The 66,911-nt window shown below is 44.1% G+C and overlaps 1 protein-coding gene across 2 annotated transcripts; it reads left to right on the top strand.

Moving 5' to 3' along the window:
- The first annotated feature begins 33,006 nt into the window (after positions 1 to 33,006).
- On the top strand, positions 33,007 to 59,598 carry SLC7A3 (solute carrier family 7 member 3). Of its 2 annotated transcripts, none has more exons than XM_083159169.1 (12): positions 33,007 to 33,266; positions 44,457 to 44,858; positions 46,047 to 46,205; positions 48,464 to 48,635; positions 49,605 to 49,717; positions 49,956 to 50,178; positions 51,490 to 51,629; positions 52,910 to 53,012; positions 53,112 to 53,323; positions 53,421 to 53,587; positions 53,935 to 54,043; positions 55,717 to 59,598. In XM_083159169.1, exons 2-12 carry the CDS (start codon positions 44,489 to 44,491, stop codon positions 55,842 to 55,844), a joined length of 1,896 nt encoding a protein of 631 aa, XP_083015295.1. In that variant the 5' UTR covers positions 33,007 to 33,266; positions 44,457 to 44,488; the 3' UTR covers positions 55,845 to 59,598. The 2 variants fall into 2 exon arrangements, with proteins under 2 accessions (XP_083015295.1, XP_083015296.1); XM_083159170.1 differs by lacking the exon at positions 33,007 to 33,266 and adding an exon at positions 35,859 to 35,898.
- The last annotated feature ends 7,313 nt before the right edge of the window (positions 59,599 to 66,911 follow it).

Genomic DNA, 66,911 nt, shown 5'->3' with positions numbered 1-66,911 from the left:
GCTTTAGTATAAATATGGATAAATCGTCTGCCCTACCCCTTTATGGACCCAAAACCCCTCCTTCATGGGCACCACAATACAAACTGAAATGGCAGACTACACAGATCCCCTACTTAGGTATCCAACTCCCACGAAACCCAACCACTTTATACGCCCTAAACGTAACTAAAGCCATCACCACCCTTGCAAATGATACAACCAAATGGGAACGTCTCCCATTATCCTATTTAGGTCGAGCCAACCTGCTAAAAATGGTAGCAATCCCAAAACTACTTTATCCACTACAAATGCTCCCAATTTTGTTAACCCAAAAAGATGCACAACAGATCACCTGTATCACCCGTAAATTCATATGGGCAGGAGGCCGTCCACGTATAGCCATGAAGAAACTGACACAACCGGTATTTAATGGAGGCATCAACTTCCCAGACATAGTAACCTATAACCATGCAGCCATATTCAGACACTTAAGAGATTGGCTACACTCGAGCTCAATATACACCAACACCCCCCTGGAACAGGGTTTCCTAAATAATATGAGTCTTATTAGTCTTCTGCACCTACATGACCAGGAACTACCTGACCAAGTCAAAACCAATTCTTTGCTATGGTCAACTAAAAAGATCTGGCATATTTTGAGACATAAGGCAGGACTAAACCAACACCATTCCCTGTTCCTACCCCTTCTTAAAAACCCAGCATTCCTGGACGGCATGGCTGCTCACCCCTACACCGCATGGGCAACAATGGGGATAAATTCGATTGACTCTTTAGTGGTAAAAGACGAGAAGCGAGTTATACGTTTCTCAGAACTATCTGATAAATATCCTATGGTCAGCCCATACCCTTTGGCCTTTCTGCAAACCAATTTTTATGTACTACATGTGATAGGGCATTTCTCCAATAAAGACTGGAATAACACCTTAGACACAATGCTTACCCATACGGTTCCGACTTCAAGAGCAATATCCATTCATTACACCTTTTTAAGACAGATTTTAGACTATACCAAGGTCAAAGGTGGTATGATTACTTGGCTAGACCACTTTCCTGCACTCTCAATACCACAATTGCAGAAAGGCCTTCTATATTCCAGACAAACACTCAAAGCCAATATGTACACCGAGTTATTCCTAAACATCTACCACAACTCATACTTATCTCCCGTCAGACGTTTCCACATGGGAACCTCGGACACTCACACTTGCCCAAAGTGCCACTCGGACAATGCAGATACTTACCATTGTCTGTGGGCATGCCCTATCATCCGTCACTTCTGGCTTATGGTGAAACGATATGCAGAGGCAAATCTAGTTAACTTTGTCCCCTTTACTCCGGAATGGGCAATCCTGGGAATATTTGAATCAAATGCCCGCATGACAAAAGAATGCAAGAAATTACTATTGGCTCTGAGTGCAGCTGGCAGAAAAACTATCCTCCAAGGCTGGATTGACCCCACACCCCCACAATTCACCTTATTTCGATCCAAACTACACTTTTTGTTTAGGATGGACTGGGTGGAGGCCATAGTAGATCGAGGTAAAAAAGTTGGGAAATTTTTTATGTTATGGGAATCATATATGCCGACCCTTCCGCTAAATACAAGGAAGATGATACATGACAGTCTACAGTCTACCACATGGTATATAGGACGACTAGCCGCACAAGATCCCCCGGTACCTATTGAGTAACCACCATTTCTCAACCTAATAATACTGTACTTAAAATTTTTGAAAGATAGCAAAATGAAATAGACGGTACACGATTGTATAATAATGTGAATGGAGAAGTTTATTTGAATTTTTGAATACCCAAAATGTAAGAAATGTTATAACAACAGATATACTCTGTACTATGCACGCAATGTCTCAATAAAAAAGTTTTGAAAAAAAATAAATAAAACATACCAGATGATAATAACTGAATAAATCTGATTGATTGCTATGGGTAAAATCTCCAATTCTATAAACATACACCTTCTTGTAAGTAGAAGTCTTCAGTGCGTGAATGCAGTTTATGCCAACCATGTTGCATATATTGTCAGGATTTTCTGCCGTACAGTATGTGTAAAGTGCTTCCATTGGTGGCTGACTGGAAACCGCAGCTGGTGTCTTCCACATGCACACTCCACGCCGATACAGCAAGTACACATGCCAATGTGGCTGGCCAGGACCAATAATTAGCAAGAACTAGCGGTGTGCAATGTGTGGTCACACAGTGGACAAGGACTCTGTGGGCTGCATGCACTGTTGCCATCCAGAGGAACTCACTTCTGGTTAGCAGAATGCCTGGAACAGCACCCTGCAGCAAGTATTACTGCTGTATTGCCATCAGAGGAACAGCCTGTCTACAAACAAGAACCCTACAGGAAGCTTCCTCAGGGTGCCTCATTCAGCGTTGCACCATTTCATAAAATCACGGTGCAACATGATGACTCACTCAATGGATGGCGCTGTGCTGGGTGCATTGGCCAAGAGTCATAGGCGAATCTAGAAATATGGTAATGGGTGGACCTAGATCCAAATACTGAAGCAATTCGGACCTTTGTGCGGTGAAGCATAGTTACATAGGGCCTTATTCTGGTTGGAGCGGCCGGGCCGTACGCGGACGTCCCGGTGTTTTTTATGATCTGCGCATGCGTACATTCGCTAATGCGCAGGCGGGACCACTCCACAACGCTTACGGACGGGTCTCTACGTGCGAAAAAACCTATACGCGAGTGTACGGGCATTGGGGGCGGCATAGGGGCGTGATGAGGGGAGCGGCCGAAATAATGAGGGAAAATGGGCGTAAATATGGGCGTACACGGGGGTGTGCACCAAAAATGAGCGGTGCTACTACCGCACGATCGCCTACAGCACCGTTCATTTCGGACACAAAACAGGCGGCCGCCAACCGCCATCTCAAACCACCCCTACAGATACCGCATGCCAGCGTGGGCCTGGGTTTGCTAATTTACGCTGCTTACTACCAAACACATACACCTGAATGTAATAACCAATGCTGCAGTCTATTAAGTCCAAACCATGATTTCACTACCTGCAAGCCACACACAGCACTCAAACACATTGGAAGCTTATCTTTCCATACTTCTCTACATTTAAAGGTTTGTTTAATTTAAGGTAAGAATCTTTTTAAGACCTGCTTATATATGCTAAGGTAGGTATTTGTTAAACAGTTATACACATTCACTACGTGCTTTCATAGACTTTACACAGTAGCACACTCAATCGACACAAGTCGACATGTGTCAACGTGTTCACTCTAATACAAACATAGGTTTTGTATTTATGATACAATAACATAAACCACATCTAACACCTACAAAGGATGTTTCAGCAATGTTTTAAGCCCATGCCCACTATTTTGCACATTAATTAATTCAATCAATTAATTAATTTTCATAATTATAGTTGAAAGGCAAGATTTGCAGGTCCATATATGTGAAGGGTATGTCAGCGTACACGGACGTACGCTCACTCTCACGAGCGGTGACATAAGCTGACTTTTCTATTGAAAACTATAGGGACCCGTCCGTGCAAGCTGGCGTACGCTCAGATAGCCGCAAGAAGTCGGTGGGAAGACGGACGAGAGACGTCCGTAAACGGTGGTGTACGCTCAATTGTACGCCAGCTGTCGGAGTGTAAGGGCTGGCCCGTCCGTGTACGTTGGCGTACGCACATTTGTACGCCACTCCCCTTCGGCGTTGTTTCTGCCCGTACGTATGCGGCTGAGTTGTGGGTGGACTTAACCCCAACGGCCGCGTGCGGATAGCGTACGTTATTAGCGAACGTACGCACGTTTGGCCGCTCCGATCAGAATAAGGCCCATAGTTACATAGTAGGTGAGGCTGAAAAAAGACTTGCGTCCATCTAGTTCAACCTGGTATAGATATCCATTGCTGATTTGGTAGGTTCTGGTATTTTACAGACAGATTATATTTCTTATTTGTACCCATGGATGTTTTTCTCCAGTAAATGTTTGTCCAACTTTGCCTTGAACGCATTTAATGAGCCAGCCGTTACCACCTCTCTGGGAAGAGAGTTCCAGAGTTTGACTGTTCTGACCGTAAAGAAATTCTTTCTACTAGCTGAATGAAATCTTTTTTCTTCTAATCTATACTCATGCCCTCATGTCCTAGATTCCTTTCTAGTAGAAAAGAGGGTGCGTGACAGTTCCTTATATTGGCCCTTAATATACTTGTACATGTTGAGCATGTCCCCCCTTAAACGTCTCTTTTCTAATGTAAATAGTCCCAAATTGCTTAATCTCTCCCCGTAGCTTAAATTCTCCATTCCCCTAATAAGCTTTGTTGCTCGCCTTTTGGACTTTTTCTAATTCTATGATGTCCTTTTTATAGTGTGGGGCCCAGAACTGCACTCCGTACTCGAGGTGAGGTCTCACCAATGCTTTATACAGTGGCATAATTACCCTTGAGTTCCTAGTTTCTATTCCCCTCTTAATACATGCCAGAATTTTGTTGGCCTTTTGTGTAGCTACATTACAATGGGCACTACATCCCAGTTTGCTGTCTATTTGGACTCCTAGATCCTTTTCAAGTATGGAATTACCCAGTTCCTCTCCGCTAAGGTTGTAACTTGCACACTGGTTGTGTCTCCCAAGGTGCATAACCTTACATTTATCTACATTGAACCTCATCTTCCATTTTTTTGCCCACTCATCTAGAATTGCAAGATCATTTTGAAGCATGGTGACATCTTCTGATGATTTGATGACTTTGCTAAGTTTTGTATCGTCCGCAAAGATGGATACATTGCTGAGTAACCCTATCCCAATATCGTTAATAAAAATGTTAAACAAAATGGGCCCCAAAACTGAACCCTGGGGCACTCCACTTAGTACCGGTATCATATCTGATACGGCACCATTCACAACCACTCTTTGTTACATAGCCAATTCCCTACCCATCTGCAGATATTTTCACCCAAGCCTAGGTTCTCCATTTTATTAATCAATCTCTTGTGTGGGACAGTATCAAATGCTTTAGCGAAATCTAGGAAAATCACATCTACAGCATTTCCATTATCAAGGTTTTTGCTAACCTCTTCATAGAACCCTAGTAGATTAGTTTGGCATGAACGATTTTTCACAAACCCATGTTGGTTAATACTGAGTAGACGTTGATGATCTAAATATTCCTGGATACCATCCCTTAAAAATCCTTCAAATAGTTTACCCACAATTGATGTTAAACTAACGGGTCTGTAATTAGCGGGATCTTCCTTTTTTGAATATTGGCACTACCTCTGCTATTCTCCAATCTTTTGGTACTATACCTGACGATAGTGACTTGCTAAAGATATAATGTAGGGGGGTAGCTAGTTCATCCCTTAATTCCATTAATACCCTCGGATGAATCCCATCTGGCCCTGGTGATTTATTTGTTTTGAGTTTGCTTAGCCTCAGTATTATTTCCTTCGGCGTGAAATCCACAATGAGATCGGGCTTATTTGTCCTGTTTGTGGTAAATGTTCGTTCCACAGTCTGCTCTCCCTTAGTAAATACTGATGAGAAGAACTCATTTAACAGTTTTGCTTTTTCTTGTCCTCAGTAACACTTTTTCCACTAGTATCAGTTAGTGGGCCTATGTTTTCCTTAATTAAACGTTTACTATTTATGTATTTAAAAAACTTCTTTGGGTTGGTTTTGCTTTCAGTGGCTATGCACTCTTCATATAATATTTTAGCTGCTTTGATTACCCCTTTACAAGTTTTGTTATATTTTTTGTATTTTGCGAACGCCTTCTCATTCAAGTTATTTTGGTACTTATGTAGTATCTGGGCTGCCGATTTCTAAATCGGGTACATCGCATCGCATCGCATGCGACCATCGGAGCGTGGCGAGCGTAGCGAGCCCCGCGAGGGGACACAGAATACCGTCCCCTCGCCACGCTTCGGGCTCGGTGGCTCGCTACGCTCGCCACAGGTTTATATCCAACTCCATGCCCACTTGGATAGTAGGGGTATGAAAAGGACCCCTTTTTCCCATTGAATTCCATGTTAAAATGGACTCAGTCCATTTTAACATTGATTCCTATGGAAAAATCGGGTCATCGCATCCGATGGTCGCATGCGATGCGATGCGATATCGCATCGCATCTGATTGTATGCCTTAACTTAAGGCATACAATCAAAAAATCGGCAGCCCAGATACTACATAAGTACCGTTATTTTTATAGAATTTAAAGGCTCTGGTTTTATTGTTGATAGCTGACCTTACTTCTTTGTCCAACCATGGTGGCTTTTTTTTGTTGAATTTACCTTTAGTTACTTTAGGAATGTATTCAATATAGTTAGTGAATCAAGCACCTTTTTTAGAGTATCCCACATATTCTCTGCATTTTTTCCCTCCATAACCGTTTCCCACCCAATTCTTGTTAGGGCTTCCCTGAATAATTCAAAGTTCGCTTTTCTGAAGTTTAGTATTTTTGCAGATCCTTTTTGATGTAATTTACTGAAGTTGATTTCCAGTGAAACCATATTGTGATCACTGTTCCCTAATTGTTCAATTACTTTTGTGTTTGAAACTAAGTCTGTGTTATTTGAGTGCCTCATCACGAGTTGGAGTTTCTACCGTTTGTGTAATATACTGGTCTTTAAGTAAGCTTAAGAACCCATTGCTTCTTGCTGATTTACCTGTTTCGTTTTCCCAATCAATGTCAGGTAAATTAAAATCCCCCATAATTAATACCTGACCCTGATTTGAGGCTTGTTTGATTTGGTTTAAAAGAAGAGACTCTTCCCTTTCGTTTATATTTGGTGGTCTATAGCATACCCCTATTATAAATTAGTTTTTTGTTTTTTTATTATTGTCGGTTATCTCTGCCCACACTGTCTCCGAGTTGTCTTCTTCCAGGTCTGTGCTCATATTTTTTTTCACATGATGTTAAGTTGTTGTTTACATAAAGGCACACACCCCCGCCCCTTCTATTTTCCCTGTCTTTCCTGTAGAGTGTATATCCCTCCATGTTTAATGCCCAGTCATGCGACTCATTACACCATGTTTCTGTAATACCAATGATGTCGTAGTCGTCCCTACTGATCACCGTTTCTAGCTCCCAGATTTTACTCACTAAGCTTCTTGCATTAGCCAGTAAGCATTTTAAATTATGTTTATTTTTAGATATGGCTCTAATATTGTGATTAGTTTCACCCCAGGACCCATATGAATTCTTTACTAGCTTCCTCTTTCCCCTCTCCCCTTCAATAGACTCTCTACAGGCCTCCCCACCATGCACACTGCCTGCCCTCTTTATAGTTCTGGGAATTCTTCCTCTGTCCTTCCCTCCTTCCCGTATACTAAGATCATCTGTACCTAAGAACTGTAATGGGGTAACGTGACTGTTACAACATAACATTTTATTACATGACATTCCTGATGCACCCTGAGAGTTACCCCCGAATATACCCTTGTTATGTCCCAGGACTTTGTCTATGTCTCCGTCCCCCCCCCTCCCATCTCCTTCCCCCATATGGTTCCTGATCCCAGTCCGGATTCTCTCCCTGATGGTCCCATAATGTCTTGCTGCCCCCACCCCCCCGTCGCCTAGTTTAAAATCTCCTCCAACCCTCTAACCATCCTTCCCCCCCCCAGCACCGCAGCCCCCTCCTCGTTCAGGTGCAATCCATCACGGCAAAAAAGATAGCCCCTGACGAGAAGTCCACCCAGTGTTCCATGAACACGAATCCCTCTTTCCTACACCAATCCTTAAGCAACACATTTACCTCCCTGATCTCCCTCTGCCTCCCTGAGCTAGCGCGTGGTACTGGTAATATTTCAGAGAAAATAACCCTAGATGTCCTCGCCTTTAATTTCTTACCTAATTCCCTATACTCTTTCTTGAGGACATCCCACCTACCATTGACTTTGTCGTTGGTGCCGATGTGCACCAAGACCGCCGGGTTGCTCCCAGCCCCTCCCAACAATCTGTCGACTCGGTCCGCGATGTGCCGTACCCGAGCACCCGGGAGGCAACAGACCGTGCGGCGATCGCGGTCCCGATAGCAGATTGCCCTGTCTGTTCTCCTAATGATGGAATCCCCTACCACCACTATCTGCCTTGGTACCTCACTAACTGTCATCCCGTTTGAGCTAGAGGGACCGCTCCTCTGGTTGCTAGAGGGAGCAGTCTCCTCCAGCTTTTCTTTAAATTGTGTGCTCGGCGGCGGTCAGTGGTCTAATGCCAAGAGTGTTAATTTTTATAGAAAGTTTCATGCAACCTCACAGAATAATCACACATGTCTCTAAAATCTAACTCTTTCTGCACGTTACATCTGCCCTACCTGCAGTGCAAATGTGCTTTGCAACCCCTAAGTCTTATCTACACTTCAAAAGCTGCCATACCAGAAAAGGGAAATCTCCCAATTTTATCATATCAAATAGAAACGCAGTCCCAACAGGACTGTGAAAAACAACTAAACATCTATACAATCTGCTTCAAAGATTAAATGTATACAGTACAGATGTAGCGCCCCTCATTCAGCCGGGGGCTGGTGGTCGGATCGCCAACTGCCAGCCCCTGCTAGGGGATGCACATGCAAGAGATGCTCGCGCATCCCCTTCCAACGGAGCCCACCGCCACCCCCACACAGCTCCCCCGTTGGTGCCCACAGCCCCCCATATCCCCTCCCACCCTCTAACCCTACTTGTCTCCCTGAAGTGGAGACGAGCAGCGATTTCATCCCCCGCCGCCGGAAAACTGACTCGTGTGCGTATGAGACGCTCGCCTGTCCCAGTCAGATGGAGCGCCTCTTCACCTGTGATCGCCAATGGGGACATTCTGCCATTTCCCGGCACTGAATGAGAGGCGCTCCATCTGTACATAAACAATTCCACAGAAGGCACTAGACAAGACAAAAACACAAAGAATGGATTCTCTAAAGAAGAAACCCCAGAAGGCAGACTATTTCACACCTTTTATCACTACTTTATGTTTATACACAATGGCCCGTACTCTGGTTCACTCGCAAAGGCAAATTCCTTCTCAAATGGACAAAACCATGCGCACTGCAGGGGAGGGGGAGGGGAGATGTAACTTGTGCAGAGAGAATTAGATTTTGGAGACATTTTATTTCTGTGCAGGTAATATACTGACTGATTTATTTTTACACTGCAATATAGATCTCACTTTTAAAGTAAATCCCCACCCAAATCTAATTCTCTCTTCACATGTTACATATGCCCCCCCCCCCCCTGCAGTGCACATGGTTTTGTCCATTTGAGAAGGAATTCGCCTTTGTGAGTGAACCAGAATAAGGGCCAATGTGCGATTCAGGCTAATATCAATTTTGACTGAATCGATTAGTACTGCATTTTGACAAAGCAGCTTTGCAAAGCCATCCTCTCCTCGCTGATGGCGCCGGGCAGGGAGAAAGCGGCTCAGTGTATATGCACGGAGCGGCTTTCCCCCAGCGATGACTGCTGTCCATACACACTGGGCATAGTTGCTTAGCGTGTATGGACCTTGAATCAACAATCATGGTTTATTGACTTGAGTGCACATGTGATATAAAATGTGCATGCAAAACAGAGTCTTGAAACTGCGTATACAGGAGCACGTCCATAATATTAGGAATAACATTGGATATCATGCCTTATACCAGTGGTTCCCAAACTGTGCGCCTAGGCTCCCTGGGGTGCCTCGGGACACTTGCAGGGGTGCTTCGGGTTGGTCGTCCAGGACCAATTCAAATTATTTATGATCAATTATTTCTGGACAAAACCAGTGCTGGTGGCTGCTAATCATAAAATGTGTACAATCAGAACCAAATCCTGCCCTTTACCACATAACTGAACCTAAGAAGCACATATAAACACCATCTACTTAATTTGATATATACATTTTGGGGCCTAGGGGTGCCTTGGAAAAATTCTGATTCTCTAGGGGGCCGTGATTAGAAAAAGATTGGGAACCCCTGCCTTATACAAACATTTCCATGAAAAGCACAACACAAATCCAGAAGATCTTTCATGTAACGGGATTTTGCTAGTAAAACCCAATGAAAGAGGGCGTGACTTTCTTTAATAAACTTTCCAAACATGAGATGTTTTGGATCTATAAACTTCAAAAGATGTTAACCCAATTTTACAAATGTTTTTGTTTTTATTTCAATTTTTGTATGATCCTTTTTTAGTATTTCAATTTTATTTATTCATTTAGTAAGTGCTAAAAGATCACGGGTCACTTCTGTTACTACACCTACCACTCAGTCACTTCATTCATATTCTGTAAGAACTACAGTATGTCTAATACATATATATTATTTCTAGTCCCTTTACATTATGCACAAAGCCTCCTAATCCTTCTCTCCCCTCTAATTGGAGTTATGGACCATACCCCTTGCTAATTGGCCACCAACACTGATCCACACTATTGCCTCAGGAAAATGGCCGGCGCATGGAGGACTGTAAAGATCATATAAAACTCATGAACTTTACATGATTTTACCTTATTGGTGTTTATTCCCTTTTAGCTATTTGTTTGCCTCTTTGTAGTATGGATCCACAATTAACGGCTTTTCAGAATAATTATAACCAAGATTGCAGTGTGTTTCATTACAGCTATATTGTAACCTGTTACTTACAAAAGCGGTGCATTTCAATTCTAAAGCTGCATGTCTTCTACCAGACTACTACTGCCTTTGTGATCTATATATTGTTAGGACAATCTTAACTCAACAGGAAGTAATGTCACCGATTTGAAGCTGTGTGCGTGTGTATATTAATTAGTTAATTACTTTACTTAATTTTTATTTACCGAGCCCGAAGCGTGGCGAGCGCAGCGCATTACTTCAGACGTATTACGCGTCCCCACGCGGGGCTCGCTGCGCTCGCCACGCTTCGGGCTCGGTGGCTCGCTGCGCTCGCCACACTATATAAAATCAACTCCACGCCGACGTGGATAGTGGGGGTATGAAAAGGTTGCAGGATGCGTACCGCTGCCCCTCGCGGGCTCGCTGCGCTCGACATGCTTCGGGTTGGCATTCATCGTGGGGTGGCGTTAACAATGGGGGGGCATTTGACATAGAAAGTACCCATCAGGGTGGGTATACAATCAAAAATTGGGTATGGGGTCATTTAACATTGCTTCCTATGTAAAATCGGGTCCATCGCATTAGTCGCATTGTATGCCATTATAATGGCATGCGATGGACCCGATTTTACATTTGTCGGGAAACCTCAAAAAAAGCCCGAAGTCGGGTCACATCGCATACCTTAAGTTAAGGTATGCGATGGGACCCGATGGGCGCCGTGCTAGGAAACAAGTACCTTTTTTTTGTATTTCTTCTGTGATTGTATGGACTTTCTCATATTACTGTAGCTTCCAAATATAATACACCTTCATCATCATACTCTCATTGTGTTGCCCCTGGTAATGACGTTCAAAGTACATTACAACTTATGAAAATGTTCAAACTGCTTTCCTCCTCTGTATATGGTCATTCGCACTGTGAGGAGAACGAAGGAGGCTGAAGATGGGAACACCCAGTGTTTTATGGGTGACCCATGAGAACGCAGGCGTGGCGATGCCTACTCAGGACAGGCGGCTGATATCACATGACATAGGCAATCAGTGGGCATCTGAAAAGTACTTATGTATTTAGCTTTTCAGAGTGAAGGCTGAAGAAATCATTGGATGGTCAGTGACCATCAAACCCTGCCAATGCCAAAGAACAGGAGCTCAAATGCACAATGGCTGGGTCCCAGTGTATACCCCCACTGTAATTAGTCAATTATGCACTCAAACCATGCATTCCGACTTCCGGTTCCGGAGCTGGAGGAGCAAGCTGCTTTAGCTTAGAGCTCCGTGCCTCCCAGCCTTACCATCGCCGGACCGGACCCGCAGACATCCCAGCAGACCTGCCTAACGCACCGCTAAATACCCCAAGACGACCCCCGCTGCCTACCCGATCCGCCTGAGACGCGTCCGCCCGCCCTGACGCCGCGATCCCGGCTCCCTCCCGCAAGCCGCCATTGATCCCAGCCGGCCGCGTCCACGTGACCTGTGGCGCGGCGGCTGCCCCGCTGCTGAGAGTGACGGGGGGAACGGACTTTACCGGCGGGGCGCACCGGACGACCGCCCTGCCTGAATCTACCAGCACAGCGGCCTTGAAGGGGACAGACGCCAGAGACCAGCACCCTGTGATCGCCCGCCATTACGCCTGACTGCCAACACCCATGAGACCGGTGACACGGAGGCGCACGCACACAGCACTGCTGGGGCTCCTGGAAAGGAACTCACCTGTGGTACCTACCTGCCCACCCTCAGCCCATCTCACTGTGAGTAACCCATAAGTGGAGGACACGCCATTACTACTCCCTCCTGACTCCCTCCCCACCCCCCCCCCACCGCCAAGCCATTGGGAGAGACAGAGCTCTATATACCTAGCCATTTCACTACCCTCACCCCCTGGCTGAATATTACAACAGCCCAGCTACAATGGCTACTATCAAGCCTGATAAGACACAGGGGACCCCAACTCCTGAGGATACCCCCAGGCACCGCTCATCTAGTCGCAGCACTAGAGACAAGATGGCGCCCGCCCCAGCCACTCAACCCCAGAACAGGCAGCCACAGCCCACTGGCAGAGGGAGAAAGGGGACAGACACACTGGAGACTCTGGTGCCTCCACCACTACCCCAGAGCGAGGACTCATCCTCGATACCAGACCCTGGATCACCTGCCCTTGCTAGTGCTGCAGATAACCCCCCCCGACCCACAGATGCATCCCTGTTACCACCTCCCCATCAACAACAGGAGCCTCCTATAACATACTCCGCTATGGTGAAAGCCATCCAGGACACAATCACTCCTATAATGGAGGCCCATGCAAATAAGGTAACACAGGCAGTGCAAGACTTAAAGTCACAATACAAGCAGATGTCTAAGAGGCTCACCACCACCGAACAAGTGGTGGGAGGAGTATTCCAGGACGTCGCAGAGCTAAAAGATAAGACGACGCTTATGCAGAAAACACAATATCAGATCCAGGCCAAACTAGATGACCTTGAAAACCGATCCCGTAGGAATAATTTGCGAGTGGTGGGACTCCCTGAGTCTCTGAAGGGACAGGCCCTCTTTATCTTTATCCAGACCACACTTCCTGAGCTCCTAGGAATCTCCGAGGAATGTGAGGGAATAATTGTGGAAAGAGCTCACAGAATAGGCCCGCAGAGACCCTCAACTGACTCCCGCCCCCGCCCCGTAATATTCCGATGTTTGAACTTTGTTCATAAGGAGGCGATGTGGACCGCGTCCCGACGCAAAAGAGATCTTACTTGGAACGATACAAAACTATACATCTTCCAGGACTACTCGGCTGAGGTAGCCAGGGCGAGGAAGGAGTTTGCCCCCTTATGTTCACGCCTAGCAAGGAGCAACCGAAAATTTGCTCTGATGTACCCGGCCCGGCTCCGTCTGTTCTCTGGTTCAACGTTTAAAGACTTCTCCACAGTAAAGGACGCGGAGTCCTTCCTACAAGAAGAGAACACCGGGCCGGCCTCCCCATCTTTGTTTTCCCAGGACCAGCCTGCTGATGAAAATAATGATGCCTAAGACGTTTTAGGGTTCATATATCATCTAATGCTAAGTGTTGTTGAGAACTAGAAGTTAATTGAATTGTTGAAAACTTATATAATGCTGTTCTGATACTGAAGTGTCGGGGTGGGAAGAGGGGGTAGGGGGCATTTTTCCTCCCCCCCCCCCCTTCCCGACTGAACATTGTTTAGATATTTAGATAATTGTTTTCCTTCCATGTTTAATTGGAAACAGGTTTGCTAGGAGTATAGATTAAGCAAATTAATACATTGATATTTGATTGGGTCTGGAATGGCGGGCGAAAGCCCTAATCGACACCTGATGGGTGCCATATAGTACCACCCCAATGAGGCAGAAGAGGCCCATGGTCTGCAGGCTCAGATCTTGGGGCGCCTGCCTGATCTTGCCACACCTGCCACTACCCGGAGGTTATTTAACCGTAGATTGCTATATTTGTATTTGTGTTTATATGTTTGTTTGTCTGTCTGTTTATTGATTTATTTTGAACAGGCGAGGATGGTGAGAGACCCTCTCGTGGGCCATCTTTCTGCCACGATAACTTTGTTAATTTCCCTTTCTACCCTCATGTTGTTCCCCCTTTTGTGTCAGATTGTGTCTAATGTCATAATTTTTATCCGTAGAATGTTCTTGCTCACAACTAAGCCCATAATGATAAGATCAGAAGACGTGGTGGACTCCAGGACCTGTAAGTTGCCTCCCCCTCCCGACTGACAAATGACATTCATTAAGGTTGGTACGATCAATGTGGGGGGCTTCCACTCCCCTGCCAAGCGTAAAAAAATATTACTATACCTATCCAAACTGGCCCTAGACATAGTATTTATCCAGGAAGCCCATCTGATCCCTGCGGAGATCCTAAAACTAAATACCTTGGGATGGGCTGTATTATCTTCAGCCCCATACAATTCGAAAGCTAGAGGGGTGGTCACGTTGATTAGAAGAAACATTCCAACAACAACTCATTCAGCTCAGGCAGACCCTGAGGGGCGTTATACTATACTAGACGTAACTATAAACAACTCCAGATACATTCTGGCTAATATTTATGCACCTAATACAAACCAAAGCCAATTCTTCATCACCCTAACGGCCAAACTGCTCCCTTACGCCCACCAAAATATAATTCTAGCAGGCGACTTTAACTCAGTGGCATCAGCTGCCTTAGACAGAAATACCACGTCCTCTACCAGGCGCACTAACCCTAAGTATGGGATCCAATACCTCCTAACGCAGCTGCAACTAATAGATGTGTGGAGGGCATGCCACCCTATTGAAAGGGAATACACTTGCCTTTCGGCAGCACATGGCACTCTCTCGAGAATCGACTATGTGCTGATTTCCTCTTCCCTTTTCCCTAGGGTGGAGGGATCAGAACTTGAACCCATAACAATCTCGGACCATGGTGTCTGCTGGATGGCGGTGGCAACGTCTGTAGATAGGGGACCAGTTAAACAGTGGAGATTCCCATCCCAGTTGACAGATACCCCATCTTTCCGTAGCATGTTAGAAGCGTCCTGGATGGACTACACAAACAATAATCCCCAATCAGAAGAAGATTCCCCTTCCCTATTTTGGCAGGCCTCCAAGCCTGTCATCAGAGGAAATATCATGTCTTACCAGGCTAAGCATAGAAAAGACTCCCAGAAACTATATATTGAAGCCCAGTCACGCCTCACTGAGGCTTACCATAATTTCCAGACTTCTCCTACACTAGCAAATAAAACCAAACACACCGACCAGAAAGCACTCTTTGATGCCCTACTGGTTCAACTAGAGACCAAACTCACCTTCCTGTCCCGGGCAAGATTCCATAGATACGGTAATAGGTCTAACCGACTGATGTCTAACCTGCTTAGAGGCCAACATCCCCCCCTGATCATACAAGCCCTACGTAGAAAAGATGGTACAGTGATCCATTCCGGCCAACAAATAACTGAAACACTACATGAGTTTTACGAGACACTCTACGCCCCCCCACACACAGATAAACAACGAAGGGCAACGTTTTGGGAACCACTCTCACACCCAACACTAGATACTGACTCATCCAATACCCTGATAACCCCTATCACAGAGGAAGAGGTACTGGCCACGATTCAGGCACTCAAAACAGGAAAGTCCCCAGGCCCGGACGGCCTGTCCAATGAATACTACAAACTACTTGCTCCCAAGATTGTCAAACCACTTGTGGCCCTATTTAATTTAATACTACAAGGCTCCCCCCCCCCCCTATACTTCAATTCGGCCATCCTTAAAATTATTCATAAACCCGGCAGAGACCCACTACTCCCAAGCTCTTATCGCCCTATTTCACTCCTTAATACGGACTATAAAATTTTTACGAAAATACTAGCGGACAGGCTCAAGTTCAAACTTCCCTCCCTGGTTCACCCCGACCAAACGGGATTTGTATGGGGCAGGCATTCTGCACTTAATGTGCGTAAAGCATTAACAGTCATGCAGTGGGTGGAATCCACAGACAACTCTGAGCATTGCGCTCTACTATCCGAAGGCTTTTGACCTCGTTACGTGGGACCACTTATTCTTTACAATGGAAAAGTTTGGGCTACCGGGGGAGTTCACCCGCACAGTTAAGCTACTATACTCGGGATCATCCTCCCAAATATTATCAAATAACTATATGTCTAGACCCATACCACTATTTAGGGGGACCAGGCAGGGCTGTCCCCTGTCTCCCCTACTATTTGCCCTGGCAGTAGAACCGCTAGCTATAGCATTGAGAACCTCTGAAGACTTTACAGGTGTGCGGGTGGGCTCCTCCGAGGTCAGGCTCAGTCTCTTCGCGGACGATATATTATTATTTATATCTAAACCCAATACCTCCATCCCAGCGATCCAGCGTATTATATCACATTTTTCCCATTTCTCTGGCTTTCGAGTGAATTATGACAAATCCAGACTGCTACCACTCTCAACCCTTGACACAACACCAGACACACCTCAGCACACCTCGCAATTCACTGTATGCACACATACACTCAAATACCTAGGAGTCCTGCTCCCAAGAAAATTGAAAGATCTCTATAACGCTAATATTCCCCCCTCCCTTATATCGGTCGACAAATTGCTATCCGGCTGGATGGACTTACCCTTATCATTGGCAGGCAGAATCACAGTAATTAAGACGATAGCCTTCCCTAAGCTGTCCTATCTTCTGCAGATGTTGCCACTTCAAATCCACAGCACCGACCTACAGAAACTCAAAACCCTATACCTCAAATTTACATGGGCAGGGAAGAAGGCCCGCATACCATTTAGTAGACTTAAACTAAGTAAATCAGATGGCGGATTTGGCATGCCTGATATACAAGCCTTTTCACAAGCAGCCCATTTTAGATATATCACTGACTGGTTCACCTCTAGATCGGAGTATACCATCCCCACATTAGAAAAGCAGATATTCAACCAGTATTCCCCGGCAGCCCTGTTACATGCCCCGATAAGACTTATCCCCAAGACAATTAGAGATTCCATCCTGTTCAAGGCGACTTACAGGTCCTGGAGGCAAATCAACAGAGCCGTACATAGACGGTTCACCTCCTCACCATTTACTACCCTTTGGGGTAACCCCTTATTCCCCCCTGGTCTGGAGGGTGCGGAGTTTCTCGGCTGGAGGGACAAGGGCATCACATGCATACGCAAAATATTTGACCCAGGAGGCGGAGTACTCCCATTCTCAGCGTTGCAGGAGAGATTTGAGCTGCCGCACAGACAGTTCTACATGTACCTCCAGTCGAGACATTTTGCGCAAACACACCTAAAATCAATGGACAGGGAAGCAGATGTGGACCCAATTTCAGATTTATTGAGACCAGACTGTATACTGGGATATAGAATCAAATATTTATATTCTGTGCTAATAGCGACAGATAAGGAGACACACTACCAGCAACTCCAAACTAAATGGACCAAAGATATCCCAGACCTGTCCCCTGTAGCAACTATACTTAAAAAACTCCCAGTCACCATGAAGCACTTGCAGTCGGTTGCTTTACAAGAGACCCACACAAAATTTTTAAATAGGGCATACATAGCCCCGGTACAGAGGGCACATTTCGTCCCCAGCGACACGGGAAGATGTTATAAATGTCAAAAAACAGACGCCTCGTATTTCCACAATTTCTGGGAATGCAGGAAAATCAGAACCTTTTGGGACAAAGTAATAAATTTTGTCAACTCTACATACGCTCTGAGGCTCCGGAAGCAGCCGACTGCATGCTTATTCTTATATTTTAGAGATTGGGACCTTGGTCCAAACAAGGCCCGGATCATCCCGACTCTCACTATTATATTAACGATTGCAAAAAAATTGATTTTAACACATTGGATACATAGGACTTCCCCATCCATCATGGAGTTAAAGCGAAATATCTTAAACACATTGTTCTATGAGAGACAGGCGCTGAGAGCCGATCTTGAGAAAGGAGCAGGACGCTTCTATAAAAAATGGGGGCTCTATATCAGCAGCTTAGATCAGCTAACACAAAATAGGATCCAAAAAATGTTTGAGTCTACGACCTGGTACCTGCTCAGGCAACTATCTACTTAAATGAAACTAGCTTGGTGATACCACCCGCGTCTTCATTGGCAACAAGAGGGAAAAAAAAAAAAGAGTCACGTCATTAGGACCTTCCAAACGGACAACTTAAATAAGGACTTTTTGCTTAATTAGACTGCTGTCTGACGTCTCCCCCCCCCCCTCCCCTACCCTCCTAATACTTTCCTTCCCCATCTGCCCTGTTAGATTTATAGATAGGATTGAAAGATTCATTGATTTGTGAGACAGACAGTGTTAATTATAAGGATTATTACACCTAAGAATCCATGTGGACCCCATGGGACTTGCTCCCATGATTGCTCGTAGACATTTTGACTATAATACAATTAAGTTTATAAGTAAGACAACTTTATGGAAATGTTGTGTATATTAGTGAATTTGTGTATGTATGCCATAACACCTGATGCTCTGAACAAAGAGATACATGGTTATACCTAAATATTGCCACATGGCGACTATGTCTCACAATGTATGTATCTGTATATTTTATTCTTTCCTTATGTACTAAATACTTGAAAAAGACAATAAAAATGTTTTTCAAAAAAAAAAAACCATGCATTCCACCACCTGACTGACATCAGTCTGCATCTGATGGACACATCATAGATGATTCAGGCTGAGATGCTCCATGGTATCAGTGCGTATGCATCTGATTGTCTGATATTGCGAAATGTGAGAAGGACAACACTTCAAGCGCACATCGCGGGCCCACTGTTAAGACAACGATTTATAGAAGCACTGACTAAAGCTTCCGGGAACATACTCTAAAGGCAGTATTTGTATTTAATGACCTGATGGTGAGTTAGGACGAGCAGTGCTGATAATTTGCCGTCAGAGTATTCAACGCCCCCCTGCAGCAAGATTTACAAGCCATCATCCACCCTCGCCTGCTCCCTGAGGCGAGGTGGAAATGGCGAGGCTTGACACTAAGGGGGTTATTCTAGTTCACTCTTTCTGACAAAATCCTTCTTAGATGGACAAAACTATGTGCACTGCAGGTGGGGCAGATGTTACTTGTGCAGAGAGAATTAGATTTGGGTGGGGTTTTACTTCAAAGTAAAATCTATATTGCAGGGTAAAAATAAAGCAGCCAGTATTTACCCTGCACAGAAACAAAATAACTCACCCAAATCGAATTCTGCCCCCCTGCAGTGCACATGGTTTTGTCTATCTAAGAAGGATTTTGTCAGAAAGAGTGAACTAGAATAAGGCCCACAGATAGGGACCAGAAAAATTTTGGATAATTCTGTATTTCTGAATATTTTTATATTTCAATGATGTGTCTTGAGATATCTTGCAATTTATATTGTACAAACACATGAAATACACACAAATATATTGTATCTGTGCATGAAACAAGGTTTGAAACCCTGAAACAAAATTTGTGTAGTATCTGAGGTACTGAACTTGAACGCTAAGCAATTATTTTCGTGCATGTACTTAGTGTCCGTTACATATCAAGTCCCCAGTAGTGCTTTTAGCAAGAAGGAAAAAAATCACATTCTGGAAACTATAGTTTTCAGAATAATTTGGATAACCAATATCTGAATAAGGGATACTAACTCAACATTTTATTTATTTATCTATACACATAGCAAAGATACCTGCAATGATAAAAAAGTTTCTAATTTTGTTTACTTTTCTTTTTTTTTTTCATTTTATTTCTTTTTTATGCTTTTTACAAAGCATGCAAAGCTCTTTATGTAGATAATGGCCAGTATTCAATGGCCGGGGGTCGTGGGTGGCAGCGAATCCTGTGTAGGATTCGCTGCCCTTTCGCCTTGGAATCTCCCTGCTGGGAGATTCGCCGGCAGCCGCCCGTCCCCTGTATTCAACGCGTCAGGGGCTCTCAGCCCCTGACGGCGATAATTACCCCCTGCTGCGAATGCCAGTCGGCTCTCTCCCTGGCTTTCTCCCCTGCTGCTGCGGCCAGGGGATTGAGCGGGGGAGCGCGCTGATGCTGCCAGGAGCCCCGCACAGCCTGAGGACAGGGACGGGTCCAGCAGCAGCAGACCTCCGGCTCCAGCAGTCCCAGCACTGACATCTGCTGTCACCGCGCTGTGGCTGTCGGAGCCAAAGGTCTGCTGCCAGTGGCGTAACTATCGAGGGTGCAGCTGCTATGGGACCCGGCGGCATTGGGGGCCCCAAAAGCAATCCCCTGCACCCTATTGTGTTTTTTTCCATGTCTTTATTTAAAATACTAGTGCTACCGCATGTGTTTGGGGCACGCATGGGGAGGGATTGAAGAAGCCGGAGGCAGTCAGTGTCACTGCCGGATGTCTGGGTGGGAGAGAAGCGGAGCAGCTGTCCGGAAGCCGCCCGCTGCTGGAAAAGGAGCCTCTGCTGCCAGCGGAGATGGAGAGCGCTGCAAATAATGCCCGGAGCCGCACTATTAGGGGAGGAGAAGATGACGAGGGCCAGCTGCTGCCGCTGACAGGAGCCGCCACTGACAGGAGCCGCCACTGACAGGAGCCACACCATAAGGAGCCTGGAGGGGAGGGAAGAGAACCCACTGCTGCTGCTGCCGCTGCCCAGAGCTGCTCCACAGACACTGGAAGAGCCGCTGCTGCTGACAGGAGCCACACACCACGGGGGAAGGTGTAGCCGGCTGTAGCAGTCTAAAGATCCGGTGATGGTGAGCATTCTTTAGTCGTTTGTCTGTTTATCTTTGCACCCCACCCTGCCCTCTATGCTGCCCCACGTCCATTCGTCTGTTAGGCTGTCCCCCAGTATGGTGTCCTGCTATCCATGTATATCTATGCCCCCCGTCTTTCTATATGTGCCCAGCAACCATCTGTCTTTTTAACTATGGTTCTCTGCCCCCTTCTGCCTATTCTCCTCACCCATCTATCTTTGCCCCTCTGTCTATGCCTACTGCCCCTCCATCTATGACCACCACCCATAAATTTCTGTCTATGGAGGTCTGCCCCATCTGTCTATGCCTCTTATCCATCCGTCTATGCCCGCCACCCGTCCATCTTTATTCTATAGTGCGCTGTCCCATCTGTATATGCCCCTTGTTTGTCCATCTATGCCAGCCACCTGTTCATCTTTCTATCTATGGTGCTCTGCCTCATCTGGCTATGCCCCCTACCCATCCCTCTATGTCCTCCACACATCTGTCTTTCTGTCTATGATGACCTGCCCCTGTCTATGCCCCCCATCTGTCTATGCCCCCTTATGCCCATATATTCCCTCCGTCTATTTATTCCCGCCCCCATCCATATGGTGTTCTTTCCCCATACAGTATGTCTGTCTTTGACCCCGCCCTATCCATCTGTCAGGCCATATGGTGGTGCCTGCCAGCCTTCTGTCTGTCTCTCCCCCTGTCTCTCTATCGCCCGCTCCCCCTTCATTGCCCCAGCAGCCGTCACCTTCACATATGAGCATGAGGGAGTTTATGAAAAGAAGGATGACACGGCCACAGCACGGGGTGCGCCCAGGCAGCAGCAGCGGCAGCAGCACTCCTACCACCTGAGCACTGCCCTGTCCCTGCCCGGAGGAGGAGGAGGGGGGGGGGACAGCTCTCTAACTACCCTAGTGTGTGTGCCAGCGGGACGGGGCACACTAGCACCAGCTCTGGGTGCAGGGTCGTGGAGGAGGAGGAGGGGGTATGTGCGACGTCTAACTGCCTGGCATTCCTACAGGGGAGATGGCGGAGGAACGCCCCAGGTCACACACGGTCACCACCGCCAGCTCCTACCACAGTCACCCTATTCTAGAATGTAATAATCATTGTTGGATGAATGAACATAGTAACATATGAATTGGGGTCTCCACGCAGTGTGTCTGAGGAATTGCAGCCTCTCTGACGCAGCCCCCCACCCCCCCGCCGTATGGTACGTTAAAAAAAAAAAAAAAAAAATTAAAAATATATTTATGTGATACTTGTCCAGTAAAATAAATAGCAAGACTCTTCAAATAATTAAATGACTGATTTTTTTACACCAAAAAAAAATTAATAAAGCCTTTATTTTAAAAGATCACATTACAGTTCACCTAAAAAAGATGACGAATGCTAAACGGAGAATCATGGCGAAAATCAATGGAGAAAGCAGTTCTCCATTTGAGCATTGAATACACTGTCGGCGAATTCCACTAAAAAACCCATTGAAAATCACAGGCGAATTGTGGAGAATCATTTACGGCGAATCGGCAGACATTCGCTGTTCATTTGTGGCGAATTGCCTCCATTGAATATGGCGAATTGTTTTTTCTAACAGAAAATTCGCCGTTAACCCAGCGAATTGCCAGATTCACTGAAAAAAAACGGCGAATCTGAGGCATTGAATACTGGCCAATGTGTCAGGGACAGCATACTTCCACAAGAAAGAAGTATGTGGAAGATCCAGTCTTGGATTTAGAACAGCAACATTAGCAGGGCTAGGGAGATCCAACCCGGGTCCCCCCAGGATGTATTGGGAATCACTGTCTGATTAGCCGCATCACCGTCTACTCCGTACTAATCAGCATGGGTTTGTGAAAAATCGTTCATGCCAAACTAATATACTGTACTAGGGTTCTATGAGGAGGTTAGCAAAACCCTTGATGGAAACGCTGTAGATGTGATTTTCCTAGATTTTGCTAAGGCCTTTGATACTGTCCCACACAAGAGGTTGATAAATAAAATGGAGGACCTGGGATTGGGTGAAAATATCTGTAGATGGGTAGGGAATTGGCTGTGTAATAGAGAACAAAGAGTGGTTGTGAACAGTGCCGTATCAGATACGATACCAGTACTAAGTGGAGTGCCTCAGGGTTCGGTTTTAGGGCCCATTTTATTTAACATTTTTATTAACGATATTGGGATAGGGTTACTCAGCAATGTATCCATCTTTGCGGACGATATAAAACTAAGGAAAGTTATTAAATCATCAGAAGATGTCACCACTCTTCAAAAGGATCTTGCAAATCTAGTGGAGTGGGCTAAAAAGTGGAAGATGAGGTTCAATGTAGATAAATGTAAGGTTATGCACCTTGGGAGACACAACCAGTGTGCTAGTTATAACCTAAGTGGGATGAATTGGGTAATTCAATACTCGAAAAGGATCTAGGAGTCCAAATAGACAGCAAACTGGGTTGTAGTGCCCATTGTAATGTAGCTACAAAAAAGGCCAACAAAATTTTAGCATGCATTAAAAGGGGCATGGAAACTGGGGACTCAAGGGTAATTATGCCACTGTATAAAGCATTGGTAAGACTGCACCTCGAATACGGAGTACAATTCTGGGCCCCACACTATAAAAAGGACATCGTAGAATTAGAAAAAATCCAAAGACAAGCAACAAAGCTTATTAGGGGAATGGAGAATTTAAGCTACGAGGAGAGATTAAGCAATTTGGGATATTAAAAAAAGAGACATTTAAGGGGGGACATGCTCAACATGTACAAATATATCAGGGGCCAATATAAGGAACTGTCAAACACCTTTTTTTCTACTAGAAATGAATCTTGGACAGCGAGGCATGAGTATAGATTAGAAGAAAAAAGATTTTGTTCAGCTAGAAGAAAAAATAATTTCTTTACGGTCAGAGCAGTCAAACGCTTTTCTCTTCCTGGAGAGGAGGTGTCGGCTGACGTTATGTTCAAAATAAGGTTGGAAAAACACTTATTGGTTAATAACAGCCATGGGTACAAATAAGAAATATAATCTGTCTTTAAAATATCAAAACATACTATACAGCAATGTATAATCGGTACTTATATGTTAGTTTGGGTGCCCACTAAGCTATTTGGTTAGTTTTATGCATCCCTTCGCCGGGCTCACCACGCTTTGGGCTTGGTGGCTCGCTGCGCTCGCCACACTATATAAAATCAGCTCCATGCCGACATGGATAGTGGGGGTATAAGCGTACTTACTATAGTGGGCGCCCAACTAACATATAAGTACCGGATAATCTATTATAACAACCTAGGTTGAACTAGAAGGACGCAAGTTTTTTTTCAGCCTTACTTACTATGTTACTATGGGCCTTATTCTAGTTCACTCTTTCTGACAAAATCCTTCTTAGATGGACAAAACCATGTGCACTGCCGGGGGGCAGATGTAAAATGTGCAGAGAGAATTAGATTTGGGTGAGTTATTTTGTTTCTGTGCAGGGTAAATACTGGCTGCTTTATTTTTACACTGCAATATAGATCTCACTTTGCAGTAAAACCCCACCCAAATCTAATTCTCTCTGCACAAGTAACATCTGCCCCACCTGTAGTGCACATGGTTTTGTCCATCTAAGAAGGAATTTGCCCCTAGAAAGAGTCAGAAAGAGTAAACTAGAATAAGGCCCTATGTAACTTGGTGCTTCCTTTTATATGTGTGTTCAGGACAGGAGTTGGTGTTCCCAATGGCAGTTAATGCCTGGGCAATAGACATGCGGGGGATTACGTAAGGGATTCTCTGGAAGTACCCTTATTGTAAGAACTGCCTTTGCTGTAACCTGAGAACTGCCATGCTGTAATTTAATAAATGCCAATCTGTTATCCTGACATGCTGTCTACCTGCTGAGAATAAAGAACTAGACTTCATCTTTAACCGGTGTATGTGATTCCTTGTCACAATACTGTATCTATTTTTATTTTTTTGATACATGCAGTATGAATATTGATTGAGGTGTCAAACAGGTGTCTGGAACTTTGCTAGTTGGTCATCCGTCAAATTAAATATCCATACATGTCTGAAAAATGATTTACGAAGTAAGCACACCTGGCAAAATATCTATTTACTTTCCTTCCATTTCATTTAGAGGAAAAACAATCACTGCCTTATTTCCTCTCTATCTATGTTTAGCATATGGTTCATCAACAAAATAAATGAGAATTTTTCTATGAAAATATTGTTTTGTGGGGTCGGTGGCCTAGGGCCTCCACCCATGCATGGGACTAGTCGTAATTAGCATACATCTTTTTACGGAGAAGGATGTAACTGCTTACAAAAATTTAGCAAGGGGCAGAAAACAAACAGCGAGAGTTGTCGACCTAACCTAACAAAATGGGACTAAACTCAGTCAACTCACTCCGGCAGTGTAGAAGTGTACGTCAGGGGGGACAACAAGTATAAGACATGCAATAAAAACAGTACTTGTTAATAACGAAAGGAAAAACAGTAGCAAATAACAGGGTAGAGATATACTCAGCCGAGTTTCTAGAGATGAGGGGCTTCAGACTTCGATCCAGTGAAAGACAGGGCCCATATTTGTAAGAGTCCAGCAGTTTTTCATGTGGCTTCCCACTCCGTGTGAGGAGCCGACTTCCGTTTATTTTCAGGGGCTGCCTTAACTGAGATGTCCCAGTCCAGCAACAGTTTGACCCCAGCTTCCAGGGATGAAATAGTGTAGGTGCTATCTTCATAGGTTACGATAAGTTTCACCGGGAATCCCCAGCGGTACGGTATATCTTGGGAGCGTAGAGCTGTCGTAATTGGCGCAAATGATCTCCTTTTGGCGATGGTCAGTGCAGAGAAGTCAGGGAAAATCTGAAGGCCTCCCAGTAAATCCGAATCTCCTGCAGTTCTTGCCGCTCTGAGGATTCTTTCTTTGGTCGTGAAGAAATGCACCCTCAGGAGGGTATCCCTGGGAAGCTCTGACGGTACTGTACGAGGTTTTGGGAGACGGTGGATGCGATCAATCAGCAGGTCTTTATCGGCTGTATTAGGTAAAAGCTTTCGAAAGAGAGCTAGGGCATAGTCTTCCAGTTCGGAATTGGCCACAGAGTCTGGGATGCCCCTAATTTTAATGTTGTTCCTTCTGGAACGGTCCTCCAGGTCCGCTAATTTAGTTTTAAAAGTGTCGAGTTCGGATTGTTGGAGATCGTGGGAGGTGATGAGGTCGTTGTGGGATGCCACTAGTTCCTCCATTTTTTTCTCCAGTTGGTCGGTGCGGTCTCCAATCGCCACTAGCTCAGTTTGGACCTCTCGGATTGAGGACATTAGATCTCTGGTCAGATCCACTTTAAAGGCCTCTAGGACTTTACAAAGAGTTTTGACTGTAAGTGGAGCCTCAGAGTCGCTGTCGACTCCCATCTTGGAGAGAGGGCTTTGATCTTTTGTGTTGATGGGTGGAGCCGAGGCGCCAGATGGTGAAGCAACAATAGCGGGTGATTTTTTTTGTTGGAACGTCACCCTGGGGGGGAGTGCTCCCTTAGGGCGTTTGGGAGGCATAACTGTATCGGCTCCTGGAGGAAGAGGACGGGGTGAATCGGTGTACTCTCTTAGTATTGGAAGCAGTTACAGGGATATTTAGTTACGCATAAGCTAGTGTGGTTACAATCAGCATGGGTGGAGGAACACTTGTGACATAATCACATTGTGGAGTATGGGTGTGACAGGTAGCTTGGTATCAGAGGACTGCTGTGGTGTCAAAGTTTAGTTATAAGCAGGAGGGCGCAGTGTATAGTCTCAGACGTGAAATGCCAGCTGGTCTGTTTACGGATATTCTGAGGGCGGGGTAAGGGTCAGGGCAAATCAGGTTCTATTTACACCGATGGGAATGGGCCAGCCTAATCCCTGGTTTGTACCTGACGAGCTGTGATGTCTGTTGGGGCCCCTGTTGACCACCTCAGGCCGGCAGAAGGTGTCGATGTTAAGCCTGGGCAGGTGGGCATCGAGTTGGAGGCATCATTCGGGCCCGTCCAGGTCCACTGTGACACCCCAGGTCCAGGCCCTAGGGACGCGAGCAGGCCTCAATCCGCAAGCGCCTGGAGACAGGCACTCCGACTCCGCGACCGCACACGACCAGTGCAGGGGGGACCCAAGAGGTCTGGCAGAGCCACAGAGCAGGGCTTGAAGTAGATGGGGCAGCAGACAATGTTAAATTTCACTTCCAGCTGCGGCCTCACCACAGCACAGAGAGGCTCAATTACAGCAGTTGCTGAGAGCCACCTCCAAGATGGCCGCCGGGAGCTGAGGGGAGAGAAGCCTCAGGGCCCTCTGTGGAGCACCAGTGAGGTTAGTGGCACTTTTTGTTGGGCTGCAGGGGGGTCGCGGGTGTCACACAAAGCGGGGGAGTCCCCGCTGGTCTCGGTGGGGTCAGCAGTTCACCGCGCGCCCGACGGGAGCACAGACGCGGCTGGACCCGCAAATTTAGTCCGCGGCTCCGGAGCTGAAGTAGGCCGCAGCCGGAAGGAGGCCGGCTGGACGTTCCCCGGCACAGCGCTTATGTGCACGGCACTTGGAGGCTCTGGGGACAGAGGGCAGGTGAGGCAGGCGGGTCTGGGAGGGTAGTGAATAGGTGGGGGAGCACTTTGTTAGGATAAACGGGCAGGAGCCTAGGCACCGCACGTCCTACTCCTGTCTGCGCTAGGCCACGCCCCCCCAATACCCTTTAGTACACTACTGCAAGTTCCATTGTTCCCTGCAGTAGTTATGCAGACCCGATATACTGGGTCATTTTGGTTTTCCCCTTCCTTTGTTTTTTCCCTACCTTTTCTTCCTTTCTTCATTGTTTACCTATGGTCCACAGAGTCACTCTGGCCCCGAAACATACCAGAATTCGACACTCTGTTTAGGTGCAAGTTGATACGTAGGTTAATATCACCTTTACCATGCCTAAGTTTCTTTCATTGAATGTCAAGGGGTTGAACTCCCCAAATAAGCGTAGATTAGCACTGTCCTTTTTTGCCAAAAACCGAGCAGACATTATTGCTCTACAGGAAACACATTTCTCCTCTGTAAATCCACCACTGTTTAAAGATAAACAATACCCTCTGGGTTATTACGCGAACGGCCCCTTTAAGCGCAATGGGACAGCCATCCTATTCAGTAAGCATGTTTCTTTTACCCTCCATACACAAGTTGCTGATAAGGCTGGTAGATACTTAGTGCTGACTGGCATGTTGGACAATACTCTGGTTACGCTGGTCTCTGTATATGCACCAAATTTAAATCAAGTACCATTCCTTCGTAAACTGTGTACATTGATACGCGGCTCTGCCAAGGGCCCGTTAATTGTGATGGGCGATTTCAACCTAGTTCTTAACCCTTCCCTTGACAAATCCCGTAGCCCTAAATCCTCAGACAGGCACAACCTTAAGGGTCCCTCATCTGCCTTTACTAATCTGTTATCTGAATTCGATCTGTACGATATATGGAGAACACACAACCCGACCGGCCGGGAATATACTTATTACTCCCCAGTCCATAACACCTATTCTAGGATAGACCTGGTGTTGGGCGACAAATGGACGCTTCAACATACCAAAAAAATGGACATTCTCCCCATCACATGGTCGGATCACGCCCCCATTATATGGCATTGGCAGATCGAATATCGCAACGTACCTCCTCGTCCCTGGCGACTATCCCCCCATCTCTTGTCCAACCCTCTATCTAAAAAAATTATCTCTGACAGCCTCATTAATTACTTAGCCAACAACTCCACCCAAGACACCTCGCCCGCGACCCACTGGTGCGCCCTAAAGGCCGTCACCCGTGGAGCAGCCATTCAAGCGGGCGCTATTCTTAAAAAACAGTCCCTCGCTCATCAGAATGCCCTAGAAGCCAAAATCAAAGAACTAGATGCCAAAAATAGAGAGCCCCTATCCCCCTCTCTCCGTAAAGAACTTTCAGAAGTTCGCAGCCAACTTCAAAAATTGTTACTGGTTAAGACACAAGCTGCTCTAAACAGGCTGCGACAGAGATTTTACCTTTTTGGTAATAGATCGGGTAAAATGCTAGCCCGTAAGCTACGGATGCAGCAAGCCAAAAATAGGATATCACATATCTTTTCTTCAACCAACGTTAAGCTACTAAATCCTAAAGATATATCGAACCAGTTCGCTACCTACTACTCAAATCTTTATAACCTATCACAAGACCCCACTATACCTCAGCCTTCCCCTGCTTTGATTAAATCCTTCTTAGACTCTGTAAACTTGCCCTCACTAACTGCAGAACAATTAGCCACTCTAAATGCCCCATGGAATACCAACGATATAGAACTAGCTATTAAGTCTTTACCTAAGGGTAAAGCTCCAGGCCCTGACGGTTTTATCAATGACTTCTATGCAAATCATTTAGAACAACTCACTCCCATTCTGACCAATCTATACAACACCGTTTCATCATCAGGTTCCTTCCCTAAAGAGATGCTAGAGGCTCAAATAGTCACGCTCCCTAAGCCGGGTAAAGATCCAGCTCATTGTCCAAACTATAGACCAATAGCTTTACTGAATAGTGACCTCAAGATTTACGCAAAGATGATAGCCACGCGTATTAACACTTTCCTGCCCTTGCTGATACACCCGGATCAGGCTGGGTTTGTGCCTGGTAGGCAGGCCTCAGACAATACGCGCAGAGTATTCAATCTGATAGATTCGCTTCCACCCGACGAGGGACTCCTTCTGCTGTCCTTGGATGCGGAGAAGGCCTTCGATCGCTTAAGTTGGATGTACATGCGCAAGGTACTCACCAGATTTGGCTTTAGAGATCATATTATGTCATCAATTTGTGCTCTATATAGCTCCCCCTCAGCCCGGGTGTACAGCAATGGCTTCTTATCTGACCCCTTCCTCATATCTAACGGAACAAGACAGGGGTGCCCCCTCTCTCCACTGATTTTTGTACTGGCTATTGAACCCCTAGCTATGAAAATACGCAACACTGATCAGATCCCGGGCCTGAGGATTGGTGCCTCTACCCATAAACTATGTTTGTTTGCGGACGATGTCCTCCTCTTTGTTACAAACCCCACAGAGACCCTTCCCTCCCTTCATGAGATTTTAAATCAATATAGCGAGGCTTCGTACTATAAACTGAACACGACGAAAACAGACGCCCTCCCAATTAATCTCTCCGACTCCCTCCCGATCCTCCGCTCTATGTACCCCTATAATTGGCGCTCAGTGGCGATTAAATATCTAGGCATAAATATCCCTGCCGACCCTTCTAAAGTGTTTGAGGTAAACTTCCTCCCCCTTTTTACAGCCATCACAGCTTTAACCAAATCCTGGCTCTCGTTTGATATATCCTGGCTAGGTCGTCTCACGGCTTTTAAGATGACTTTGTTACCAAAGCTGATGTACCTATTTCGAACAATCCCATATGCTATCCCAAAGAAGATCCTGCAAGAATGCACTAAGGTTATGACTAAATATGTCTGGCTCTCTAAACCCCCTAAACTAGCCCATTCTAGGATGACCCTCCCCAAGGCCAAAGGCGGATTAACCCTGCCTGATTTGACTTTATACCATGAAGCAGCTATACTATCTCAGTTAAAAAACTATTTTAGAACGGACTCAGCTGTCAGTTGGGCTCTCATTGAGTCCGCTGTTTGCGCTCTGTACCCTTTTAAAGATGCATTTTTTCTCCCCAAACATATACGACCCACCCCCACACTCATGCTCCCATCCATGAAGGCCGCCTTACTAGTCTGGGACAGGTTAACCTCTAGACTTACCCCTTCTGCCCATACGTTAACTAATATCTCCCTTCAGACCTTGTCAACTCTCATCCCGAATTTAAATCTAACACATTGGTCTGCCCGTGGAGTGGCAACGCTGGCGGACCTATTGACAGGCCTCACCCTACTGTCTTTTCAAAGTCTCCAGCAAAAGTTTTCGCTCCCGAACAGTGAACTTTTGCACTATTTTCAGATTTCGCACTGGTGGCAGTCCAACCTTAGGGATGGCACCCCCCCCAATCCACTAATTTTGTCTGCTACCTCCAGGCTGCTACAACCTACCTCTGAACATGATATTTCCTTCTGGTATAAGCTCCTACAAGACTTGACACCCCCCACTAAATCTAACGCTCAGAGGAAATGGGAAACTGAATTAGGCCTGGATCTAACTGTTACACAATGGAGCAAAATATATCTTTCATCATACACTATGTCCAAATGCTTAAATCATACCGAAATGCATATGAAATTGCTCCATAGACTTTACTTAACTCCAGACAGGTTACACACATTCTGGCCCTCATGTTCCAAATTTTGTTGGCGCCTATGCGGGGAAGTGGGAAACATATATCATGTCTTCTGGACGTGTCCAGTGCTGACCAAATATTGGTCAGATGTTTTTGACTTACTTAATGTTGTACTAGCTCTCCAGCTCGCCCCATCCCCCTCGCTCGCTCTACTGAATGTCATCCCAACTTCCATCCCTATCTCCAAACGTTATGTTTTAGGCCATATATTAATAGCTGCACGCGCAGCCCTAGCACAGCTTTGGAAACAGGCAAGTCCCCCTCTGATCCTGAAAGTGATCCATAAAATCCATCACCATTTCATTATGGAAACAGAATTTATACCCTCCACCTGTTCGGCATCCTCACCATTAGTCCAATGGGCTTACTGGCACACATACGTTATTGAGGGTGAAGGAGCTCAATATTTCCCTGACCCCTCTCGAGTTAGCCCCCTACAATTTAGTCTCAATGAGAAAGATAGTGCCTCCCCAACGGCCACCACTACCTCATGTGTTACATAAATCGAACTGTTTGAAATGCGATGTCCATGCTCAGTTGTTACGCATAAAGCCTGGTATGATTACTTACATTTTTATGTTCACTGCCAGATTCTGTGTGACCCACCCCCCCCCCCCCCACCCTATGGTTTTGTTTCCCTACTTCTTTTTTCTGTACCCCATTTCTATGAAAATCTTCAATAAAAATTTATTGATGTGGGAAAATATTGTTTTGTTATTTTTTATGCCTGAGCTTTTTATTGTATTGCTCAACATGTTGTAAACAGTATAATTTATCAATATTAAGGGAAAAAAACATATTTCTTTGAGTGTTATGTTTTTCTAATTGATTTCAAAACACTGAAGAAAGGGATCCCTATTCATAAACACAAGATAATGTATAATATTTAGTTGATTTTCATATACACGGACATTAACCTTTTGATTGGCAACATCAACACAAAGCCAGCGTCACTCACAATTAATGGATTTCCAGATCCAGTGATTTTTTTTGGCCAGATAAATGGATTCTACAATCTATTTGACTTGCCCACACATAACAGATTTATTTCAGTGATCGGCAGATTTTTCCATCTAAAGATTGCATCTTCATATCTGGAAATTGCCCAATCGATTGTCATTTCAGCTGTTCACAATGTAAATAGATGAAGACAAATTGGCAATGCCCACACATATAAAAAAGATCAGCAGATAATACCAGATTATTAAGCATGTTTAAAAATCTGATCAAGCAATCGATTGGCGATCCCTATTAATTTTTGATTGGGATTGCCGAAAGGTGGAGCCCACACATCTAAAATTAACTGTGGCAATCATCTCCAGACCTGAGGATTGTCACAATTAATTGCTGATGTATGGGGCCCATCACTTTCCGAATCTCTCATCCTATTAAATTCCCCCCTATAGGTCCACCTTCAACGCAGGGTCCTACCCCAGTCCCTGCTGCGCTCTATACCGCCCAATGCCCCTCCCTGCCATGCTTCTTTCACAACTTTGTGTCCGGTCTGATGCAATAGCCGTGTGTGTGTGTGAAGCGTAGTGCTGATGCAATCTCCACACCCGTGTCATCAGTGCTTCCTCTCCCCTGCCCACACACAGTACACACACAGCAGCCTAGTACAGTATAGTACAGTACTGCCCAGTGCAGCACAGCAGTTGCCGCCGGCAGGGCACTATAACTTGGGGGGGGGGGGGGGGGGGCACATTAGCGTCTGCTCCTCCACTGGTATAGTATTAAGTGGGTGCTACCCAGATGCTACGTGTTGGGTGCGCGGGATCCCTGCCACCAGTTGTACGTCCTGCTTACATAGCGCTAGCAGCGATGCAGGTGAGGGAAACACTAGAAAAGCGTATTTTTTGTACTTATTTTTGCGCAACTCTCAGTGTCCCGGCCACAGGGGCTCCCTGCGGGTGGCGGGATGTCCCGGGCACAGGGTCTGTCAGTCGGGGGGCGGGGTGTCCCGGGCACTTCCCGACATCTCCACCTCTTGCTGTCATAGTTCACATAGTTTGCGTAGTTGGAGACTGGAGTTCCGTGGTAGCCCCCTCCTCTCCTGTATCCTGAGTGACGTGTGGGTATAAATCCCGCTCCCGCCGCCGGCAGGCAGCAGCCAGCCATCAGCCACACACTCGGAGACAGCAGTGCCAGTGAGCGGCAGAGCGGGAGCCGTGCCGGCAGCAGGGACACAGCGGGTATGTGATCGCAGTATGGTATCCCGGAGTGTGCCCTGGCTGGGGGGGCAGCGTTACACCTGCAGGAACTCCGGCTGTCCCTCTGTATAGCGCTAGCTGGGCATTCTGCCTGTGTAACAGCATTTGCCATGGGTAGGGGAGATAATGGGATGTATGCTTTATAGCTAGCTGCACAAGTTGTGTGTTGTGTCTGGTGCCAGTGAGGGGCTGGTGTAAAGCTGTATAGTGCCATATAGGTGCCAGGCTGTGTGTGTGTGTGTGTGTGCGCCCAGCTCTGCGATGTCCCTGCTAATGTGAAGTAATGAAGACGAATGAATGAATGTCACTGAAGAGACCCTGCTACTTGCACGATGCTCCTTATGCAATCTATCCAGCATCTGCCCAGGATATATTTAGATTGATGATGATGGAATTTCTGCCTTTAACATTTGCACCCAGTGTATGTTCCACCCAGGGTTTCAGAAAGTACTTACATAGAGGTCATCCTTCACACCTGCAAAAAGTCATGTGAAGTATCCTAATGTTTAATGATTTCAAATGCATAAAAATCTTAAAATCCGAGTCTAGCAATGAACCTTACCTTGTTCATATTTCACATTACACTGACAAACTGAGATACTGTTTGCATTCACGTTTTGATTTGCTGGAGGTTTGCCTGAGCTTGTGATGTGCTGCATCTATACATTATTATGCTGTAGCTGATTGTCTCTGTCAATGTGTTTCTTCAGCATCATCAACGACAGCTATACTCCTGGATGTGACCACTGACGGTATCTTTTGTAAAATCACTTAGTGTGGACACACTATAGGGCCCATATATTATGGATCACATATTCACCGTGATCTGGGTGGGATCTTACTGTCATTGCAATATGTGATCCTAACGGCAATATGGATCTTTGTGCAGAGATCTGTCGGGTACAGGGGAGTGTGCACATGCACTGTCAGCACTGACCCCCAGCCCACCATAATGCCTGGGGTGGCAGGAGGTTTTCAGGGGGCAATATCCAGATTGGTGACTCAGGCAGCATCACATCCCCCACAGACACTTATGTCAGATCCAATTCCCCTTCGATGCGCGTCCCCGCTGTCGTTTGGTCGTTTTACAGATCCTACCTGCTGCAAGTAGGATCTGTAAAAGATCCATTCAACTGGATACAGACTCAGATCGGATTGGGATCAGATTGTTAGCAGATCGTGTGCTCCAACAGATCGTGCGACCATCACACAATCTGCTAACGATCTACTAACAATTGGGATCGTTCTGGTGTGTACCAGGCCTTAGAGATACCTGTTGCGGCTAACCTCTTGAAAACTGGTCTTTTTGGGAAGTTAGCTGCAAATATTAAATGATAAATGGGCCCCTTTGTCCAGGAGTCCAAGTTAAATTCTTAGCATTGTATCATGTTCATGTCATCTAGTGTGATAAGAAGCCAATAAACTGGTCAGTATGTGATTTTTTAGATGTGAGAGGAAACCTTAAGGCCCCCATCATACACCTGAAAGACATTGCACCCAATCATACAATTTCAAGGGATTGTATGCAGATCATGTGCACACAATTGTGCAATGCGCAGGTAGGAGGATTTATTCACTGATCAGACATGCTGCATTAGATGGGAGCTGATTGCATGTGCTTAAAAGCACATGCAATCGGTCATTTGACAGTTATGCCCCTTTCAGACCGCACTTTAAAAACGGTATATTGCCGTTTTTTTACCGTTTTAAAACGGTAATGTGTGCGGTCTGAAAGGTGCAGGACCACTCTAACCGGTTAAAATGCAGGGTCCTACCCGTTTCAGAACCGGTATTTTAGGCTCAAAATCGGTTCTGAAACGGTATTTAGGACCCAGCCAATGAGCTGGGTCCTAAATTCAGCACAGTGAATACTTAATGAGCGCCCATTAAGTATTCACAGCACTGGAGCCCCCCCGCGCGTGTCGACACCCCCCGCGCGCGTGTCGACGCCCCCCGCGCGTGTCGCCGCGCGCGCCCCCCCTCCCCTCCCCCCCGCGTGTCGGCGCCCCCCCGTGTCGACTTACCCCGTGCTGGTATCTCCGTTGTGGTTCCCGGCACTGCAGCTCAGTATGCTTGGAAAGCACTTATGAAAAAAGTGTCTTTCAGAAAATGGCTGCCCCCATACGAAAGACAGTTTTTTTAAACTTGGTTTCCTATGGGGCAGCCATTTTCTGGAAGACACTTTTTTCATAAGTGCTTTCCGAGCATACTGAGCTGCAGTCCACAACGGAGGTACCGGCACGGGGTAAGTCGACAGGGGGGGGGGTGTGTGGGGGCGTCGACATGTGCGGGGGGCGTCGACATGCGCTCGGTCGACACGCGCGGGGGGGGGGGAGCTGCACGGAGGGGAGGGCTGAAGGCTGCACTGGCTTTGACCCTGTATTTGGAAAGTTTCCAAAAACGGGTCTGCCAGTGTCAAAAAATCGGCACTTAAACGGTAATATACCGTTTAAGTGCTGCGGTGTGAAAGGGGTTTTATCTGGCAGACCCGTTTTTGGAAACGTTTCCAAATACAGGGTCAAAGCCAGTTATGCGGTCTGAAAGCGGCATTAGGTGCTTGCAATCGTTTGTGAGATGACCGGTCGTATGCAGCAGCTGGATTGTATGACAGATTGTGAGTAGATTGTGTGTCCAAAAACCACCCAGGACTGCCGGGGAGTTGAAGGGAAAGCTGGACACAAACATGATTGTAAGCAGGTCTTTCTGATGTATGGCCACCTTTACAAAGACCATATTATAATTTTATTTCTTTTTTGGAGGTTTTCATTTTTCATGTTGTGATTTGATTTGAAACCAACCACACACTTATACAAGCTTAGACCACCTGAAAAGGCGACTGATGTGAATGTTCAAATATTCTCTGTAAAGCTCTGCAGAATATATGTGTGCGCTATATAAGAAACTGATAATAAATCACAGAACACTTTTCACAGTGTTTGGTATCCACAGCAAATTATAATGAATTTGTCCTGTGTGTGTCTGTTTTGGCTTCAGTGGTGACATGGTAACATTGTGGTGTTCTCTACCTAGGAAACATTGTTCAGTGACGTTAAACATGGAAATATCTCACAAGCTAAGCACACCCACATATGACTGTATGTAGCTGATTGTTTCTACCCCCCCCCCCCCCCCCCCCCAAAAAAAAAAGTTTACCAAGCGTTGTACAAAGGTATTATAGCTAGTGACTCATCCCCATGAGGTGTGTACATAAAGAGGACATGCTGTTTCAGAGGCGGCACCCTTTCTTGTATGCAGCCTTTGAATTATATATATATATATATATATATATATATATATTTTTTTTTTTAATTAATACCTCCTGCTTTTTTATAAAGGTTTTTTTATTCTGATCCCTGTCTCTCCTTTCTGTTTCTTGCAACATGTGGCCTGCCTGCAATCCTAGCCAAAGGTTTTACTTTTGATTCCCACAGTCAACTGTTTGGCAGATATTCATAGGGCAGTATTCAATGAGCATTTTGGCGATGTGCAGCGAATCCTGTTTAGGATTCGCTGCACATTCGCCACTGCTCGCCGCGTTCTGGAGCCTCGCCGGCTCCAGTATTCAACGAGTCAGGGGCTCGCTGCCCCTGACCGGCAAATTTTAACTCCGCTGGGAGCCTGAGGACGGCGGCAGGCAGGGAGATGGAAGTCTCCCTGCCTGCCCCAGAACGTTTGTGGGGGGGGTGGTGGGCTCCCCGGGTGCCAGGCAGCACAGGCTGCCCCCCGGGGGTGCCAGCAGGGGACCGGGTATATTCACTACACCCGATCATAGCATGCCCCTCCTCAGAATAAAATTCCTGATTTTTTTTTACACCAAATGTAAAAAACAAAACACTTTATTTTAAAAGTTCACATTCCACTTCACCATAAAAAGATAGCGATTGCTACTCGGTGAATCATGGCGAAAAAAAACCTTGAAATGTATTCGCCATCTGGTCATTGAATAGGGTGATTCACCGTTTTAGTCAAAAATTCGCCTTACAGCACAAAATCGCCATAAAAACCTGGAGAATCAGCCTCATTGAATACCGCCCATAATCTTTTCTAAAACAAGTGTTAACATTTTAAAATTGTCTGTTTTCTTGTGCATGTACTACAGTTAAGTATACAGAAGTAGTTTATTATTAGGGCATTTAAGCCCACAGAAAGCCCCCTATAACTCACACTGTTCTATCCAGGAGACAAAAGGAGAAGTTTTAGAGAAGTATAATATTAAGTGCTATGGGCATACTATGGGACCCATTTATCATAAAATATTTGCAGCTAACTCCCTAAAATTAGCTGTTATTTTGGATTTTTTTGTGATCCCTCCTGCCCTGCTCACAGCCACGTCCCCCATAGGTAGCTGTAGGGGATGTGATGCTGCCAGATGTATCAACGTAGGACAGCATCGGGTACTGTGGCTACCGTCATTTGGAGATGGCGGTAGCCTGTTGTAGCCTGTGTGTGGGTCAGCCGAGGGTAGTGCTAACCGCGCATGCGCAGACCCCCAGCACCCAGCAAAGTGGAGCACATGTCGCTGCCGCTGCTTTTTACAGAATTCCACTTCTATGATTGCAATGCGGTCCTGGGCAGTAGATCTGGCCCAGATCGCACTGCATAAGGGCTGCTTCTATCCTCTCCAAAGTGTAGAGTTGTTTGTTGGGATATTTGATGTACTTACGGTTTATTATAGTTAAACGTGATAATCCACCATTATTTGTGGCTATTGCCCTTTAAACACCACTTTTCAGGGGTTTGTTGCAAATATTAGCTATCGCCAGAATGTATGTAGGAGGACCACAGCAGATACCTCTGATTTCTGTCAGCAGCTGCATTCCTCATAGGTTTCAAACACCACATATAGGCCATCTCCTAGTCTTGCTAATTCTACCTTTGAATATCTCGAGGCTTCTCCAGTTCTCACCCTGGAGGCAGCAAAGACTTTTTTCCAATATATGGTCATTTGTTAATTAATTTTTCCTGCAACCTTCACCTTTCGGGCCTTACTGTCTCCAGCTTTGCTCCACTCCAATCATTCTTTCTTTACAGCTGAACTACTGCTGCCTCCCAGATTTCAGCCTTGCTGCTCCCACTTGGACTCTCACCTTGTAAGCGATGGGACCCTGGTAGGGTTGCTGGCATTGGCAAGTGCGTACACACTTGCCAATGCCGGCAGCATCGAGCAATGGAGGGGGGAGGGGGGGGGGGTAAAGAGCTAGCTCAAATTTTACAGACGATTGCAACTGTTAACACTTTATACTTCAGCTTATTGTGCAGCAATATGCATGTGGGAACAAACACTGCGATAACCAATACTGGGGGTGGGATGTATCATTTAAAAATGTGATCAGTTCTCAGAAAATTGCAGTTTTTGGTGGTTTACCTGATACATATGGATTAATAAGGTCAATATCAGTATGGAACATCTATGGTGTTTAGGTCAACTGTTAACAGGATGACACCAGTAGACATGATAATAGTTGACACAAGTTTGTTTGGGGGGGTGGAACTATTTTACATGATGTGACCACCGTCAGTAGAAACGTGTATCCTTGGAGGCACACTTGCTCGCCACGGTTTGGGTAGATTACTATACCTAATCGTAGTCCTCGTGAATAGCAAATCAACTAAATTTTGGGAAAACGTGTAAAAAAAGTTTTGAATTTTTGTTCATCGATCTTTCATATGTTGACCTAAGATATTGTTATAACATCAACTTTTTGACTGTTGACCCATACATGGTCGATCTACCATGTGGATATGCCTTGGTAGATATTGGATATCTGCTGTGGACCTGCAGTGCAGGAAGCTCCATAACATTCTATGTAGTTTACTTGCCAGAGGTTGAGCCTAATGCCCCACCACCTATAGATGCAGTTGCCTACAGAAGCTCATGAACTTCTTTTTATAACCAGTCTGCATATCATCAGATGTACTTTAGTCTTTCACACAAAAGCATAGTTCAAGGTGCAATGTACCAAAAAATGAGCATTATCTTGGTTAAAATATATAAGAAAATAAGAAATAGAAGGGTCTGTTTCCTTTCATTTGCATTCTGCTTAATCAGAACATTCCGATCCTGTATAGACAGCTAATGCCATGATAACATGTTTAGAGAGCACAAAGAGCTTTGTTCTGTCTTCCTCATGTCCATCACTTCTTTCAAGGTTCACTAGGTGACTTTATAGGGACCTGACCCTGTCACTTCCCAGGCGACATGACTCGGAGCAGGTTTATCCTCCTGTTGCACGCATAAATGACTCTGGGACATTCTGTCGCTCAATTTTCATATTCTTTTCATGTCAGCTCAATATTTATTTCTCTAATATTGGAATGTTTGAGAGGTATTTATATACAAGCTTACACTTAATCAACATGTGTATAAAAATTGCTCTGCAATCTCTTTTTCTGGCTTCTTTACCATTATATTCACTTATGCATTGTCGAGGACATTTATAAAATATTTGTCATGCATTTTTCTTTTTGTTTCTTGTGGATTTCACACCACTCTAGTTTATCTGCAAGTCTTAAAAAAGGATTTCCCAAAACGTGAGCGTTGGTCCAGATTAATTAGTGATCATATTTCATTTTAGTGCTCTCCTCTGTCCTGGAGTTCCTGACAATTCAGGCTGCCTCACTGTCACCTATGATTGCGCAGATGTAGGACATCCATGTCATGCCTGTCTTCTTCCTTTTGATCCCGTTTCCTTGGATACTCGGAAGCGAGCAGTGTCCTGCTTCTGATTTATTTTTTAATTTATGATAGAACTTCCTTATTAACTGAGCTCTGGTTCTAAACCAAGGGGGATTACTGCTGTGATAAATTGCCTTTCCATATGTTTTGTTATCTTGCCCTTTCTTGTGGCTCTCATAAATGTGCTGGCAAAATGGAGAACACTGAGTGAAAGCTAACCAGAAGTGTGTTATTGGTGCATTTTTTTTTTTTGCATTTTCCTTCATTGTACTTTTATCAAAGTGTTTTACCACTACGTACTGGCAGCGAGTACTAACATGTGGATATGCAATATTACATATACATTTTTTTGTTTCTATTTTACTTAGGATATTCGTTGAGGTTGTTTCATTTCCAATAAATGCAAAAAATAAATAAAAAATATTTTTTATAAGTTAAACCATTTACCGTCTTTATTTATTTACAGTTTTTTATATAGCGCAGAAGATTCCGTTGCACTTTACAATATTTGATTCCTTATTGGGAGTTATATCTACTGATGTGTAACAGGTGTATTTGCCTCTTGAGTGGTTCTGGGGTAACTGATATTCAACCATGATTCTATCCAGATAATTAGGATTCTCATCATGTGAAACAGTCTGATGAAAATAGCAGGTATTACATCCTTCTGCAGAACTATGTTAAGTGCATGAATACATGATGGACTGAAGGGACTCCGCTCCACAATTGTTTTATCTCTGGAACGCCATTCAGCCGATTCTTTTCTATGTCACTTAATAGTCAGGTGCCTTGTTTATTTACAGATCTGCGCTCACTTTGCTAGAGAAGTATATTATCCCATGTAATGTTTGGCAGAAGTAATTACAGATCTCTGTCTATATGGTAAGGCTTCTGCTGAGTTCAGTTTTATTCCCCTATTTAACGTATTTATAATTGCTGGTATTTGTTTCTATTGCGGTAAAGAAGATTTTGCTTCACTGAGCAGGAAAATGCCCTCCTAGCTCTACAGAAGTTTGTCATGGGGTTTATATATATTGGAATATATTTCTCTGAGCTAATCATCTGATGTGTAAATGTGTGGCAGTATCTGGCACTGTGCTCTCAGAGGCAGCGTGATGTGCACATGACGGATTAGTGTATGGCTCATGTGGGACACAAGCTGGTCTGACTGCTTCTGCGGAAAAGATCACTTGCAGATGGATAACGAGCATTAACTTTTTATTATTATTATGTATGTTTTTGTATGTGTATTTTTAATTTCCAATAAGCATGGTAATGTCTCATTTGTGCATGATCATTGTTATTTGCTTTACTTTTTATTGTATTTACCTGTGGGCTTTTGGTCATCTCAGTTCAGCAGACCGCTTGGTGTCTGGACCGTCCAGTAACACTCTACTTATTCTTGGCTTATAAATATACTCTGTAGTTCTGAATCATTGCTATAATGGTAGCAGAAGCGAGGATGTAATCAGTAAAGTAGTATTCCTTGGATCATTTTGTAAATGTTAGGAAAAAGCAGTTTTAAAAAAGTGTTTTTTTTTTTTTTTTTATAAATCAAAACTGAAATTGTAAGGTCCATTTGTGGATATTTTTTGTATGATTGCTTTTTTTTCGTATGTGTATGAACTGGGTTCAGTGGATTTGAAATGACTGTGGCTCTCACAAAGGGCATATAGTTTGCTGGTCAGGACAGGGCATGGTAATACCATGTAAGCACAGGCCACTGACACTCATTAGGACAGTGGAGGCATACAAGCATTTGGTTCTGTCTCCAGTATTTTTAGATCAGCTTGCTCATGCTGTAGTCATTTTTGGATGAGCACATACTTAATACTTCACTTCTCTCACGTCAGCTCAAAGTAGTAGTGAGTGTGGTTAGTACAACCCTCAGAATATGTCCCTAGCATTTCAAACCATGGAGTCAATGTTAAACCTCTAATAACTACTGTATACTAAAGTTTTTACATCTATAGCAATGGCTTCTGTAGATATTGAACTCATATAATTAACTTAGGACTGAAACCAAATTGACACCCATAGAAAGTTCCACTAGATCAGTGGTTCCCAACACTGGTCCTCAAGTACCCCCAAACAGTGCACGTTTTCCAGGTCACCCGGCAGGTGCACTCATTATTCAGGTACATTTGAAAAGATCCACAGGTGGAGCTAATGATCTCACCTGTGATTCTGTGTGGAGACCTGCAAAATGTGCACTGTTGGGGGTACTTGAGGACCAGGGTTGGGAACCACTGCACTAGATGGAAGAAAATACATTTTTTGACACCCCTGGGGGTACTCTGCAGACCAGTTGGGGGTACTTGAAAATAATATTGGTAATGGCGGACGATGAAAAGGTCTTTTGATGGCTGAAGGAGACAAACCATGTTGTGTCATATGCCTGACCATCAATACACTGGGAGCTTCCCATGCTGCCCTCAGACATCAGCAGTCATCTGCCCAGCACTGACAAAGGTGGAGGAAGCAGCGACTTTAATCCTACCGGTGTTAGCGGGAATCCTGGAGATAATACACAACCAGTGTCTAGACACAGAAGGGCATGATTCCTTGCTGTATACTACTCCTCCGCTCCTCCTTAATATAAGGACATGCATAAGGATCCGCATACCGCTAAGTACTGTCCATATTTAAAAATGAGAGGAGGGGGTACTTATCAATGAAAAGCCTAATCAAGGGGTACGGGAGGGAAAAAAAAAAGGTTGGGAACCACTGTCCTAGAGTATTGTTAGCTGTGCTAAGTATTGAAGAATCCTTATTCCATTTGTAAAACAGGCACTTGCATCTTTATCTTTGTGTTTGGCTATATTACTGCTCTCATTGGGCAAATAGCCTTCACGTACATAAGTCACTCCTTTTATAGTTATCAAACCTCAAGTCAAAACTTGCTTATATGAGGAACATTAGTTTAAATAAGGGAGTGAAATGTCTTTCCATTGCTCATGTTATGTGTAATGGATTGGGCTTGTAGCAAGCTTTGACATGTAATTTATTTCCCGTATTCCTAAAACCCATCAATAATTCTATTGATCTAGCATAGTTATCACAGTATTAATAGGAGAATGAGAGAGACTATTTCTGGAAGAAACCGGTTTTTCATGACAGAATAAACAATGCATTCTGAGCACTGGACATAGATCACAGGTAACTGTCATTATATAAATGACAATCTTGTCCTTTTACAGTTCTTTAAAAAAAAAGATCCTGTTGTATACCTACACTGTAATACCAGTAATGTCTGTTCATCTCCAGCTCAGTGTTTGTTTGCATTAGAGATGGTTGGTTTGTTTTATTGTGGATTTTATTTCGACTGGAGCAGAACACAAATATTTACGTTTTTTTTTTTTTTTTTTTGTAGCCATCTTTAACATTAACTTGTTATTGTTCAAAACCGTGAACCTGTTGTATTATCTTATTGCATCTACTGTAAATGGATCTGACTACTGGGGACATCTGTAACTGGCACTACTGGGGACATGATATGTAACTGGCACTAAATATGTGCAAGAAAATTATTGCTTGGCATTCAAATTCAGTACCTGAGATAACCTTGTTTTATGTACAAATAAAATATTTTTGTGTTTTTTTCATGTGTTTAATGTGTTTGTACAAAATAAATGCAAGATACCTTAAGATAAATAAATGAAATATAAAATATTCTGAAATACGGAATAATCCGTTATCCAAAATGCTTCTGATCCTAAGCATTTTGGATAAGGAATACTCAACCTGTAGTGTAATCCAGCTGCACATCACAACTTGTTGCCACCAGACCATACAGTATTTTTGCCATTTATATAAGAGGTCCAGGTCACGGACGCACATTTAAGTGATGTTTGCATGCAAGCTCCAGAGTCTTTGTCACTCCACTAAACCAGTTGTCCTCTGAACGAGCATTCTGCAATTTGTGGGTGGTAAGGATCAAAACACCCTAAATGTCAGAATTGCAGACTATATTGAGGACCTTACATTACAGGAAGCAGACACCGACAATTTCTGTGAAACTAAACCAATCAAATGTTCTAACCAAAAAAGCTGTGTTTACCAAGAGGGTGTCCGGATGGCTTATAGACCATTAGTAGTTTGACACCGTAAAGCCAACAGAGGTTGCCATTATTATGGTCGAATAATAAAAATGGTCGACATGATTTTTTGGGGATTTTTTTTTCTTAATACTTTTTCATACATTACCATTCACTTGGACTACGATTATAAACAAAGTGTGCCGATCTTGGCAGTAGTGGAGGGAGTCTTCGGGTCTAAAGCATGGCGAGCAGATAAGGTACACTAATTGGGGGGTTCGTGTCATTGCTGTTCTAATGACCCTACCACAAGGTAGTTAAGACACCAAGTGTATATATATATATATATATATATATATATATATATATATATATATATATATATATATATATGGTAAAACTCTGTTTTCTATCATCATTTGACTGTTTGTTTTTTTTCCCCCCATTTTTTTTTTTCAGTTTTTAAAGGAACAACATAAGACCTCAAAAAGATGACTTGTAGAGGATTTACACAGTTCGGAAAGAAGTTGATTCGTAGGAGGGTTATAGACAATGGCAATGAAGAAACATGCTTCGCCCGATGCCTGACCACATTAGATCTTATTGCCCTGGGGGTTGGCAGCACACTGGGAGCTGGTGTTTATGTCCTGGCTGGTGATGTTGCGAAAGATGAAGGGGGGCCAGCTATAGTACTCTGTTTTCTCGCCTCTGCTCTTGCCTCTGTACTGGCCGGGCTATGCTATGCTGAATTTGGAGCAAGGGTCCCCAAGACTGGTTCTGCCTATTTGTACAGCTACGTCACTGTTGGAGAGATCTGGGCATTCACAACTGGTTGGAATTTAATTCTGTCTTATGTATTGGGTAAGCGTCTTTGTAAGCTTTTGTTAAAAAAATTGTTTTTAGTCAGCCGCTTCATTTAGAGCAGGCATGCCCAAACTTTGGCCCTCCAGCTGTTGTGAAACTACACATCCCATCATGCCTTGCCACAGTTTTTCTATTAGGGAATGATAAAACTATGGCAAGGCATGCTGGGATGTGTAGTTTTACAACAGCTGGAGGGCCACAGTTTGGACATGCCTGATTTAGAGCATGTTTTAGAATCGTTTTTATGTGCTGCAAATGCCCTAGATCAGAGGTTCTCAACCTCGGTCTTCAAGAGTGCACGGTTTCCAGGTTACCGGCAGGTGCACAGCTGCATTAATTATTCACTATCACATTTTAAAAGATCACAGGTGGAGATAATTATTTCACCTGTGATTCTATGTGGAGACCTGGAAAACGTGCACTGTTTGGGATACTTGAGGACCAGGGTTGAGAACCACTGCCCTAGATAACTGGGTGTGTGTGTGTGTGTGTGTGTGGGGGGGGGCTGGTTATTCTTTTGCTACATTTGACAAATTATTAAAATAATTCATTCATGTGATCATTCGGAATAGTTATACAGAATTTCCACCGCCATGAAGAATTTAGCCACAAGCAAATGCACTAAACTGTTCTGTTTAAGTTCCTGGTAACTTCTTACTTTGTTTATTTTTTTTTTTTCCTTGTTGAATCTCTAATAGTGAATATAGAGAAATGTCACTTGTAAATGGGATTGTTTTATTGGAGAATAATTTGGCATAATAAGGTCCTCGGGGCTTTCCACCAGACATGACTCACTTTCAATCAGAGACATATTTCACAACTTAGATCACGGGTAATTTTGTTCCTAAATTCTTCTAATCCCATAATATGAAAGAGGTTCTTAATATTTTTAAGAGATATAAAAGCTAAATAGGTGCATGTAAATGAAACACATCTTCAAACATCAGTTAATGAGGAAATGCATAAAGCAGTTAATCCCAGTAATTACTGCTTTACCATTTCTATTCTCCAAGCCCGTCCATGTGACTCTGTCTGAGAAAGAAGTGCTTATAGTGTGAGTGATTAGAACCTATTTCAAGCTATCATTAGAGTCAGGCTGATGCTTGCAGTGTTATTTGAGCGAATGGCAGCAGAAATAGCGGAATAAAACACTTTGTCCACTCTTTATATTTCCTACTGTCCCAGGTACTGCAAGCGTGGCACGAGCATGGAGCTCTACCTTTGATGACATAATCGGCAACAGCATCAGCAATTTCTTCAAAGACAGAATATCAATCAAAGTGGAAAATGTCCTGGCAGACTACCCAGATTTCTTTGCTTTGCTTCTTGTTATTCTGCTAACATGTAGGTACTTTATAGGTGTACAATTCATATAGAATTGTATTTTATTTATTACAATCATTGTATAGGCCAGATTTGTCCAAACTCTGCCATTACAGTCAATGTTTTAAGGATATCCATGCTTGAGCCCAGATTGTTATATCAAACGGAGTGTAATACTAATTAATTCACCTGTGCTTAAGCATGGATATCCTTTGAAACATGGACTGTAATGGTGGAGTTTGGGAAAGTCTGGCATAAACCATAATGCACATAAGAAACAGCAGCTGCATTTCTAGACATGTCCCCAACACATCCTATACCTATGTGTTTGAAACAGACTGCATCACACAATCCTTCTCCATACAAGACCCAAAGGGGGGTATGCAATGCTCCGCCACTATTCCCAATGGGAGAAATAGCGGCAGGTCTTTACCAACAGCATTGAAGAGGGGTCATGGCAGAACGGGCCCGACTTCAGAAGCTGTCTGGCCCGTTCTGCTGATAAAGGCCGTAGATTGTCGTGATCCCGGCCGCAGATCGACGGACACGCCCACTTTTCACCAATCAGCAGGCAGGACATTGAATCCTGCCTGCCGATTTGCTGTCAGGCAAAATGTAAAAGGGCTTGGATCACAGCTGTCGGGAGGGATAGACAGCCGTGATCCGGGATTGCTGTTTAGAGAACACATTTCCTTTAAATCTTTCAGTACTTATATGTTAGTTGGGCGCCCACTAAGCTATTTGCTAAGTTATCCGCTTCCCCTCGCGGGGCTCGCTATGCTCACCACGCTTCGGGTTTGGTGGCTCGCTGCGCTCGCCTCACTATATGAAATCAACTCCGTGCCGACATGGATAGTGGGGGTATGAGCGTACTAACTATAGTGGGCGCCCCACTAACATATAAGTACCAATGTTTCTTATTTGAGGAGATTCAATTGCTGTTTAGATACTACTGTATACAGTATAGTTATATTTTGTGGTACTGACATTTTGTATTGTACATTGCTAATTGTCCGTAGAATTAATTTTACTGCCTCAGCAAGTACTTTTGAGAAATGATAACCTCATTAAGCTAATGAATGCTGAGTTCTTTGTACCAGATTTCAGTTCAGCTATGCACGGGACAACATAATGGCAAGAATAAAATAGTGTAACGCTTATTGTGAGCTGTGTTCTGTAGATGGCAGGGGTGCCCTTTTGTTGATGGTTGGGCAAAAGATCAAGTACTAATGAGTTCTTATGGGCTCAAACTAAATTCACTGAGCGGTGCCACAGTTTGTTAGAGCAGTTAGATGCTTCACTTTAAAGATTAAACTAAATCCAATCAAAGGCTATTGAAACAACCTATCGGAGGGAAGTGATAACAAGATTTCAAAGACTTCTTAATATTCCCTGGAGTGCTGTTAAGTCTGTGATCAAGAAACTGAGTGAACATGGGACAGCTGTGATTTTGTGTTGACATGGCAGTCTGCCAAAAGTGAGCATCTTGGTGCAAAGGTCACTTATTAGGGAGGCTGTGACATTACGGTTAATTGGCAAAGAGAAAGCATCGTTGAATCAATCGTCTATATGATAACTGACTTGGGGTTTCCCAGAAAACATGCGGGAGATCCTTCATATAAATTGGAAGGAGCTGCTGTGTTCTGGTGAGCCCGGTATTGACTTTTACCCTGAATGCTACTCATGCAGTGTCTAAGTGACTAGTAGCTTTACAGGTCTGTGTATAAATAGTCGCTGTTTGCTGGGGCTGTCGGTGGTATCGCCCAGGAGTGTTACTCCGACAGTTTAACTAATTGTGTATTTATCCTCTCTCAAATGTGAAACCATATAGACATTCCTCCCAACATGACCCTCTCCAGGAAAGGCACAATGCTCTGTATATGGATTCCCTCAATTTATGACTGCCATCGCCTGTTTTAAACAGGCTAACTGAAAAGAAAGGTAGTTCAGCACATGTGATGATAATCCTAAATAAAGAGGAAAGTCCACAAACAGAGCATTGTGTCCCTCCTGGAGAGGGTCGTGTTGGGAGGTATGCGAGTGGCCAAAAACCTTGCAGATACAATTAATATTGTACAGAATCCTGGAGCTTAAAGAGGATGTGTGTGCATTCTTTGTAAAGGGCATACCTTTCCCAATACTACCTACTCTTCTTTAATGTGTTTTACAGCATCATTTTGTTTTTTTATTTATTGATTGCATGCTATAATTTATCTTGAAGTTTTATTACATTGTGACATATTTTCAACTAATGTGTCTCCAACTTTCCCTCTCTTCAGTACTTTTGGCTGTTGGAGTAAGTGAGTCTGCACTGGTTAATAAAATCTTCACTGCTGTGAATCTGCTGGTGTTGGCCTTTGTCATCTTGTCTGGCTTTCTGAAAGGAGATATCAACAACTGGAAAATCAATCCAGAGACTTATAATTTCTCTTTGCTTAACATATCTAACAGGTAAGGGATGTACAAGTTGTAAATACTGCAGCATCACATTGAACATTGGCTGATAAATTACACCTGACGTGTTCTTAGACAGGTGGTATGACCTCATATCATACCTCCCAACATGACCCTCTCCATGAGGGACATATTGTTCTATTCCTGGACTTCCCTCTTAATTTATGATTACCATCACCTGTGTTAAAACACCTTTCTTATCAGTTAACCTGTTTAATACAGGTGATGGCCATCATAAATTAAAATGCAAGTCCAGATACATAGGGCAGTATTCAATGAAAATATTGACTGCGTGCAGCGAATCCTGTTTAGGATTCGCTGCACAGTCGCCGTGTTCCGGAGCCTCGCTGTCCCACTGCTATCCCCCCCCCCCCCCCCCCCCCCCGAGAGAGCCAGCAGGGGACCAAATATGCACTGCTCCCGATCGTGCATATGTAATGATCGGGAGCAGTGAATTTATGAATATGTAATGAGCGGCTCCCGGCCCCCTGCTGGCTTCAATGTGTAAAAAATATATATATGTTTTTTTTAAATTAAATATATATTCATGTGCTATAAGCACATAAAAATAGCATGCCCCTTCACAGAATAAAATTCCTGATTTTTTTTTTTTACACCAAATGTAAAACAACAACTTTATTTTAAAAGTTCACTTTCCACTTCTCCATGAAAAGATGGTGATTTGACACACGGCGAAAATCACTTAGAAAGACGGCGAGAAGTGCACGTTGAATAGGGTGATTTGCTTTCTGACCCAAAAAAACACCTTCCAACGCAAAAATACCACAAATTCGCAGTGAAACAGGGCGAATTATCCTCATTGAATACTGCCCAGAGCATTGTGTCCCTCCTGGAATGGGTCATGTTGAGAGCTATGCTTGCTCATACTGTAATTTAACAACAAATCTGCATTAAAATGTGCATTATTTTTTTAAAATTTTTGTGACTTTTGTTTCTTTTTTTCAGTTCCGTAAACATTGGTGCAGGGGGATTTGTTCCTTTTGGCTTCAGTGGTGTGGTATCTGGGGCTGCTGCTTGCTTTTATGCATTTGTCGGGTTCGACTGCATTGCCACAACAGGTAACACAAATCCCATCTGATACAAGTTTTAGAACATAGCTTCCCTTCCTGGAAACCAAGAACCTTCCAATAATACATCTTCCGAGTGCAGAGGAAGGAAATGAGTCTGTATTTCTTTCCAGATTACCACAATCCTCTCTCACCATTACCAGTTAACTTGTGTCTTTCTAAGTTGTATTGAAGCCGTGCTGGCACTAGGATCACTGACTCAAAGGTCCTAAATGTTTTTCTCCTCCAGGTGAAGAAGCCAAGAACCCCCAGCGTTCCATTCCTATAGGCATCATAGTCTCTCTGCTTGTGTGCTTTGTGGCCTATTTTGGAGTGTCTGCTGCACTTACACTTATGATGCCATACTTCTTGCTGAACAAAAACAGCCCCTTGCCTGGAGCATTTAGATACGTTGGTTGGGAGCCAGCTCGTTATGTTGTCTCCGTTGGGTCTCTTTGTGCCCTCTCAACAAGGTAACAACAATTACCATTTCACACCAGATTTTCAAACAGTTGTGTACATATAGGGGGATGTTCTGTGGCAATTCAAATTAATGGGAGTACCATCTTGCTTTCAGATCACCAAATAAGCTATATAACAGCAAAGGACAAATCAGACAATTTGCAGCCAGTGACAAACTTGTTGCAAAAAGTCGAATAGCTGTAATCATTTCTGTCCATGTCACCGACAGATAATTGCCCTATGAAGTGTCGGTTTGTTGCAATGCACGCTTTGTCTCCACCTTTATATAGCAATGCACAACATTAAACCAGTTTTATTTTTTTATAATGTCGTTTATTTTATTTTTGTAAAAATTTATCAAACATTCAAAAACAAAACTACAACAAACATAGGGGTAAATTTACTAAGATGAGAGTTCTATTTCAGGGATGTTGTTATGGACAACCAATCAGAATCTACGTCTTCTTTATTTAGTACCTTCCAGAAGATATTAGATATAATCCGATTTGATTCTACCTGAAATAGAACTCCCATTTTAGTAAATAAGCCCCTATGTTTGTTGTAGTTTTTGTTTTTGAATATTTGATAAATGTTTAAAAAAAAAAGGACACTACACTTGATTACAAATGTTTAATATTATATGCAAACCTGTTTCACTTTAAAAAAAAAAAAGATTGTTATAATACAAACAGATTATGTTATGAGAGTGAGACTCAGGCCTGAGAATGGGGTGTGTGCGAACCTTAGTGCAGCCAATTATCCCAGTCAGCAGTCGCACTGTACAAGGGGGTGTGGCTGTGCAGCAATGATGTTGGCTGGCAATGCTATCCAGTGCTGCCATGTCTCCATCCAGCCCTCAGGAAGTGCAGCCATGGCAGTGAGTGTGGAGGAGAGCAAAGAGACCGCACAGCTGGTGTTGAGATTCGCAGCTGCCCATGATGGAGGACACTTTAAAAGTTAGGTTAGCGGATTATATCCTGCAGGGTGGTTTGGGAATGTCCCACGGGTGTGAGTTTGCATGATTGTTTCAGCAATCTCAGTGGGGGCAGAGCGAGTTGGGGGAAGGGGTTGTTGAAGTGGAGAGGTCTGTACGCGGTCTTTTCCTATAGAGAGAATTGTGGTCTAGGTTAATAAAAGTTTTATTATTTAATAGTGTCCAGTTGTGCATCTTCTGCAAGATATTGCTATTGGTGGTTCTATTTTGAGTTCTGAATGTATTTATAGGAACATGTACTTGCTGTTGTTGTGAATGAGATGTTAAATAATACTGTACTGAGTAACCTGTGCACTTATAGACCACATTGTACTTTGCTTTTTTGCAGTTTGCTGGGTTCTATGTTTCCCATGCCCCGTATAATCTATGCAATGGCTAAAGATGGCCTGCTGTTCAGGTTCCTGGCTAAAGTCAGTGAAAGAACAAAGACTCCACTGGTTGCAACCATAGTGTCTGGCATTGTATCAGGTAGATGCTGAAGTGTTGCCTTTATTTTGTTATTTTAAATAGAAATGACTATAAATGTATTGGGACGTTGAATAAAGGGGTCCATTCAGGCCCATTCATAGGGAGGGGGGTCTGTGCATACTCACATGCGCACGTGCAGACCCCCTGTGCGAATAATGTCAGACACCCGCTGAGGTGTTCGCACGGGCAGTGGGGGGGAGGGGATGGGCAAGGGCCAGCAGCAGGGCAATAACCAGCATTTTATGGGCATCCCCGTGAAAATGCTAGGTGCTCCCCTGAGAAAGCAGGCATGGTGTTGCCTGCTTGGGGCGGGCGTCCGCCCCGTATTCAGCGATCAGCGGCCGAAATAAAAGTCTGTTTAGACTGACTGACTGACTGACTGACTTTTATTTCCGAAGGGGAGAAAAATCATTCAACGGTCAGTGAACCATCTAATTATTTCTCTCCCCATCAGCCGCATGCTAGCGAGGGGATGCGGGCGTCTGGGGAGCGGACATTTGGTGGGGTGGTGTACAATGCTGACCTGTTTGCTAGGCTGGGAGTATACGCAGCCTATTAAACAGGTCTGAATCAGGACAAAGTCTCCTTTTTGGGCAACTTTTTGAGTTTTGCTTGAGAAATAGTTTTGAATAATTGTAACTATGTTTTTCATTTTAAACCTGTAATAATCACCGACCCTATTTGGTAAATTACATTGTACTAAGGATCGCTGCATTGTGATAGTAAAAACACTCCCTTTTTCATGCATATATGAAAAACCTCAAATGAACATTAAACACTATAACATTCTCTGAAAGAATTATAATTCTAATTTACAACGGAATGTTTTTGGTGCTGGAAATTTAAGCAACTTCTGACATTTAAAGTATTTGTTATTGTTCGCTACTGAAGAATTTTGAGAGCGATCCAAACTTCCCATCTTCCCATTACATGTTATCTGTCCCACTTTGTATAAAGCAGACTACTTCATTTTTTTATGGCTGTCTGAAATATTTTCTGTGTCATTAATCTGGCACTAAATGCCATAGAGTCATGCCAGCTCACAGGCAAACATATTAAAAAATGCTTTAGTGCAATTTCCGAATATGAATAAAATGCTTGAGGTCGTCCATCAGACTGAATCTGGGTTCTCCAGGAAATACCATTGCTCGAAATAAACGGAATGAATGCATCTATTTATCTAACATTCGCTATATGACTGGAAGATTATATATTACTGGTGATACATTTTTATGTTTTTGTACATTATTTTGACACTTTGTTTTCATGTCCATTTACAGCAATTATGGCTTTCCTCTTTGAGCTGAGTGTTCTGGTGGAATTAATGTCCATTGGTACATTACTTGCCTACTCCCTGGTGGCTGCCTGTGTGGTTATCCTCAGGTAAATAGTGATATATGTATACAGATTGGTTACTGTGCTGGTCACAGATCACCATGTACAGCCGGACCTATAACTAAATGTTGGCTTTGGACTTGTCAGGTACCAGCCAGACCAGCAGGACTCTCCATGTAAGAACACTGAAATGGTGAAACTGAATAAGGACGAGAATGAGAAAGCAGACCTTGCTGTCCCGCTCACACCTACCACAACTCTGACCGACCCCTTCCATATCCGACACCTTTTATTTCCAGGCAACAAAGTCCCTACCAAACAGTCTGGAAGCATTGTTTATGGCTGTGTCTCTGTAATCTGTAAGTGTGTTTCATTGTACTGAAGGAATGACCTAAAGGCTGGCTTGCTTTGTGTTCGCACGGTTCATTTATGTCATTTGTTTTCTTTGTCTTACAGCGGTCTTGTTCATCTTCATGTGTTTGATACTTACCCACAAAATTAGGGATATCCTCAGTGGGAGTCCCATCTGGATTGCTGTCTTTACCCTTCTGTCTGTGGGATCTGCCGCAATTACCATTGTGATCTGGAAACAACCAGAAAGTAATGCTCGTCTGTCATTTAAAGTAAGTTCTCTTCATTTTGTCTTTTCTACCATTGAAGATAAATAATCCTCCATACTTTTCCTTATAATTGCATCTCCTTTCATGCTTCCTGAGCCAGTTCAAAACTAAATATCAATCATAGATTTCAATAGAACAGTTCATCCACCCCCCACCCCCCCGTGACATAGCACAATAGACATGATCGCAAATGCATTAAAACATCTCCCTAGATCTATATATAATTATAGAAAATAGACAAACATGTGGCTCTTCCATGCATAATTGTAATTGGCAGCAAGCCATATAGCTTCATAGTAAAATTTCAGTTCTAGGCCTCTAACAAACTTGTACATCTATTTGTTCAACAGGTGGCCGCTCTCCCTGTGTTGCCTCTGTTCAGTGTATTTGTCAACCTTTACTTCATGATGCAATTTGAAACTGGAACCTGGATTCGATTTGCTGTGTGGATGTTTCTAGGTAAAAATACTTCAATTTCTACAATACCTCACTAAAACAAACAAAATATGTTTGACACCTAGAGGCAAGTGTAATAAGGTCCGAGTTTTGCCAGAGGTGCTGTTTTTTTTTAAAGCAGCAATTATTTTCAAGGTATGGATTTGAAATGGTTGCTGCTTGCAGCAAGGTGTGATTAGTGTGTGTGTGTGAGGGGGGGGTTAATGCTTTGGCTTGGGTGAACCCAACAACCAATGCTTCGGCTGACATGAACCCTAACAGTGGCATTACATACCTGCTAGTGAAAGCCTGGGGCTGGTTGCTGGAAATATTAAGTGTCCCTGTGCAATTTTCCCCCTATATTTCTTGAACCAGAATTTGCTCTGGTTGTTCAACACTGATTTTTTTTTTCTAATTATCTCTTTGCTACACTTAAAATACAAAATGCACTGCTTTGTCACAGCTAAATTTGCACCTCAGAACACTTCAAAAACCGACTACATACACAATCGAAAGACAATAGACCACCAATATGATTCCGATTACAGATCATAGGCCAAAATGAGTTTTGTGTAAATTTGCCCTATAATACTTTAAAAGACAGAGGTCAGAGAGGAATCCTGCAAAGCATCCTGTCATCAGCGTACCCACTGCTTGCAATATCCCTGTCAGTAGCAGTCTAGTGACAAGACAGATGACCAGATGTATTAAGCTTCAAAAAGTGATAACATGGAGAGTGATAAACAACCAGCCAATCATCTCTTACCTGTCATGTTACAGGCTGGGTTTTAAAAATGACAACTAGGAGCTGATTGGCTGGCTGTTTATCACTCTCTATTGTATTACTTTTTTGAAGCTTGATACATCTGGCTCTAAGGCTAGTGAGAGATCATGCAAACTGACCTGTATCTGCCCACCTCCTGCATGTAGTATTTCTGTAAGTAGCAGTCCAGTGACCAGGCAGACAGTAGTTGGGGATCATGCAAACTGTCCTGTATCTGCCCCCCCCCCCCCCCCCCCTGCATGCAATATCTCTGTCAGGGGCAGTCCTGTAATAGGCACAGGATAGATGGGTATCTTGTGAACTGGCCTGTTACTGGCTCACTCACTGCATGCAGTATCTCTGTTAGGAACAGTTGTGTAGTAGGCAGGGGACAGGGAATAGATTGGGGTGGTGTTAAGAATGTGTTATATTTTGTAAATTAATAGTCCAGTTCATAAAAATATAATCTGATAACTTCATTCAGTGTTTATTTATAGAAGTAACAAATATTATTTATTGTATGTAAGAACAGAAAAGGTGTGTACACACATGTACAATTTAGACTATATATACATTTTAGACTATCTGCATACAATTTAGACTATATAGTGCAGATCTGCACTGTATAGTCTATGCAGCCAAGACTTTCTGGCTGTGATACGGGAGCACGCATCAGGATCGCAAGGGTTAAAACCCATGCAATCCCGATGAGATTTTGACTATATAGTCAAAATCTCATGCACATTGTACAAGTGTGTACACACCAAAAGGCACTACATACAGTATATTCTCTGTACTGACACAGGTAAACATCTATATCTAAGTTCAATGGTATGTCCTAGATGAAGATGGTTGTGACACATGCAGTGTACAATTTGCTATTTTGTCAACCTTAACCTGGATGTATTTTAACCATCTTTGTTCTGTACCTCAGGTTTTCTCATCTACTTCTGCTATGGCATTTGGAACAGCAGTGAAGAACAGAATGCTAAAGCCGATGAATGTCTACTGACCAAAAAAAACACCTTTCCCGTCAAGGAGCTTTCAGCAACTTTTGTATGATGGCCATTTTGTTCACCCCTGACTCATTTGGTATTAGTGTAAGCTGTAGCTATGCAAAATTAGGGGGTTATTCAGAGTTGATCGCTGTTGTGCAAATTCGCTTATTCGAATATTGAAGGACTGTGCATGCATACGGATCATAGTAGGCATGCGCAAGGCCACACAGCGAAAAAATCAGCGAGGAATCTAATCTCAATCCTCTCACAGTTTGATTGGCAGGAAGCTGACTTTTGGGGAGGTAACCTGACGGTTTCTGTGAGCCTGCCCAGGTGTTTCAGGCATGTTGTGTGACATCAGCTCTGTCCTCGATCAGCCTGATTCTGTCGCTCAGTTGTGGAAGGGTCTGAGTTACGCACACTTCCACAAACTAAGAAGCTCAGTAGATGGTCGGTGAGTTGCGAATGGGTTTGCAGACGGCTTGCGATCAGCAAACCATTTGCAAGTCCTTTGAGAGTTGCACAGAACAGGATATCACTCTGTCTGGCGGCAGCTAACTGATCGCAGACCTATTAGTATTCGCACAACAGCAATCCGGTCTGAATTCAGCCAATAGTGGGAAGCCTATCACTGGCATTTTTAGTGTTAATGTTGACCTTTTTTTTAACTAGATATTCCTGACATTGTGACCCCAGACACCTTTGGTGTCTGCTTATGCTCACATTGGCCTTTATGCAGACAGGCACTACTAATTACCAGCCATTTTGAATCCACCAATTGGTAACTGGCTCTTAGGGGTATATTTACTAAAGTATAGATGGATGGTGCTGTGCTCCATCTATTCTATTGTCCACCATTTATATCGGGCCGGTCTCCCGATGCCGCTGCTATCTCAGCACAAGAAACTCTGTGCGCAGTAACAACCCCCACACCCTTGCATATTTACTAAAGGGTTTGTTTTTAGTAGAGTAGAGATGTTGCCCTTAACAACCAATTATCTGCCACATTCTGAAACAAAAGAGCTAGAATCTAATTGATTGCAATGGGCAACATTTACATCTAAAGACCCGATCTTTAGTAAATATACTTAGTAGTACCCATAGTTGACCCCTCTCCCCATGTATCTGACTGACTGGGCTTCAAGTTCAGCCCAAAAAATCCATTTTTGGCCAGATTGACACAAGAAAAAGGAGTGTACCTTGCCGTATGCCAGTATGAGCTCTCATTTTGTTTGAGATGTCATTGTGCGGTTCTTCCTATTTCTCACACTGTATCAGTGTATATTTTGTTATAACCTGGTATTGTCATGACTGGATAAAAGAGATTACCAATAGAACAACCAGCAGTACTGTAGCTCAACCTCCCGTTGAGCTGTGTAGGAATATATATATATAAATTTAAAAAAATCATTGGGATCAAGTAAATACACCTACCAAGACTTGAAATTGTACTTGAAGAATTTTAGTGTGTACAGACGGTAAGATTTGGCTTCCGATGTTCCCGATATAGTGAACATCGGAAGCCATATCGCATGCTTTTTTAGGGCTTGCGAGCCCGATGCGCTGCCGATACGCGCTCCCGTGTGAGCGCAAATCGGCAGTCAGATAGAGAGGGCAGGCAACACTATATAGTGCAAATCTGCACTATATAGTGTAAATTTTGCCCCTCTAGCATGCCGTGAGATGCGAGTCCCGATGCGATCAGATCACATCGGGACTCGCATCTCATGGCAGGATGCGATCAGATCACATCGGGACTCGCATCTCACGGCAGGATCTGCCGTGTGTACACACCTTCAGTGTTTACAGATACAGGAAATATTTATTGTATTTTATTTAACTTATATACTCAACTCCCCCTACTTAATATCTAACACAAGTGACAACCTTATTGTTCAAAATGGTTATTTCTATTTTTAACCTCTCTCTATTAGACAATAGTATTTTATCAGCTTTAATAGTTTTGTATTGTGGAGTATTTTATGTTAGTTTGTATGTGCAAAAAATTGCAAACTGTCTCCTCCGTATATTAATGATGGAGTATGTAAATGATAAAAGTGTATTTATTCTAGTCACACTGTAATCTGGAGGTCACATAAAACTAATGAGACCAGGAAAAACATGGATGTTACAAGAGTTTAAAAATTCCTTTTATTGTATCTTGTGATAGATGAGGACAATATAAAGCCATGGGGTCTTTCCATAGTGCAGTTACAGTAATACCTCTTTCCCATCGCATCGATAAAACGGCATATTGCTGATTTTTGAGCTGTGTCAACCCGGTTCTGGCTGCAGTGTGAAAGCGCTGCAGACAATTTACTAGGTAAAAAAAAAACAGTATTAAAAGCAGTTTTAAAATAAGGATCCTACACGGCTCAGAGCCGATTCATTTGTCGGTGTGAAAGCCTCAGATCCATGTATTTTGAACCCATGACTCTGCAAAAGGAGGTGATAGGCTGTCGCCCTGCATGATGTCACTAGCCAGAATAAGGAAACCACCGGACGCACATTGGAAGCAGTGGTGAAGCGTTTTTATCATATTTACAGTACAGTGCATTAAAATGATGGCAACCTGGTGTGATGAGGAGCTCAGCTGAAACTACAGTATCACAAAGTCTCTGCTACAGACATGTGCTCTGTCTGCCATGATTGCTGCACTGCTCAGAGCCCTCCCCAGCCCCTCCTTTATAGTGTATAACGTCATATGTGAGCCAGAAAAGTCCATGTAAAATTACATCACACTGTTTTCTATGGGTGAACCGGTTTCAGTGTGAAAGGCACCAACCCATTAACAAACCGGCTCCAACATGCGATGTGAAAGGTGTTTAACTTGTTTGAATACCAGGACAGAGCAGGGTTTGCGATGTGAAAGCAATATAAGTGACCATGGCTTTCAGGTCATACTAGGAGAAGGGTGTAATGGATTATGACCAATGCTTACACGCACAATTTTTGTATCTTATTTGTTTTCCACGTGGTTTTTGATGGTTAAAAAAAAAAATCAACAGATATTCAAAAACAAACTTGTAAATTAATGTGGTTATTTTGCTGAAAGTAATTAGTTCGATTTAATTTTGTTGGCGCAACATTGTTTTTCTTAGGTTTAGAATAAAATGCTTCTGCTCTGGTCTATTAAGGATTGTTGCTCTTGTCTGTATGGGTATATAATGAACAGTTCAGTAGCCCAGGGGGCTATGTTACTGGGGGATGCAGTTTAAATCCCGGCGGTCGGGATCCCGGCGTTCAGAATCCCGACCGCTGAAATCCCGACAGTTTCTCCCTCCGTGGGTGTCCACGACACCGCTGCGTGGCGAGCGCAGCGAGCCCGCAAGGGGGGGGCGATCCACGTCCCCTCCTTGTTGGGATTTCGGCGGTCAGGATTCCGGTGTCGGGATTTTGAACGCCGGGATCCCGACCGCCGGGATTTCACACTGAATCCATTACTGGACTGTACGCAGTAGACCTTTGTTTTTGGAGCTCCCAGCAAGGTGTATGAATAAGTGGTATCATCAAACCTTTCATAACAAAACTACCAAACAGGAAGGCTAACACCTCTTCATACACTTTCCAGAACAAAGAAAGTACAATGCAGTATACTATATTTGAAATTAGTAATAAATTGTAATACAATAGCCAGTACTAATACTGCTAATAGCACTACAGAATATTTGTAATGTCCTGCTTCCTTTTTTATCTCCTGTATAAAAATGTATGTGTTTTATACCTGCAATGCATGACGCTAATGTAGAGTGTACTGAAGGGGAAACCGAGCCCCTCTCAATGTATTTTTGTAACAATAAAAACCATTTTTTTCTTTAGTAGTGTGGGTGTTTTTGTCTCTCAAACCACATTAGTACGTGTGTAACATTGAGTTATGGTTGTATGAGGACATAAAACCATATAGCTCCATTGTTTATAACCTATAGTTTTCTTTCGCATACAATGGTATATATTCAATGCCCTGACGGCGAGCTATGACGGTGAGCAGTGCCGATAGTTCACCGTCAGTATTCAACCCACCCCCCTTCAGTCGCTGTTTTCACCTTACCTGTTCCCTGATGTGAGGTGGAAACCGCGAGTGTGCCAGTTAAAACGGCGAGGCTCGCCACAAAATGTAGCGGGTTCTCAAGAATATGGCGAGGGGATTTGGCGACGAAGATGGCTTGTTTTTGTCAAACCTCACCAAAAACAAGCCATTCTCGCCGCACGAACCCACTCGTCGTCTGCTTTGAATATACCCCAATATGGCAAGTGTTAAGACATGTTTACAAACATCTAACACTGACTGCTCACATGTGTTACACATATTTTGAAATTAATGTTTACTATAATACAGTGTCGTAACTAGAAATTTTGCACCCCCCCCCTGACAAAAATATTCTGCCCCCCCCCCCCATATATTAATTATAATTTTTATTATACATGTCTTTCCTGTGCCCCATCACAATTATCCCTGCTATGAACCATCACAATTATCCCTCATATCACAGTTATCCCTCCTATGCCCCATCACAAATATCCCCCTTGTGCCTTTTTCCCCATTGAACATACAACATACAGGAGGAGTTTCCGACCTCACACAGGATAGGAGTCAGAGAGCCAGGTCCTCCTGATGCTAATGGTGGAGGTGTCAGACAGCCTCTATGTCCAGGAGCAGGTGTCCAGACACAGCAGGGAAGTTCACGTGCTTCTTTCAGCACACTCAGACTATGGGCGGTATTCAATGAGCCTGATTCGCCATGTTTTTATGGCGAATTTGTGCTGTTTGGCGAATTTTTGACAAAAACGGTGAATCACCCTATTTAATGAGCAGATGGCGAATACATTTCAAGGTTTTTTTTCGCCATGATTCACCGAGTAGCAATCGCTATCTTTTTATGGTGAAGTGGAATGTGAACTTTTAAAATAAAGTGTTTTGTTTTTTTACATTTGGTGTCAAAAAATCAGGAATTTTATTCTGAGGAGGGGCATGCTATTTTTATTCATGTGCTGTAAGCACATGAATATATATTTAATTTAAAAAAAAATATTATTAATTTTTTTTTTTTTACACAGCAGCCAGCAGGGGGCGCCGGAGCCGCTCATTAGATATTCATATATTCACTGCACCCGATCGTTATCGGGTGTAGTGAATATACCCGGTCCCCTGCTGGCACCCCCGGGGGGGGGCAGGCTGTGCTGTCTGGCACCCGGGGAGCCCACCTCCCCCCCACATACGCTCTGGGGCAGGCAGAGAGACTTCCATCTCCCTGCCTGCCACCGTCCTAAGGCTCCCTGCGGCATCGCCGCAGGAGCACAAATACGCCAGTCAGGGGCAGTGAGCCCCTGACTCGTTGAATACCGGAGCCGTCGAGGCTCCGGAACGTGGCGGGCAGTGGCGAATGTGCAGCGAATCCTAAACAGGATTCGCTGCACGTCGCTGGTATTCACATTGAATACTGCCCTATGACAGACTTTACTGTGAGGATTTTAGGTTGATTGTAAAGTCTGCCCAGTCTCTATAATTCAAGTGTGGTAATGGACGAGCAGACGAGTGAGATCTTCAAGCTGGCCCTCGTGCCTGTCACAGACAGGTGCAGGCTGCGTCTGTGATAGAGCATCTCATCTCTGCAACAGAGCAGAGTGGGGAGAGTACGCCTTGCTTCACATACATTGCTGAGTAGCTAGCGCTGGCTCTGGCTGCAGCTCCCAGCATTCTGCCTCCAGCTCCCACAGGTACTGCGCAGTAACACTGCGCCCACATGTTGCCAGCTACCCCCCACCACTGTAGGGCTGCGGAGCCCTAGTTACGCCACTGCTATAGTAACTTTTTTCTTAGATTTTGTTATGTCGAAAAATTTTAAATACATATATTTCACCATACAGATATTAAAGATTTTGTTTTGTCAGGAAAATGGGAATACAATAATCTACAACAGATCATATACCACAACAAAAAAAAAAATATTGTAGGGAAGACAGTTAGTTGATAGTATTTCACAAGGAAATGTCATACTGTTATCCTGTGACTGCTTCTACAGTGTAAGATTCCTGTTACGTATGACTGGGTATGTCAGATCGTATACGTAACTATTGCAGCTGTTGGAAGAAGTACACGGCTCTAGTGGCAAAGTCCTAGATGGAAAGTGAGTAGGACCTGGACAATGTTCGGATGTCCTTAGATGTCTTTGTTTTAGGTGAGAATGGTGGCTTGAAAGAGCTTCTGATGCGTTCAGCTGACTTTATGACAGCTCTATCAAAGGTCACCTTTTATAAAGCTGTCAAAAAGACAGAGAAATGAGTACACTTTATCTGTTTACCTTTTGGGACTGTCTATCCCTATTGTGTAGCTGCTTAACATTCCACCCAGTAACAGTGATTGATTCTTTACCTATGGTAATTCTTGCACAAGAACTTCTGAGTGCCTTAGTTATCATTGGGGGTGCATGCCAGGGTGTGAACCACGTCCCAATATTTTGCCTAAATAGGTATTTGTTTGCCCAGGTCCATCGCTCAGAGTTGAAGGTTCCCCTCACCAGTCTTTCTGGTGGCTGTATGAAGCTTCTCCACCAGCTTTTCCTTAACCAGAGAAGTGCTTAACAATAACAGAAGTTATTAACAAGACGCCTCACTGATCCATCACATTAACTACATCACAGATTTCCTGCCAATAGGCCTTTTTGTGTGGCAGCAATCGTGGTGTGTCTATCACTCTAGCAGCCTATCATAAGCTGACTGTGTTGGAAAACCTGAGGTGCCACTGAGGAAGACTGACTGTTGCTGAAAAATGGCTGTGTGGGTGAAATCCATATTTTGGTGACAGTAGCTGTGTGGTATGGAGCAGGATGCAGACCTGGTTGCAGCTGGCATACAAACACATTATTTGCACCTATTAACATGTATATGATTATTATTTTTATATTTGTAAATTGTTATAATCTGTCAGTTACTGGTTGCTCTGCAGATGGACAAGGTGAGGGGAGACTGTTATTGTAAGTATATAATGCATGTATTTTACACTATTTCTCTGTCTGACCCCAAACCATTGATTTTTTTCGCCACCAGTAATAAGGTTTATCAATTCAAAGAAAAATTGTCAGTTTTGTTAATGATATTCAAAATAATTTCCAAACATGGTGCTAGTCCAATTGTGCTTCTTATTTGGGTCAAACAGTGTACTGCCTACCCCATCCTTTAAGTTGGCTACAAATTGAAGCAACTAGTAGTATAGTAAATATACTCCCAATATATTAAGGGAAGTGAAAAAGAAGGAATCAAAGAACAGATTAGTGATGGGAAGTAGAGCCTTACTCAAATGTTAATGAAAGGTAAGATATAGATTAGACCTAGTTATATACAGTATAGTACTCTCCACAACAGGGTAGACATGTTTGAGGTGCCCCTGGTTCTCCTCCCTCCATGGCCCAGCCTAATGGCAGATTAGGTGCTGGTTGGGCGGCACTGGTTCTGGGAGTCACTCAAGAATATATATGCACACCTCTTCCCCAATCTCGAAGGTTGTCAGGAAGTTGGTACAGTGGTCTTTGAGCAGAGTGGACCCCCCCCGACCTGCAGGGCTGCCCCAGATAATTGACTTCCCCATACATAGTAGATGAGATATTAAAAGATATTGCTCAGAAGGGCCCTTCTGAGCAATATCTTTTACTAACTCACCAAGTGGGAAAACAAACAGGTGGTGGAGCGCTAACACAAAATTAAAATTGACCAATTGGGTATCACAAATATTTTATTTACTAAAAAAGAGTATAGTAAAATAGTATATGGATTTTAAAAAGCAATTGCATTTTCCATAATACATATAAAAGTGCACAGCCTATTCTGGGACATATAATTGCATGAATACAGTTGGGGATATCTCACTTGTTCCTAGATACGCTCTCCTGGGATAGATATAACGATCTCCCACATCAATTGAAACTGGTTTGGCGGGTGTCCATAAACCTGCTGGAGTTAGCTTGAGACCTGATCCAGATTGTATAGGACCTTGGATTTTAAGTCCTTGGTAGGTGACTCCAGATGTAGTAGCAGGTGGTGGTTTCCCTTGAAATGTCCAGTAAATGTCAGACACTTGGCCTGACGCGTTTCGTCGTCCACAGACAACTCTTTCAAAGGTGTACTGGCATGTCCCAAGTACTAACTCACCAAGTGTTTATAGGCAATATCATTAACGATGCGCACTTACGCGCATCATTAATGACCTCCCTCATCCTGCATGTACAGACGAGGAAGGTCCGTTCTGCAGCTGCAACTTGGCTCTCGGTCTCCCAGCAGTAGTTGGGATGCCGTCATTCGTATTGTGAATGCCTTCATCCCCTCCACTGGAATTCTGAACACATCACCAAGAGAATACTCCAAAACAGCCATAAGAATTTAAAAAAAAATACAAGTGGCAGGTGTAAGAGGAGTTCAACATTTTTAAAAGATTCCAGTCTTCCTGACTTCTTCACTTCTTAAACTGTTAGCATAATGTAGCGTACCCCTGAGCTGAAGATATTTACATAATTGCTCTGTAGGTTGAAGATTATATTTAGCTTGTATCTTCTGGAATGATTTTTATTTAATCTCTGAGAATACCATAAATTGTAGGCCGTGTTTTTGCTTAAGTAAAATGTAGAGAATTGAATAAAATATTCCACCTTCTGCAATTTTTAATATAAATGTGCATTACCCCAAACATAGGCCCTTATTTAGATCTCAAATTTGTTTGGAAAATGGGCAAAACCATGTGGACTGCAGGTGGGGCAAATGTAACATGTACAGAGAGAGTTAGATTTGTGTGAGTTATTTTGTTTCTGTGCAGGGTAAATACTGGCTGCATTATTTTTACACTGCAATTAAGATTTCAGTTTCAACACACCCCACCCAAATGTAACTCTCTCTGCACATGTTACATCTGCCCCACTAACAGGGCAGTGAGCCCTCGAGGGGCGGGGGTACGCGTCCTACGACCTTTTTATCTTCGTCGGCGTGGAGTTGATTTTATATAGTGTGGTGAGCGCAGTGAGCCACCGAGCCCGAAGCGTGGCGAGCGGACGCGGAATACATGTAAAGTAATACTCGTCCCTTCGCGGGGCTCGCTGCGCACGTCATGCTTCGGGCTCGGTGGCTCGCCACACTGTATAAAATCAACTCTGCGCTGACGTGGATAGTGGGGGTATGAAAAGGTCGTTGGACGCATACTGCCGCCCCTCGCGGGCTCGCTGCGCTCGCCACACTTCGGGTTCACGTTCATAGTGGGGGTGGCGTGGGGGTGCATTTTAACATTGTAAGCCCCCATTTGGGGGGTTATACAATTAAACATCGTATAGGGGGCTTATACAATTTTAAATCGCATCGCAGTGCTTTGGGTGTATACGATGCGATTATATGTCGTGCGACCAAATATCGTGGGCGCCGTGCTAGTACACAAGTACTCTCAAACCTGATTGGCTGAGTGGCGTGCCATTGACTGACGTCAGTGTGATTGTCCTTCAGTTTACGGGAGGAGCTAAAAACAAGCTCCTTGGTCTGCTGGTACGTTTTTGTTTTTTTAACCCTTGGATGGCTACATGGACCCAAGAGGACAGTTCTACCCCGGAAATAGGTGAATATCATTTTTCACAGGTCCTAATCAGATTTCTCCTGGAGAAGAGGGCCGACCTACATGGCAAGATAGGTGGGTATATGTATGTGCGTTTGAGTGTATGTATGTAATTAAGTTGTATTTTCTACGCTGTGTGTTGACACTTTAATGTCCCGCATGAAGGTACTTTTGGTTCTCCAAGTACCTGCATGGGGGTGGCTTTGTGGGACTTATAGTTCCACAGCAGAACTCAATATTATTTATTTTAAATTCTATTTTTTTTACACAAAAACGATCAAAACGGCACCCACCAACAAGGGGTTCCGAGGATAGCCCCAGACTCCAGTCTTGGCTTTGGGTGACCTCGGGGCGGGACCTCTTTTTTAGGGGGGGTCCCCACTCCCCAAGGGACTACTGCGAGGGATGACCAGTCACAGGCATTTCTGCACATGTGCAGATGCAGGGTGCATGCACCCACAGCGAACAGTCAGCGAGCGGGGGGGGCGGAGAGGGGCGCTGGGTAGCCCCGTCAGCATATGGGAGCGCCCAGCATTTCATGGGCGTTCCCATGACAACGCTGGGCGTTCCCATGCTAATGAGGCTGTGACGTGGGCAGGAGCGTAGGGAGGACGGAACCGGTGGAGCACCTGCTCCGGGCGCTGAGAGGTCAAATGGCGCCGGAGCCGTGCAGCCCGCACCCCCGCCTGCTCCCCGAGAACAGCGACCCATAACAGCGGCAGCAGCTGGCCGCTGGCAGAGCGAAGATTAGCCTCCTGCTGCTCCGCCGGCGTGGAGCGGGACTCACTTGGCGGCAGGAGGTCAACTGCATAAGAAAGTAACCTCCTGCTGCGACGGCGCCAACGTGAAGCGGGACTCACTTGGAGATTTTGTGCCTTTTGCTACAGATGCTGCTCATCGTGGTCGTCCGGACTGCTGGACCGCGGTCATCTCCCTGGGCCTCCCTGTGCCTTCCGACAGCTATACCCAGCTCGCATCTGGTACTGGCTGTCTGTGTGATCCCCGCTGGCTGTGTGTGTGATCCCCGCTGGCTATGTGTGTGATCCCCGCTGGCTATGTGTGTGATCCCCGCTGGCTGTGGGTCCTGCAAGGTGAAATCTGCTTGCTCCCAATGTTTTTTTTTTAATGCTGGCTATTTCAGGGCACAGGGTACCCTGCCAGGTACATTTGTTAATTAAAATCTGCTTGCTCCCAATGTTTTTTTTTTTTATGCTGGCTATTTCAGGGCACAGAGTGTGTGTGGGCATGTAGTATCCCTACTGTGCAGGTACCCTGCCAGGTACATCTGTTAAAAAGAACATTGGGTGCAAGCAGATTTTAATTAACAGAAGTACCTGGCAGGGTACATGCCCAGTGGGGATACTACATGTCCACATTTTTTGTGCCCCCTTGGCAACAAGCTATTTCAGTCCCCCTTGGCAACGAGCAATTTTTAGTCCCTGTTGGCATTGAGCAATTTCAGTCCCCCTTGTCCTCGAGCATGAAGTCCCTTGGCATCGAACATGAAGTTCCTAGCAATGAGCATGTAGGTAAGTGGCACTTATGTGTCAA

Source organism: Crinia signifera, chromosome 9 (assembly GCF_055691185.1).
Source record: "Crinia signifera chromosome 9, ASM5569118v1, whole genome shotgun sequence".
Classification (NCBI taxonomy): domain Eukaryota; kingdom Metazoa; phylum Chordata; class Amphibia; order Anura; family Myobatrachidae; genus Crinia; species Crinia signifera.
This window is presented reverse-complemented; position numbering and strand designations above follow the sequence as displayed.

What these genes read in the sequence shown, in the direction of transcription:
- SLC7A3 (XM_083159169.1), top strand. Translation starts at nt 44,489, where the DNA reads ATGACTTGTAGAGGATTTACACAGTTCGGAAAGAAGTTGATTCGTAGG. An exon ending in AATTCTGTCTTATGTATTGG is followed by an intron (nt 44,859 to 46,046) that starts GTAAGCGTCTTT and finishes CTACTGTCCCAG; the next exon opens with GTACTGCAAGCGTGGCACGA. An exon ending in GCCTGTGTGGTTATCCTCAG is followed by an intron (nt 53,013 to 53,111) that starts GTAAATAGTGAT and finishes TGGACTTGTCAG; the next exon opens with GTACCAGCCAGACCAGCAGG.